General features: G+C 36.7%; 1 protein-coding gene across 3 annotated transcripts; it reads left to right on the forward strand.

Moving 5' to 3' along the window:
- Positions 1-1,819: 1,819 nt before the first annotated feature.
- CHIC2 (cysteine rich hydrophobic domain 2) lies at positions 1,820-58,391 on the forward strand. 3 transcript variants are annotated; one of them, XM_001145791.7, is made up of 6 exons: positions 1,820-2,585; positions 17,434-17,488; positions 17,629-17,784; positions 52,654-52,710; positions 52,877-52,936; positions 56,625-58,391. In XM_001145791.7, exons 1-6 carry the CDS (start codon positions 2,467-2,469, stop codon positions 56,673-56,675), a joined length of 498 nt encoding a protein of 165 aa, XP_001145791.1. In that variant the 5' UTR covers positions 1,820-2,466; the 3' UTR covers positions 56,676-58,391. The 3 variants fall into 3 exon arrangements, with proteins under 3 accessions (XP_001145791.1, XP_054539768.1, XP_054539767.1); XM_054683793.2 differs by having other exon boundaries at positions 2,081-2,585; positions 17,629-17,700; XM_054683792.2 differs by lacking the exons at positions 52,654-52,710; positions 52,877-52,936; positions 56,625-58,391 and adding an exon at positions 32,363-32,735 and having other exon boundaries at positions 2,081-2,585.
- Positions 58,392-72,089: the final 13,698 nt, after the last annotated feature.

A 72,089-nucleotide genomic window follows, 5' to 3' on the forward strand; every position in this document is an offset into this window, starting at 1 on the left:
GGTTCCTGCCAAGAAGGAAATTCAGAGGCTGAGGAGGGAGGATCGCTTGAGCTGAGGAGTTCAAAGCTGCAGTGAGCTATGATGGTGCCACTGCACACCAGCCTAGGTGAGAGAGTGAGACTCTGTCTTTAAAAAAAAAAAAAAAAGACATTCAGGAAAGCTTGGACCACCAGTACACTCAATTAGACCATTAAATCTTAAATTGTCACGTGGCCTTGAGAAAGCCACATAGCATCTCTGAAATATAGCATATCATAGCATCTCTGAAACATAGCATATCTGAAAATAAATACACCCTCTTTGCTTACCTCACAGGTTCTTGGGGGAATATTAAATGATATATTATGCATGTGCTTTATAAGCAGTAAAATATTACATAATGCTGTGGTAACCCTCATAGGGTTGATAAGCTAGGGAGCCTTAAGCATCACCTATTACCCCGTATTTATTGTGTGCTGGGCCCTCTTCTAGGCACTTCACCGATCTTAAGCCCTTGAATCTGCTGAGCATCCCAATGGGGCAGGTACTGAACAGGGAGGTTAAGTGGCTTGTCTAGGGTCACACAGTAAGTGGCAGAGCTGAGATTCAAGGCCAGGTAGTCAGGTTCCAGAACACACATTGTTAAACACCAGACCAAGCTGCCTCCTGTGTGCCCCACTGACACTTCCTGTGTCCTCCTCCATGAGCCCCTTGCAGAGATGACAATTGCTTGCCTTAACAATAGATAAGCTACCAGAAGGCAGGGCCTGTGCCTCATTCACACACGTCCACAGTGCCTGCCACATAGCTAGAGTTCAGTAGATATTTGTTGAATGAAAAAATACTCTCCAGGGAGGGATACAATAAGTCTGATACAACTACTGTATTTTTCCTTCATTTTTTCTTGGCTAACCACACTCATTTCCTTCAGTTGTTTCCAAAAGGAGGTTGGCATCTCTCACTGTCCTCATTGACCTCCTTTGCACTTTCTCCACGTCAACAGTGACCCATCTAAAGCCGACTACTGTGACATGAACACTGCACTTGAAGAGCCTGACCAGCGCTGGGCTCGGTAGAACTATCCTTTCTTCTCCCATGGTGTATCCTCACTGTCCAGGACTCTCTTCTCAGAAGCCCACTCCTTCCCCTGTACTGTTTATATGCTTAATGAAACCAAGTACCCAAAGTGACCCTTCAACTGTTACTAGGCAGCTAAGTAGACTCCATTAAACCTTTTCCTTCCTTCCTCCCCTTCTTCCTTTCTCTCCCATTCTTCTTTCATTCTTCTCGTCCTTCCTTCTATCCTTTCTTCCTTCCTGCCTCCTTTTCTTTCTCTCCTCCGCCCTTTCTTTCAGGTCTTTTTTGTGGTGGGAACTGGTAAGAAAAGGAAAGGAATTCCCTAAGATTTTAAGGAAACAACAACAAAAACCAGGTTATGTTTGGTGAGGGAGTTGGGGCAAGAAACTGCCATCTTCTAATATGGAATCCAGGTAATTTATCAGTTTTTTTTCATAGCATGACTACGGTGAGATTTCTTGTAAGAAAAAAAAAAAAATACCAGCATCGCTGGCCTCATATATTGGATTATACTTAAGGGGATCAAGGGACAAGATGTTTGAATTTGGAGATGTCTTGGAAAATCCTGTGGTGAGCACAAACGTTTGCAGTGTCTCTGCTGGACTCCTCAAATTGGGAAAAAAGAGACTCTGGTTCTCATCATAGACTCAAAACCTGAGGAAAAGCGAGATGCGATTATTAGATAAACTGGCAATGACACGCACAAAAATGTGTCTATTCCAGCCAGGGCTTTTCTTTTCAGTTGTTTGTTTTGGTTAGAGATGACTTTGGGGAACTGCATGTCCCACTGGACATTCCAAGCTGCGTTGTCGGAGTCGCGGGTCGCGGCCTCCAGTCAGCGGAGCCGCCGCCCCCAGGGTCCGCCACCCAGAAGCCGGCGGAGGGGGACCCGCCTGCGGGAGCGCGCGCCCCGGTCGCCGTCTGCGGGTAGAAGCAGAGGAAAGACGGCGGCCTGGGAGCGCGCGAGGCCGCACGTGCGCGCGCCCGCCCGCCCGCCAGCCAGTCCGCTCGCCCAAGCGCCCACGCACGCGCCCGCCCGCCCGCGGGAAGTCTCGCGATGCCGTAGCCGGCTGCTCCCGCTGCGGGTGGCTCGGGCTGTTGCTGTGGTTGCCTGAGTTGCTGCTGCTGCGGCGGCGGCAGCGGCGGCTGTGCTTGTGGAGGTGTCGGCCTCTGGGCGGATGTTGACATTGTGTTGTTGTTATTGCTGATGGTAATGGCGGCGGCGGTGGCGGCGACGGTCCAGACCCCATCTCCTCTGTAGCCGGAGCCGAGACAGCCGACAGCGAACTCCGCGGCCTCGGAGCCGGCGGCAGCGGCGACTCCCCTCAGCCTCCGCCGCCTCGCCCGCCGGTACCCCAGCGCCAACCCCGGGAGTCAAGCCCTTTGGGCAGGGGAGCTCGGAGGCTCAGGATGGCGGATTTCGACGAAATCTATGAGGAAGAGGAGGACGAAGAGCGGGCCCTGGAGGAGCAGCTGCTCAAGTACTCGCCGGACCCGGTGGTCGTCCGCGGCTCCGGTCACGTCACCGTGTAAGGCCCGGAGGAGGGCGAGGGCGGGAGGTGCGGGCTGGGTGGGCCCCGTTACTCCACGGGAGCCCCGTTTCCCCTGTGTCCGTCTGGTGTCGGGGGCCTTCCGAAAGAGTAGGCGACCAGGAAGTGAGAACTTGGCTTATTTTCATTTGTTTGGGTCTCCGAAGTGGGGACGGACGCTGTCCTTCCTCCTCCACACACCCCTTTAGCAGGCCCTACAGGCCCGGGCGATGTGACGATCCCAGTAGGCACGGGTTTTCATTAGGGTCTGCCCTGCGGGCCACCCTTCCTCTTCAGGGTGGAAGTACGTGTATTGACAGGGAGCCTCCTTGTTTTCTCGCCCAGTTACCCTGTGGTTGTCTGTGCCTTTGCACCCAGTGACATGGCTCAGAGGCCAGATCTGGGCCGTGTGAGACCCCAGTGACAATTGGCAGCGAAGCTCCGTTTCGTGTCTATTTCACACATACCCACAGGTCTCCCAGTTTTTCCACTAATTTCCGCAGAACTAATGCAAGTTCTTGTAATTGTACGTGATAAAAATATATAGTTGAACACAAATTTAAGATATACAGAAAGAAATATGTTTACAACACCAACAACAACAACAACTACGTGAGGGACATACACTCTGCTCAGGTTACTGAGGGAAAATTGTAGTCCTGAAGCTCCTCCTTGGGGCACGAACTTGGGGCTTGTTAATTTGGAAAGTCCCACTAGTAACATTAAAAGTCTGATATCAATAAGGAATGAAAGCTTTCGGAAAGACCATGACAAATAAAGGAATGTGAAGCCTTGAACCAAATAATGAGCTGTCCGGAAGCAGGAAGTTTTGTAATGTTTCACTATGAAGTCCACAGTTTTGTACCGCTTGATGTATTACATTGATACTCTCTCATATTAGATCTCTTGTTCAAATAATAGATCAGACTTCCATACTTGTCAGGTATCTCTGTACTTCTTCACCTTTTCAGTAAAACAAAAGAGCCAGCAAGTCTGAGAATGTCTGGAATAGTCTTCATTATGTTTTGGTGAAGAGTGAGTGGGATGTGCTGTGAATAACTTAGGGAAACAGTAAGACTTCTCATATAAGTTTGTCAGCAAAATAATTGCATTTCTCGTATGACCAGCCATATTGTTGTTTGAGTATGCTTATGTAATGCTTTAATTTCTTTAGTACCTGTTAGTTTATATTCAGGTGACTTAACAGGGTAAAAACACTGCATAATTGCCATCACAACACCATGACAAGACAGTGGAATTTAATTCACCACAATAATACTTTCTAAGTGTTGTCACCAGCTTAAGAAGTATAACCAAATATCATGGATATTAAACTTTTAACATATATCACAGAATTCATAACCTGCCATTTGATTTTATTTTGACTTTTAGGGCCTTTTTGCACTGTTTTAAGCCTAAGGAGTATGTGGATGCTTAAAGAAGTGATTTCCAAACTTTGTCATGCCATCTCTCCCTCCTTCTACATTCCTCATGTCAAAGAAAAGCTGGAGAATTTTGTCATTTAAAAAGGCGCCGCTGTAGTTATAATGTTTCCTCTGTTAAGGAGAAGAAAAGCTAAGCACTTTGTCGGGCAAGTGGAAAATGCAATAGTGGGCAAAGTGCTCAGAACCTAGGTAATCAGTAAACTTGATTGTAGTTGGCTACATGGAGAGGTTAATAGGGTAGAAAATAATTATTAGTGGTTTTCAAACTTAGCTGTCCATTAGAATCCTGGGTGTCTTTAAAAAAAGACCATTGTCTTTGCTCCACCCCAGGCCAGTTGAAGGCCAAATACTAAGTGAGGGTCCTAGGAGTGGATAGTTAAAATAATAAATAAAATAAATAAATAAATAAATAAATAAAATCTCACAGGTGATTCTAATGTGTAGCCAAGATTGAAAACTATTCCAGGTTATAGGGAGGGACTATCTATCATCAATAAACAGTATGCCTTTCTACATTGTGAGTTAAATCTCTGATTTTCCTCAGCAACTTCCTTCTTCTCCCATTTATCTTGGTTCTAGGCTCTGGGTTAAAATCTATCTCAGCTACTTCCTGGATAAATTGTTTATTCATGACCTTTAGTTGAGATGGGGATAGTTATAGTCGATACCTTTTAAGATTATTAAGGATTAAATGAGATAGTACATGAAAAGAATTTATTGCACTGTGTGGTACTATGTTCAATAGATACTAGTTTTTATTATTCTCCTCCTCAGATATAGTTTTCCACTTTGAGAAACAGGTGTAAAACAAAGTACTAAAAAATTAGAACTGCCATTATCAAACATAACAATGATTCACCTTAGTCTTATTTTTCCATTTCTAAGCAATGTGTATGTGCTTAAATTACTGTGTTTGAAGTATTTTGATGACAATAAGGATCTTTCTGCATTGAAAACTTAACCTGTTTTGTGGCAACGTAGGTAATAATAGAAAACTTTTTTTTTAACATGGCTCTGTCATGCATAATTCCCAGGCACACTAGCACACCATGCCAGTGGGTAGCCCAGTTAACATCTATAAAGGTTTTTAGAATTGGTGCATATGTATTACTATAACTGTTGAGCACATTCAATTTTTCTTGCTTTAAATATAAATGGGAAGAGCTATTAGAACAGTTGTAGTAAGACTGGCTAAATTTAACACCCCCTCCCCCACCTTTTTTTTTAATTAGGTGCTGATCAGAGCAGTCTTGCCTTACCAATTTGAAAGTAATTGACCATGTAAACTGAATCATCTGTAGTCTAGATCAGTCTAGAAGGATATAGATCAATCCATATGTTTTTCACAGATGTAACTTTTGAGTAGCCCTTTACAATTGACTATTTCTGCTTTTTTTTTCTACTTTAATATATTACAATATTACTGTTTACTTTAGAAACTTGTATTCTCACGTGATGTGATTGGCATGTCATTGTGGTGATGTGAGAAAGAAAGTTACCTTCCATTCTCTAGGTTAGTCTCTAGGCATAATCAGATTTTTGTGACATAGGATGCAACATGTTTAATTTGCCTAAAGTCTGCTTTAAAGTGGCTTTTAATACAAATATTTTCCTTTTTTTTAATACAAATGTTTTCATCTTGACCCCCAAATCAGACTTACTTTTTATACTTCTCTCATGATCAGTATTCTTTTCTGACATTCTTCTGTTTAAGTATAATATTTCCCTTCATTGTTAGATTTCTAGGTAGCAATATGGGGAAATCTTGTGCAGAAGCATATTTTGAGGAAAGTGGTATTGGAAGGAAGGAAAATAAATGATAAATTCCTGTTATTGCATAGTATTTAGGTACATGTAACCTAAAAGGCTTACAGTCACCATTCAATTAAAAGTAGATTTCCTTTTTGCTTTCATGGTGACTTCTCATATAATTGACGATGAGGAAAAATAGTTTCCAAAATAAACAGTAATACTGTAAAAAGACTATTAGGTAGTCTTGACCAGATTGGTTAATATTTTAAAATTATGGAGTTCCTTATGCTTCAAAATATATTTGCAAAATATGTTGATCATTTATTGAAGAGTTTTGTTTTTCACAGTGATAACTCTAAAGGATGTGTCAGTCTAAAAGTTAGAATTTAAAAGTAGTTTTAGGCCAATATTTCCTAGGTAATCTGTCATTATAACAGACATTATTTGCTCCCATCTCCACTTTCTACCCTTCTTGTATCAGAATCAAACTTGGGGCTTTCCTAGAGTATGTATAATCTTTGACTTCTAACTCAAGCCCTGTCATAGAGCCAAGTTATTTTGCTGAGGTTTGTTTCTAATGTTATTCTCTTATAATTTTACCGTGTCTTCATGTACTCTCTTCTGAGGTGTAATCTTACCATCTCCACAAATAATTCCTTATCCTTCAACACCAGTTTTTATCAATGGCTGTCGGAAACCACTTTTTGCTTGTTTTCATTCCAGATATGTTATGGAAGATTAAAGATTTAGAAATGTGACTTGAAAATGTTTGGGAACTACACTGGGATGGAATATGATTTTTGAATAAGAGACATCACAAGAACACCTTAGTGTTTATTGATCTTTCAAATGGTAGAGTTAGTAAAAAATTGTCTTGAAATGTGTCAGTATTTCAGGACTGCTACTAGATGCTGTGGTTAGCAGTAAGAGACCTGAATGTGAGTTGCCAAATTACAGAATCATGTCAATAAAACAATTTTGTTAAACTTTATAATTTCTACTTCTTTCTCCCACCCAGCATAATATTTAAGACACATTCTATTTATTTCTAAAGATTAAGCTCTCTGTTTTGAAATTTTTGAAGGCTTCATTGATGTATCTCCACAGGCTATAAGTTCTTGAGGGCAGAGGTTGTGTTTATTGATCTTTCTTTACTATTTAATATAGTGTCCAGAATATTATAGTTCCTATAATATTTTCTAAATGAATGAAGTAATTGTATACATCTTTGGATTTTGTCAGAATTGCCAAATGAATCACTGTTTTCTTCTCTGCACCTCCGAACAAAGGCAAACAATGTTCTATAATAGAATACTTATCACACTGAAAAGATAAATAGCTCCTCTGTTTTAAAAAATGAAATCTGGTAATTGTGAGGAAATTATCAAATTAAGGTAGATTTTTTTTTATAACTCTTTTTTTTTTTTTCTCCAGAGATTTTTGTTTTCTTTTTTTAGAGACAGAATCTTTCCCTGTCACCTAAGCTGGTGGGCAGGGGCCTGATCACAGCCTACTGTGGCCTTGACCTCCTGGCTGTAGTGTTCCTCCTTTCTCAGTCTCTGAAGTAGCTAGAACTACAGGTACACGCTGCTATGCCTAGCTAATTTTTTTAAAAAATTATTTTTTGGTTTTTGTAGAGATGGGGCTTCACTGTATTGCCAGGCTGGTTTTGAACTCCTGGCTTCAAGTGTTCCTCCTGCCTCAGCCCCCACAAATGCTGGAATTGTATGTATAAACCACCATGCGTGGCTTCCCAGAGATTTTTCTTATTCCATATAGTTTGAGAGGAAATTAATTTGATTATAATTTGGTAATTTGATATAATACATATCTTTGGTAATGTGAAGAGAAAATTCTATGCATTTTATTTGGACGAACTACTAAAACTTCTTAATGCATAGATTTTCTTGAAGAAATGAGAAATATGATAATTAACTGAGGTTTCAAAGTTTTTGCTGTATTTGAATTTGAGAATTTATATGACATTTGGTCCAAAGAGTTCAGTGTTGGATTTTTGCCTACCAAGGGATATGAAATTGATTAGTACTTAAAATTTTATATGACTAGCTAAGTGGAAAAGAGGGATTAAATGGTGAAAAGTAAATTATATGTAATTATTATGATACTAATCAAATACTATTCTAAATAATTTAAATAAATAATATTACTCTAAAGCAGAATTCCAGCTGGAGTTTATACTGTCAACAGGTTAAAGGCCCAGGATATTAGGCCAGCTGTATTCTCAGAAAGAAATCTTTCAAATCTCTAATAGCTGTGTCTGGCTTAGGTTTCTAATCTGCTATAAAGCTATTTAGATTTTATTAATAAAATTAAGCTTTAAATATAACATGTAGCAACAGATGCTCTTAAGTATCCTTCAAGTATCTTCTGTGTAAGATTGTGTGTGTGTGTGTGTGTGTGTGTGTGTATGTGTGTATGTGACTTTTGACCCAATCAGAATATTGGGTCTGGAAGGGAAGAGTCTAGGGATTTTTATTTTTGGTAGGAGTGTTACGTGATTCTATCAGACATATTTGGAAAGTAATAGATGGTACTGTGGAAAAAGTGTGGTCTTTGATATGAGGCAAATTGGTTTCAATTCTCAGTCACTTCCTGAGAGTAACCATAAGCAGATTAACCTTTCCGAACTTCAGTTTTTTCATCTGCGAAAGAGATAATATCCACCTTAGAGGTTACATGTGAGAGTCAGAATTTATCTAATTAATAGGCATTCAATAAATTATTACTTATGACATATTTTGATGTTTAACCCTGCATGCACATTTTTTGGTTATTCTTTACCATTTTGTGGGAAGTCAGTCTAAAATGTGAAGTATGCTTTTCTGCTTTAAAACAAGATTCTGAGCATAGCTCAGAATTATCTAATTGACTAGAGGAATCATTTAATCAAAAACGGCTATCAGATTGATACACAGTGATGCCTTAGTGGCCCTGAGGTATGTTGGAGTTTGAGAACCTTCTCTAAATGGCACTTTCATTTAAATTTCATATGTGGGCTGTTCTTTTTGGTTTGCTTTCTTCTGTCTTTGTAATTGGTCAGCTGTTCTTGGAAGCAAAACAACCAACCAGCCTTATTAGAACTGCGTATAAAGTAAGAGAAGTTCATCCTGATTGTTGAATGTAGATGCTTGGGTTTTACAATATTTATTTTGTTTTCTCAGAGTATTTTTTGCTTAATCTTTGATTATCAGCTGTCTTGTTGAGGTTTCCTAATAAGTAATTTAATGAGTATTTGTTAAATGCCCATTTTTCTGCCAGGTATTGCACAAAGCTCTGGGTATATAATGAAACCCAAAATGAAACACACATAGTTTCTGCCCTCATGGAGTTTACAGCTAATAGACAAATTTTATCTGATAAAGTTGCAGTGAAGGAAATGGATGAGGTCCTGTGATTGAAAATAATGTGATTAGGAAGAACCTCTCTGAGGAAGCTAACATTTAGGAAGGATGAGAGTCCTGTCAGGAGCCCCTGGATCTGGAGAACAGCAGGTGCCAAGACTCCAAGCCAAAACAAGCTTGACTTGCCTGAGGAACTGAAAGGATACCTCTATATTATGGCTAGAATATAGTGAACAAAGGGGATAATGTCTTGAAATGAGATTGGAGGGTTCAGTAGGGGCCAGAAAGGATTGTAAAGGAATTAGAATGAAATTTAGAAGGTTATAGAAGCAGCTTCCATAAGACATGATAGTGGCCCCAGCTAGGGTGTTGATCTCTAGATTAAAGGAGTTATTACAGTTCTGTGTGTAAACCATCAAATTTCACAGCTTTTCCTATGAGGTATGGAAATACATAGCAGTGGCCACTTTTGCTGTCTAATTCCTCAGTTGTTATGTTTGTTTTGGTCTGTTTATTTTTTAATTTTAGCTTTGTGTAGGCTGAGGTTAAATAACTGGCTACCCTTACTGTTCACTGGGAGTGATTTTGATGGCATACCTGCACTTTCTGTTCTGCTGCTGGGGCAGCTAGTATGCCAAGAGAATAGCACATCCCAGAAGTAGAGAGTCTTTCCCACAAGATCATAGATTTTGAAGTGGGAACCCTCGTAAACGTGATATCCTTTAGCTGTAAGGTGTGTAGTATGTGACAGCCCTCAGTACATGATTCATTAGATTTGAGGAAAAAAATTGTGTTTTTTATATCTTACATTTAAAACTCAGTTGCATCCGTAGGAGCTGAAATGTTCTCACAGTGTCCCTGAAGAATAATTTTTTTGTTCTTAAGCTTTTTTTCTCTCCCACTATCTACTTAGGATAGAGTTGGTTGGACTTGAAGGTAACCTAACTTTGTTATTTTGATTGATAAAAAAAGTGAATGTACTATATATAGTGAGCTTCCTGCAAGAACTTCTTGTTTTATTCTCTTTGATCTTGCATTGTAGTCATAATGTGGGCCTTGGTTAGTTCAGTGGTGGAGTTCCTATGTACCCAGTCTCCTTTCTTGGTCTTTTCTAAACTGCTCAATTATAAATGTTACTTGAAATGAGTATTTTTGTTAGTCTATATTGTAAATCAATTCAACCATATATTTTGCTTAAATGAACATAATTTAGCATCATTATTTTGCTCTTAAGATTTATAGAAGTATGAAGAATATTCTAAAATATGTATAAATCAGATATACAAAAATCTTTTTTCTGTAGTACAGAAAATTTAAAAGTTGTTAAGTTAGACCAGCTGCATCCCTATATCGCCAGAAGTTAGTTATACTGTGCATTTTCATCAGTATACACTTATATAACTTTCACTGCTTAACAACATATTTAATCTGTTAATAATGGAAATTATAACCTTAATAATTAAAAATTGATAAAATGCTAATGCTAGATTATTATAAGACTATGTATAATGGTGAGGTTTATGATAGAGTAAATTTAACACATGCTTTGGAGAATTAAGTCTTTGATTTCACTAGTTTCCTGAATGAGATTAAACTTTCATAAAACCAGATGAACTCAAATATTGTTCAGAATGTGGTTACAGAGTTAAGATTTTTAGAATTATTCTGAAACCCAAATATACGTCTCCAACTCCAGGGTCTCTGTATCTTTTGTATAAATAGAGTATACTTTCAATTAGATCCCATCCTCCTTGAGCTACATTGATATTCAGACGTATGTTGAATCAACCAGATAAACTTAAAGCATGATTTATATGCATCAAAGTCTGTTAATTTTTTTCCATAGTTATGACTTTATCTCCAAAACTAGCTAAAAATTTGAGTTCATTGAGCTCAAAGTTCAACATTAGGAAATAAGCACTCTCTTCATGTGCCATCTGCATAACCAATGTGTTCAGTTTGAAATTTCTAGTTTATATGCTCATAGGTCTTGTCATATCTGTAGGAACATAAAAATTCTCTGTATCTATAGATTTGTACAGGTTGAATGTCTCAGAATCCAGAATATCCAAAATGGAATTCATAATCTACACCCCAAATCAGCTTCAACGGCAGCCTTCCATTCTCAGTTGATGGCAGATCGAGGACCCTGTTTGTTTAGATCAAAAACTTTTTGATGTATTCTTGATTTTCCTCTTTCTCTTTCACTGCATCCATTCTGTCTTGACATCTTGGCTCTGTCTTCAAAATTTGGCCCTATTTTGCCACCTACACGACTGGAGTGAATTGCCAGTCTCCCTTCTGCCTTACGCTTAATGTATTTCTTAAGTCAGGTATGGTGGCATGTACCTATAATCCCAGCTACACGGGAGGCTGAGGCAGAAAGATCACTTGAGCCCAGGAGTTTGAGACTACACTGGGCAACATAGCAAGAATGCATCTAAATTACAAAAAATATATATATATATTTTTCTTCCCCCTGTCTCCACCTTTCCACCTTTGCCTCTCCTCTTATACAACCATTTTGGTACATCTGCTATAGTGATCCTTTTAAAACATAAGTCAGTTCAAGTCTTTTCTCTGTATCAGGCCCCTCAAAGGTTCCCCATCTCCTTCAGAGTCCTTTTAATGTTCTACCAGACCCTCCCTGATCTGGCCCATCATTACTTGTCTGGTGATCTCAGTTTCTGCTTACTATTGGCTTCAGTTTATTTTGATTTCTAATTATCGATGGCTTTACTACATCTTGACTTCAATTTAAGCCCTCTCTCAGCTCTGCATGTTACCATCTATTTGTCTTATGTTCAGATACCTCAAGAGAGAGCTGATTGAGTTAGTTAATGTTATCTAAGTTAGGCAGGACTGTTTGGCCTTGCCATTCCATGTGCTGCTACCCAGCCCAGGGATTAGCTGTTCTTAAAGCAGATGCCCACTTGTGATCTAATTAGCCAAAGTATAGGGAGTTCCTAGTTAGGCATGCGGAGTAACAGACTACTCTCTCTAGTATACATGGTTTTGAGCTGTGTAGCATCTTTTCAGATTGTTGTATTATAATTAATTTAATTATAAGATATTTCTGTTTTAAAAATTTCACTGTTAAAAGTATCACTGTAACTCAGAAGAAAAGAAACATTGAACATATATTTTTGATTAAGGGCAAAACAAGTTGAAGCAGTGGATTCTTGCATTTCTGCATTTAAAAAGCAAAATTCGTTATGAGTTCAAAACATGTCTTAATTTAAAATGATAGCTCAGTAGTGAATGCCAAGAGACATTGTTAATATGAGGAGATACAAGGAACATAGAAGAAGTTAAAACTGAAGTAAGAAGGACAGAGGATTAGATGGACTTGAACTATGGAAAACATTGAAATGCATTCAAGAAAACTATTGATTAGTGAACCTAAATTTCCTTGTTTACTTATCTTAAAATACCTAGTTAATACCAAATAAAATATTCAAATAAGAAAACAAAATTAGGGTGGTATTGTACATTATAAAATATTTGTCTGCCGAGTGTAGTGGCTCACGCCTGTAATCCCAATACTTTGGGAGGCCAAGGTGGGCGGATCACTTGTCAGGTGTTTGTGACCAGCCTGGCCAACATGGTGAAACCCCGTCTCTACTAAAAATACAAAAATTAGCCCAGCATGGTGGCGAGCGCCTGTAATCCCAGGTACTTGGGAAGCTGAGGCACGAGAATCGCTTGAACCCGGGAGGCAGAGGTTACAGTGAGATGAGACCACGCCACTGCACTCCAGCCTGAACAACAAAGCGAGACTCTGTCTCAAAAAAAAAAATAAAATACTCGTCAATTATTTAGTTAGCAGGAACTATACATTTCTGAAAAATAGCTCTTATTTAAAAAAAAACAAATGACACGAAATGTCTTTAATACCCCCTCCCTAAAATAACACTGCAGAATACTTGATTATTCATTAACATATCTGTGCCACTGCAGCTATTTTCTCTTGATACATTTCTGGAAGTAGAATTACTGGGTCAAAGGGTAGGAATTTTTTTTTTTTTTTTTTTTTTTTGAGACTGAGTCTCACTGTTGTCAGCCCAGGCTGGAGTGCAGTGACGCAATCTTGGCTCACTGCAACCTCCGCCTCCGGGTTCCAGCAATTCTCCTACCTCAGCCTCCTGAGTAGCTGAGATTACAGGTACCCACCACCACATCCAGCTATTTTTGCATTTTTAGTAGTGATGGGGTTTCACCATGTTGGCCAGGTTGGTCTCGAACTCTTGACCTCAGGTGATCCACCTGCCTTGGCCTCCCAAAGTGCTGGGATCACAGGTGTGAGCCACCACACCCAGCCAGGGTAGGAATATTTTTTAAGACCTGTTTTACATACTACCAGATGGCACTCCTGAAAATTCTATCAACTTGCAAGATTTTTGTTCTTTTCAGTTAATATCATGGTATATTGAATTTTCTTCTTCAACATTTTCCTCCATTGAGAAAGATGGTAAAAATACTGAAGATACATAAATAAATCTAAAAATGAAAGGGAGGGAAGGTAAATAAGTTTATGTTCAATGGTATTTCCGTGTTTTTAGTTTGCAAATTTCATTTTTAATGGTTGTTTAATATTCTGTTATATTGAGATAATTTTCTTAACCATTCCTAAAATGTTGTAAATAGATACATATATATATTTGTGAATAAAGATTCAATGAACTTGTTTATGCATAAATTTAATCCACATTTCAAGTTATTTTTTAGGTAATATTACATTTCTAAAGAGAAAACAAGTATGACAAAGGTATAAATATTTTCAATGCCAAATTAATCTGAAATGGTTGTAACAATTTATAGTTCCATTGACAGTGTGTGATATTTTTCCATCTTGACCTTCTTGCCAACATAAAATATTTTTTAAAATTTAATTAGTCTTGTAGATAACTGAATTAAGATGCCACCTACTTTAAATCATATTTTTAAAAATTATCCAAGTGTTACTTCTGGCTTTTTGGATTAGTAGAATGTTTGGTTATTAGAGTCTGAAGGGGGTTCAGCTTCCTACTCAATGCAGGAATCATTGCTCTTCTTTCAAGTACATCAAATTATTATTTTATGGGATGAAACTTGGCCTTTCTAATACTGTGCTGAGCCAGTTGTACTTTATCTTAGAATAAAGGAAATTATTTTTACCATATATAAAAAGTTTTATGTAAACTTGTAGGTACATTTATAATGCTGTCAATTGAAAACAAAACATATATGCCATTTTCATTCTAACAATCTCTGCCTCCTGCTGAACTTAAAAAAGAAGCCAGAACTAAGGTATTGTCAAAATTAAGTGGTTTATGTCAAAAATAAATCATTAGAGGTGATATTTTACAGTTATATTATCAAACAAGAAGTGTGACTTTTCCTATCCATTTAATAAAATAAGATGGTCTTGCTAAAATTCTACCTGCTACTATTGTTTTGGTTGGTCTAGATTTGGATTAAAAAAAAAGAAGGTTTTGGCAGGGATGAAAAACATAGCAAAGGAGATATTTGCTGTGGCCTGTGCCAAATAAGAAATTCTGACATTCAAGCTGTTTGCCAGGAGAAAGCATGCTATATGAAAGAAGACTTGCTGAAAAGAGTTGTTTTCAACTACTCTGATGAGAACAGTCTTATTAGTAAAGAAGTGTGTAGGAAAGCCTGGATTGTGGTAGTTTGAATAATGAATGGGAGGTAACGTAAAGATAGTTAATGTAAAGGAGTCTTTCAAAACATTAGTTGAGGAAGGAAAGAAATAGATGCCATCAGACATTGAGAGAGAAGAAGAAATGAGGATTCACATCCTCAGGTGGATAGACTAATTCAGGTTTGTAGGCTATGTTTAAGGAGCCTGAAGCGAGGTAGAAATACAGTGAATTGCAGAGGAGACTGGAGGAGATGCACTCAGAAGTAAATGGTTAGTTTTTGGAAGCTTTCCTCCATTGAGAGATGGTAAAAATACTGAAGATATATAAGTAAATCCAAAAATAAAAGGGAGGGAAGGTAAAGCAGTTTATATTCCATGACATTTTTTTCTCTCAGAGTTGACAACTGTGGTTATTTGCAAAAAAATGTTGGTTGTGAGGATAAAGTGGAGTACCTAAAGACAGGCACAACAACTACGGAGCATGGAAAAGAGAACTTACTGGGGATGAATAAAGATTGTTACAATAATACTCATGAGATTAGAAATAAGATATGTATGTTATATATATATTTATTATTGGTGATACATTTATAAATGTGATTTTTCTCCAGTAGCTCCAGGCAGTGTGAAGAAAGTAAACAATTTAATTGAACCTGGGTTGGCAAGGGACACTGTAGAGATGATTAAAGGTGTTTGTTGGAGTATGTTCAAAATGATTGACTATGTAGTTCTGGCAAATAAGGAAGGAAATGGAGTCATAGGGAGCTATGGAGGGGTGGGAAGCAATATATTACAACCAGAGGCCAAAAAACAAATTTAGTAAGGATGGGAGAAATGAAATGATTGATGACAGTGGTAAGAGAAGAATTTTACAGTTCAGAATTTCAGAGGTGATACAGTCCCAAGTGATGACAATATGCAGAATATATCACAGTGAGTAGGTTGCTGAATTAGATGGAGGTGCAGGAGGTAAAGTTCTTTAGAATAGATAAGGTCAGGAGTGAACTGTAGTTGAGGATTTCTAAGGAAAGAGTGGCATTTCAACAGGGTTTTTGGTTAAAGTGAAGATATATACAAGTATGTGGTGCTTAACTATGGGGACTATTCTGGTAAATGGGTCAGTAGGCAATTTCATCATTGTGCAGACATCACAGAGTGTGTGTATACAAACTTAAAATGGTGTAGCCTACTACACATCTAGGCTATATGGTATAGCCCATAGCCCTTAGGCTACAAACCTGTACAGTATGTTACTGTACTGTGTATTGTAGGCAGTTATAACACAGTGGTAAGTTTTTGTGTATCTAAACATAGAAAAGGTACAGTAAAAATACAGTATTAAAATCTTGTGGGACCACCTTCTAGTATGTCCTGACTGAAACGTTGTTATATGGCACATGACTGTATGTATTTAAGGTTTGTTTTGTTTTTTAAGATAAGATATAAGGAGGTATCCTGATAGCTGCAGATCAACAGATTGAGGGTTTCAAGATCTATCAGGAAAGATAAACTTGAATTTGATGATCATGAGAAAGCAGGATAACAGATTGGAGTGGTTTGCAGAGTTATGACTATAGACTGGAGGAATGTAGAGATAGTGAAATGGATGTATGTGGGATATGAGTAAAACAAGCCTGTTTCAAGATTCCATTTAGATTTAGGTGTAAAGTTGGAGTCCCCCCTTCAAAACTTTACAGTGTATTACATGAACTTTCAAAATTATCTCAAATTATATAAAAGTAAAATTGGTCTCGTGTGTGATTTCTTAAGGAAACAAAGGAAGCTGTAGAAGCCGTAAAAGCCTGTACTGAAGTGTTGCATGGAATGTGCTCAGTAGTTGTGATTTGAATGAATTCTCTGTTCTCCAAGTACTGGTAGACTTCTAATAGATAAAAGCAAGATAGGTTGTTTTTATTATGTCTTTTATCTTCTTGTTATATTTACCGTTCTTTGAAAAGAGTTTAAATCTTTTATCAATTCTAAAGCCATGGAATATTTTAACCATGATTCAAGAAAAGGTCTTTTAGGTAATAGGAATAGATATAGGTATAGTACACGTCTACATTTTCTTTCATACCATCTAATGCACTGACAAATAGGTGTTGAATGGAACCTAAGACGGTTCTTGGTAGCACTTTGTCCATTCCTACTTTTTTATTTTTTCTCTCCCTTTTTCCTTATTCTTCCCCTCCTCACTCTTTTTCCTGCATTTTTCCTTCTCATCTTATTGCTTGTGTAGGACACCTGCTAAAATTCACAGCTATTGTTTGTTTCCACCAATAACATTAAAAGCTGCAAAAAATCACTATCCCACCCATTAAAATAGTATGCTTTGTAGTTACTTTTTAAGATATAAAGTTGGTAGCTCAAATTAAATGAACCATTTATATTTTTGTTTACATACTGCTGGTTAATTAACATTCAGCCCCTTATCATTATGCAAAAGTTTCCATTTAACTGCTAAAATAATTGTTACATTTCATAAATTGCTTGTTATAGTTATTTTATCTCAAACTTCCATTTTATGTCTCAAACTTCCTCCATATGTGAAAATGCTTTCTATTGACTTGACCTTTAAATTAAATGGTCTACATTTTTGGCAACAATAACATGTAATAACATATTCTTCTTATTTTTTAAAATAGATTTGGACTGAGCAACAAATTTGAATCTGAATTCCCTTCTTCATTAACTGGAAAAGTGAGTGTCTCATTTATGTACTATTTGTATGCCTCAAAATGAAAGTTTTTTTCTGAGAAAATTAGAAAAAAGTATGCTCATCAGTCATGTTTTTTGACATTAATATTGCATTGTTATTATTTCTTAAAATTTTTCTTTAGGTAGCTCCTGAAGAATTTAAAGCCAGCATCAACAGAGTTAACAGTTGTCTTAAGAAGAACCTTCCTGTTAATGTACGTTGGCTACTTTGTGGCTGCCTTTGTTGCTGCTGCACATTAGGTTGCAGTATGTGGCCAGTTATTTGCCTCAGTAAAAGAGTAAGTTGAATTATATATTTTAATTTAAATTTAGAAGTGGACAAGCAAGTCTTGCATTTATCTAGTTTTTATTTTTTGTATTGAATGAATCACGCTATCCTGAATAAAATATGAAAATAATCTGATCCAGGAGAGGAGTGAGTCAGTAAAGTTACTATATATCCAAGTGCTGTTATTAAATAGCCATCTAAAAATTATATTTATAATTTTAGGAGCAAGGAGTAGTGTATGGCATTGTCTGTATCTGTACATTGATGGTGGTGTGGTATAGTGATCAAGGATGCTGGCTTCAGCTCTACCACTTTTCTCTGTGACCTTAGGCACGTTTCCTAACCTCTTTAAACCCTACTTGACACAACTGTAAAATGTTCACCTACTACTTGAATATAAAGGTAAAATGAAAATGTTTGGAAAACTCTTAGCTGAATATCTCAAAGGAAGTGGTTAATAAGTATTAATTAATAGTATTCTTACTGACTGTAAGATAGTACCCATACAAGAAATAAAATGGTTACAATGGTTGTTTCTTGTTGGTAAGATTATGGGACATTCTTTTCTGCTTTTTATATTTTACAAGTTTCCTGTAGTGAGCACAAAGTGATTCTGTAATCAGAAAAAATAATTTCAAAGACTCATTATTTTGACTGTTTATAATAAAAAATTCTGGCCAGGCACAGTGGCTCATGCCTGCAATTTTAACACTTTGGGAGGCCAAGGCGGGCGGATCACTTGAGGTCAGAAGTTCAAGACCAGTCTGGCGTACATGATAAAACCCTGTCTCTACTAAAAATGCAAAAAATTAGCCAGGCGTGGTGGCGGGTGCCTGTAATCCCAGTTAGTCAGGAGGCTGAGGCAGGAGAATCGCTTGAACCTGGAGGGCGAAGGTTGCAGTGAGCTGAGATCGTGCCATTGCACTCCAGCCTGGGCAACAATAGTGAAACTCTGTCTCAACAAACAAATAAACAAAATTTTAAGATGTTGGTAGAGATATGACAAATTATTATAGATTGAATGTATTATATTCTTGTTAAAATTTTTAAAAATTGTATTTATATGTATAAAAATGATACTTAAAAAAATTTTTTTTAAATAAATAAATTTTATTTTTTAAAAAACGTATTTAAAAAAATAGAGACAGGGTTTCTTTTTTTTAATTATTATACTTTAAGATTTAGGGTACATGTGCACAACGTGCAGGTTAGTTACATACGTATACATGTGCCATGTTGGTGTGCTGCACCCATTAACTCGTCATTTAACATTAGGTATATCTCCTAATGCTATCCCTCCCCCCTCCCCCCACCCCACAACAGTCCCAGGTGTGTGGTGTTCCCCTTCCTGTGTCCATGTGTTCTCATTGTTCAATTCCCACCTATGAGTGAGAATATGCGGTGTTTGGTTTTTTGTCCTTGCGATAGTTTGCTGAGAATGATGGTTTCCAGCTTCATCCATGTCCTTACAAAGGACATGAACTCATCCTTTTTTACGGCTGCATAGTATTCCATGGTGTATATGTGCCACATTTTCTTAATCCAGTCTACCATTGTTGGACATTTGGGTTGGTTCCGAGTCTTTGCTATTGTGAATAGTGCTGCAATAACCATACGTGTGCATGTGTCTTTATAGCAGCATGATTTATAATCCTTTGGGTATATACCCAGTAATGGGATGGCTGGGTCAAACGGTATTTCAAGTTCTAGATCCCTGAGGAATGGCCACACTGACTTCCACAATGATTGAACTGGTTTATAGTCCCACCAACAGTGTAAAAGTGTTCCTATTTCTCCACATCCTCTCCAGCACCTGTTGTTTCCTGACTTTTTAATGATCGCCATTCTAACTGGTGTGAGATGGTATCTCATTGTGGTTTTGATTTGCATTTCTCTAATGGCCAGTGATGATGAGCATTTTTTCATGTGTTTTTTGGCTGCATAAATGTCTTCTTTTGAGAAGTATCTGTTCATATCCTTTGCCCACTTTTTGATGGGGTTGTTTGCTTTTTCTTGTAAATTTGTTTGAGTTCATTGTAGATTCTGGATATCAGCCCTTTGTCAGATGAGCAGGTTGCAAAAATTTTCTCCCATTCTGTAGGTTGCCTGTTCACTCTGATGGTAGTTTCTTTTGCTGTTCAGAAGCTCTTTAGTTTAATTAGATCCCATTTGTCAGTTTTGACTTTTGTTGCGATTGCTTTTGGTGTTTTAGACATGAAGTCCTTGCCCATGCCTATGTCCTGAATGGTAATGCCTAGGTTTTCTTCTAGGGTTTTTATGCTTTTAGGTCTAACATGTAAGTCTTTAATCCATCTTGAATCAATTTTTGTATAAGGTGTGAGGAAGGGATCCAGTTTCAGCTTTCTACGTATGGCTAGCCAGTTTTCCCAGCACCCTTTATTAAATAGGGAATCCTTTCCCCATTTCTTGTTTTTGTCAGGTTTGTCAAAGATCAGATAGTTGTAGATATGTGGCATTTTTTCTGAGGGCTCTGTTCTGTTCCATTGGTCTATATCTCTGTTTTGGTACCAGTACCATGCTGTTTTGGTTACTGTAGCCTTGTAGTATAGTTTGAAGTCAGGTAGCGTGATGCCTCCAGCTTTGTTCTTTTGGCTTAGGATTGACTTGGCGATGTGGGCTCTTTTTTGGTTCCATATGAACTTTAAAGTAGTTTTTTCCAATTCTGTGAAGAAAGTCATTGGTAGCTTGATGGGGATGGCATTGAATCTATAAATTACCATGGGCAGTGTGTCCATTTTCACAATATTGATTCTTGCTATCCATGAGCATGGAATGTTCTTCCATTTGTTCATATCCTTTTTTATTTCATTGAGCAGTGGTTTGTAGTTCTCCTTGAAGAGGTCCTTCACATCCCTTGTAAGTTGGATTCCTAGGTATTTTATTCTCTTTGAAGCAATTGTGAATGGGAGTTCACTCATGATTTGGCTCTCTGTTTGTCTGTTATTGGTGTATAAGAATGCTTGTGATTTTTGCACCTTGATTTTGTATCCTGAGACTTTGCTGAAGTTGCTTATCAGCTTAAGGAGATTTTGGGCTGAGACGATGGGGTTTTCTAGATATACAATCATGTCATCTGCAAACAGGGACAATTTGACTTCCTGTTTTCCTAATTGAATGCCCTTTATTTCCTTCTCCTGCCTGATTACCCTGGCCAGAACTTCCAACACTATGTTGAATATGAGTGGTGAGAGAGGGCATCCCTGTCTTGTGCCAGTTTTCAAAGGGAATGCTTCCAGTTTTTGCCCATTCAGTATGATATTGGCTGTGGGTTTGTCATAGATAGCTCTTATTATTTTGAGATATGTCCCATCAATACCTAATTTATTGAGAGTTTTTAGCATGAAGGGTTGTTGAATTTTGTCAAAGGCCTTTTCTGCATCTATTGAGATAATCATGTGGTTTTTGTCTTTGGTTCTGTTTATATGCTGGATTACGTTTATTGATTTTCGTATGTTGAACCAGCCTTGCATCCCAGGGATGAAGCCCACTTGATCATGGTGGATAAGCTTTTTGATGTGTTGCTGGATTTGGTTTGCCAGTATTTTACTGAGCATTTTTGCATCAATGTTCATCAAGGATATTGGTCTAAAATTCTCTTTTTTGGTTGTGTCTCTGCCCGGCTTTGGTATCAGGATGATGCTGGCCTCATAAAATGAGTTAGGGAGGATTCCTTGTTTTTCTATTGATTGGAATAATTTCAGAAGGAATGGTACCAGTTCCTCCTTGTACCTCTGGTAGAATTCGGCTGTGAATCCATCTGGTCCTGGACTTTTTTTGATTGTTAAGCTACTAATTATTGCCTCAATTTCAGAGCCTGTTATTGGTCTATTCAGGCATTCAACTTCTTCCTGGTTTAGTCTTGGGAGAGTGTATGTGTCGAGGAATTTATCCATTTCTTCTGGATTTTGTAGTTTAGTTGCGTAGAGGTGTTTGTAGTATTCTCTGATGGTAGTTTGTATTTCTGTGGGATCGGTGGTGATATCCCCTTTATCATTTTTTATTGTGTCTATTTGATTCTTCTCTCTTTTCTTCTTTATTAGTCTTGCTAGCGGTCTATCAATTTTGTTGATCTTTTCAAAAAACCAGCTCCTGGATTCATTGATTTTTTTGAAGGGTTTTTTGTGTCTCTATTTCCTTCAGTTCTGCTCTGATCTTAGTTATTTCTTGCCTTCTGCTAGCTTTTGAATGTGTTTTGCTCTTGCTTCTCTAGTTCTTTTAATTGTGATGTTAGGGTGTCAATTTTAGATCTTTCCTGCTTTCTCTTGTGGGTATTTAGTGCTATAAATTTCCCTCTACACACTGCTTTGAATGTGTCCCAGAGATTCTGGTATGTTGTGTCTTTGTTCTCATTGGTTTCAAAGAACATCTTTATTTCTGCCTTCATTTCATTATGTACCCAGTAGTCATTCAGGAGCAGGTTGTTCAGTTTCCATGTAGTTGAGCAGTTTTGAGTGAGTTTCTTAATCCTGAGTTCTAGTTTGATTGCACTGTGGTCTGAGAGACTGTTATAATTTCTGTTCTTTTACATTTGCTGAGGAGTGCTTTACTGCCAACTATGTGGTCAATTTTGGAATAGGTGTGGTGTGGTGCTGAAAGGAATGTATATTCTGTTGATTTGGGGTGGAGAGTTCTGTAGATGTCTATTAGGTCTGCTTGGTGCAGAGCTGCGTTCAATTCCTGGATATCCTTGTTAACTTTCTGTCTTGTTGATCTGTCTAATGTTGACAGTGGGGTGTTAAAGTCTCCCATTATTGTGTGGGAGTGTAAGTCTCTTTGTAGGTCACTCAGGACTTGCTTTATGAATCTGGGTGCTCCTGTATTGGGTGCATGTGTATTTAGGATAGTTAGTTCTTCTTGTTGAATTGATCCCTTTACCATTATGTAATGGCCTTCTTTGTCTCTTTTGATCTTTGTTGGTTTAAAGTCTGTTTTATCCGAGACTAGGATTGCAACCCCTGCCTTTTTTTGTTTTCCATTTGCTTAGTAGATCTTCCTCCATCCCTTTATTTTGAGCCTATATGTGTCTCTGCACGTGAGATGTGTTTCCTGAATACAGCACACTGATGGGTCTTGACTCTTCATCCAGTTTGCCAGTCTGTGCCTTTTAATTGGAGCATTTAGCCCATTTACATTTAAGGTTAGTATTGTTATGTGTGAATTTGATCCTGTCATTATGATGTTAGCTGGTTATTTTGCTCGTTAGTTGATGCAGTTTCTTCCTAGCTTTGATGGTCTTTACAATTTGGCATGATTTTGCAGTGGCTGGTACCAGTTGTTCCTTTCCATGTTTAGTGCTTCCTTCAGGAGCTCTTTTAGGGCAGGCCTGGTGCTGACAGAATCTCTCAGCATTTGCTTGTCTGTAAAGTATTTTATTTCTCCTTCACTTATGAAGCTTAGTTTGGCTGGATATGAAATTGTGGGTTGAAAATTCTTTTCTTTAAGAATGTTGAATATTGGCCCCCACTCTCTTCTGGCTTGTAGAGTTTCTTCCAAGTGATCAACTGTTTCTTTTTTTTTTTTTTTTGAGATGGAGTCTCACTCTGTTGCCCAGGCTGGAGTGCAGTGGCATGATCTCTGCTCACTGCAAGCTCCACCTCCCGGGTTCATGCCATTCTCCTGTGTCAGCCTCCCGAGTAGCTGGGACTGTAGGTGCCCACCACCACACCTGGCTAAGTTTTTGTATTTTTAGTAGAGACAGGTTTTCACTGTGTTAGCCAGGATGGTCTCAATCTCCTGACCTCGTGATCCATCCGCCTCGGCCTCCCAAAGTGCTGGGATTACAGGCGTGAGCCACCGCACCCGGCCGAGGCAGGGTTTCTCTGCCCAGGGTGGTCTCAAACTTCTGGACTCGAGCAGTCTGCCCTCCTTGGCCTCTCTTAAGTGCTGGGATTACAGGTGTGAGCCACTGCACCCAGCCAAAAATGAAATTTTGTTAAGTTGAAAATGAATGAACAGTTTTATGTGGCTACATTTTGACAACCAATAAGAGTAGGAAGTATGGATGATCAAATTCTCTTTGTCCCTTGATTTCTGTTATAAAATAAAAGATATATTCCTACTAAAAATTTTTAAACTGGTACATTCTATTGATAGGAAGGAGTTAATGCCTTTGTAATAGAATGACTTATGATATTTACTTCAATATTTCTAATATTCCTTTTTTCTAAAAATGGTTCTTTTTTTTTCATCATTCTCACCAGATTACCTTTGCACTACAGAACATTTTTTCGTCTCTGCATCCACAGTTGATTTTGTCGCTCTTGTAGTTTGGATCCCCTCACTCCCTTCTGCTATGTGGGCATTTCCATTGTTTCAATGCCTGCTATGTCTCTCTTGGTTGGGAATTGCCATCATGTAACCCAGAAAATCCTAAGAGTTTTAATACTGTAGATACCTTTGAGATCTGGCTTGTTTGTTTGTGTTGGTTTTATTTTGATACCCTTTTTTTAAACCTTTAAATGAGTAACAAGATGTTGCAGTGTGTACAGTGTATTTAGAAAACAAAGGTAAATGAGTTAAACTTTGCATTCATATCAACTTGAGATCCTTTTTGAAATGCCTTCATTAAATTCCTTCTTTTGTGAGATGTAAGATTGACTTTTTAAGCTAGTTTAATCTGTAGTTTCTGAAAGTACATTTCATTTAGCATTGTACTGTTCAGTCTTAAGTTCTCTCTTTGTATTTTATATGACTAGATGGAATATTTATTTGATGCATTTAATTTTATATGGAGTACTATCTAGGGAGCATAAACAAACATGACTTGCTTTTTAAAAAAGCCATACATATCTGTCCTTGGGTGTAAACTATTACATAACCATGGTAAGAGTGACACTTCATGCATGTGTGAAGGATATTACCGGCCCTGGAGAAAGAGGTGCTTTGTAAGATGGAGGCAAAATAATTTGGATTTTTTTTTCCTTTTTTTTTTTTTAAAATTATACTTTAAGTTCTGGGGTACATGTGCAGAATGTGCAGGTGTGTTACATAGGTATACACGTGCCATGGTGGTTTGCTGCACACATCAGCCCATCATCTACATTAGGCATTTCTCCTAATGCTTATCCCTCCCCTAGCCCCCAACCCCTTACAGGTCCCAGTGTGTGATGTTCCCCTCTAGAGCAGGGATTTTTAACGTTTTATTTGCCATAAATCCTTTTGATGGTTTAGGGAAGCCTATGAATGCTTTCTTAGATGCTTTATATATATTTAAAAATATTTAATGTATTCTAAATGCATAAGGTAAAATACATGGATTACAAAGGAAACCAATTATATAAAATATAGTTATCAAAATACTAGAAAACTTTAATGTGGTTTATAAATATGTTTATTAATGCATACAAAATGAGATAGCAACAAATCCATGATAATAATGATATGATAGGAAGAATCTGTGATTTCTTTAAGTGATGAAGGTGCAGGTCCTGTTCAGTCTATTGCAGTTAGTTGCATACATTCATAACCTAAGGAAATGTAATACATTTCAGTTAGTGGTTAAAAAGATGTATTTTCATTTCACTCACTTTCACAGATTCCCAGAATTCTGTCTAGGTACTGTATGTTAAGAACCCTCAATCGAGAGGCATGAGTATAAAAAATTGCCAGCCTGTGAACTTCTGTTTTCTTTCTTGTGATGTGAAATCCTCTTATGTGGTTAGAATGGTCTCAGACTCTAAGACAAATCAGGACCAAAGGCATACTTGATATGCAGCTCAGTGCTTTTACTTTCTTCACATTATTCACTGATTTGGAAAACTGCAGTTCTGTCTTGCCTTCAAAATCCATCCCCTCACGAGGTCAGGAGATCGAGACCATCCTGGCCAACATGGTGAAACCCCATCTCTACTAAAAATATAAAGATTAGCTGGCATGGTGGCACGTGCCTGTAATCCCAGCTACTTGGGAGGCTGAGGCAGAAGAATCGCTTGAACCAGGGAGTTGGAGGTTCTGTCTCAAAAAAAAAAAAAAAAAATCTATCCCCAACTTAGTGCCCTCTTTTTATGACCTGATATTATTCCCAAGACCTTGTTTTTATTCTGTTCTATTATTATTATTATTATTATTATTATTATTATTATTGAGACGGTGTTTTACTCTTGTCATCCAGGCTGGAGTGCAATGGCACGATCTCTACTCACAGCAACCTCCTCCTCCCAGGTTCAAGCAATTCTCCTGCCTCAGCCTCCTGAGTAGCTGGGATTACAGGCACCTGCAGCGACACCCAGCTAATTTTTTTTTTTTTTTTTTGAGACAGAGTTTCACTTTTATCACCCAGGCTGGAGTGCAGTGGTGTGGTCTCTCAGCTCATCACAACCTACACCTCCCCGGTTCAAGTGATTCTCCTGCCTCAGCCTCCGGAGTAGCTGGAATTACAGGCTCCTGACACTATGCCCAGCTAATTTTTGTATTTTTAGTAGAGACGGGGTTTCACCATGTTTGCCAGGCTGGTCTTGAACTCCTGACCTCAGGTGATCTGCCCGCTTTGGCCTCCCAAAGTGCTGAGATTCAGGTGTGAGCCACCGTGCTCGGCTAATTTTTATATTTTTGGTAGAGACGGGGTTTCACCATTTTGGCCAGGCTGATCTTGAGCTCCTGACCTCTGGTGATCTGCCTGCCTCGGCCTCCCAAAGTGCTGGGATTACAGGCGTGAGCCACTGCGCCCAGCATGTTCTGTTATTTTGATTATTTTTTAGACCTTCCAAATTGCCTTTTTTCTTAACTACCTTTGCCTATTTTTGAAAATTGTTTTTTAATATACAGTAAAATTTTTGTAAACAGTTCTGTGATTTTTGATAAACGCATAGAGTTTTGTAACCACCACCAGAATCAAGATACATAACAGTTTTCCATAAAAAACTTAACTTGTGCTGTAGTAAGTTTTTTACTTACTACCTCTGTAGTTGAACCCTCGTCAACTCTTAAACCCTGGCAACCAGTGATCTGTTGTCTATCCCTACAATACTGTCTTTTCTAGAATATTATATAAATGGAGTAAAATAGTGTATATAACTTTTTGAGTCTGGCTTCTTTCATGTAGCTTAGTGCATTTGAGATTCATCTATTTTCTTGTATGTATTAATAGTTTATTCTTTTTTATTGTTGAGTAGTATTCCATTGTATGGATGTATCACAGTTTGTTTATCCATTTATCAGTTGAAGACACTGAGTTTCCAGTTTTTGAATAAAGCTTGCCATAAACATTCACATGCATGTTTTTGTGTGAACACAAGTTTTCATTTTTAGGAAGGGGATTGCCGGGTTATATGGTAAGTGAATGTTTAATTTATAAAAAATCTCCAAACTGTTTTCCAAAGTGGGTGAACCATTTTGCATTCCAGCCAGCAATGCATGAGAGATCCAATTGCTTAGCATCCTTGCAGGACTTGATATGATTAGTTATAGAAATTATAGTCATTCTAAAAGATACATAGTAGCATCTCATTGTGGTTTTAATTTGCATTACCCTCATGAGTAATGATATTGAGCACCTTTTCATGTGCTTATTTGCCATTTGTACCTCTTTGTTAAAGTGTTCATTGAAATATTTTGCCTATTTAAAAATTGTTATTTCTTGTTGAGTTTTGAGAGTTCTTCATATAATTCTGAAAATAAGTCCCCTGGCAGATATGTGCTAATATATATTTGCAGTCTGTAGCTGTCTTTTCATTCTCCAACAATGTCTTCGGCAGAACAAAAGCTTTTGCTTTTGATGAACTCATCGCTTGAAAAAAAAATAGATTGTACTTTTGTGCTGTATCTAAGAATTTGCCTAAACCAAGGTCATGAAAATTTTCTCCTGTGATCTCTTTACTTTTAGGTGTGTGACCCATTTTGACTCAGGTTTTTATATGAGTGTGAGGTATGGGTGAAATTTTTTTTTTTTGCATATCACTTTCTAGGTTTTCCAGTACCATTTGTTGAGAAGACTATCCTTTTTCCCTTGAATTGCCATTGTACATTGTCAAAAATCAGTCAACAATACCTGTGTAGGTCTCTTTCCATACTCTATTCTGTTCTATTGATCTGTATGTCTATCTTGATTAAATATCATAATGTCTAGTTTACTGTAGCTTTTTTTTCTTTTTTAATTAAAAAGGAGACAGGGTCTTGCTGTGTTGCCCAGGTTGGTCTCGAACTCCTGGGCTCAAGCGATTCTCTCATCTCGGCCTCCCAAAGTGCTGGAATTACAGATGTGAGCCACTGCGTCCAGCCTACTGTAGCTTTATAGTAAGTTTTGAAATCAGGTATATTGAGCCTTTCAATTTTTTTCTTATTTTTCAAGATTGTTTTGGCTGTTCTAATTTCTTTACCTTTCTTTATAAATTTTAGAATTAGCTTGTCAAATATCTATAAGAAACACTGGTATTTGATTGGAATTACATTCAATTTACAGATGAATTGGAGAGAATTGACATCTTAACAATATTAAGTCCTCTAAACCAAGAACATGACATAGTCTCCATGTATTTAGGTCTTTGACTTTTTTTTTGTTAGAGCTTTGTAGTTTTTTGCGTAGCATATAGATTATGCTCATGTTTTATTAGCTTTATACATAAGTATTTCTTTGGGTTTGCGCTATTGTAAATGGTATTGTTTTTTAAATTTTGATTTCCAGTTGTTCACTGCTAGTACATAAAATACACTTGATTTTTGCATATTAACGTCATGTCCTTCAACCTTGCCAAGTTCACTTATTAAATTCCAGGAACTTTTTTGTAGATTCCTTGGGATTTTCTACAGAGATAACTATGTTGTCAGAAAATAATGACAGTTTTATTCCCAATCTGTGTACTTTTTCTTTTCCTTCTCTTTTTCACAGTGTAGGAGTTCTAATAAAATGCTGAATAGGAGTGATGAGAGCAAACTCCTTGCTTTATTCTTGATTTTCTGTGTTGTTTTTCTGTTTTCACTTCCATTGATTTTTTGTTTTTATTATTTCTTCTCCTTGCTTTGGATATAATTTACTTTTGTTTTTTAGTTTCTTAAGGTAGAAGTCATTGATTTGTCTTTTCTTTTTTTCTTATATAAGCATTTAATGCTCTTTCCCTCTAAAGCACTGTTTTGACTATATCCTACACATTTTTATATAGTATTTTTGTTTTCTTTTGGTTCAAAGTATTTGTGGTTTTCTCTCTGAGTCATGGATTATCAAGAAGTTTGTTTAACCTCCAAATATTTGGAGATTTACCAGAAACTTTTCTGTTACTGATTTCTAGTTTAATTTTATTACTGTTAAAGCATATACTTGGTGTGATATCAGTTCTTTTAAATGTGTTTTATTTTACAGCCTTGAATACAGTGTATTTTGGTAATGGCATGTTCAAAACTTTTATTTATATTTTACTAGCTTTATTGAAGTGTCAGTGACATACAATAAACTACACATACTTAAAGTATATTATTTGGTGAGTTTTGATACACTTTTGTGCATCAAGATAGTGAACATACTCATCATTTCCAGAAACTTCCCTGTGCAAGTGCTGATCTGCTTTCTGGCACTATAGATTAATTTGCATTTTCTAGAGTTTTATCTAAATGAAATCATACAATGTGCATTCTTTTTTGTCTTCTTGTTTTATTTTTTATTTATTTATTTTTGAGATAGGGTCTCATTCTGTCACTGAGGCTGGAGTTCAGTGGCATGATCATGGCTCACTACAGCCTTCCCAGACTTCCCAGGCTCCACTCATCCTCCTACCTCGGCCTCCCAAGTAGCTTGGGCCACAGGTGCGCATCACCACGCCTGGCTAATTTTTGTATTTTTGGTAGAGACAGGGTTTCATCTCTCAAACTCCTGAGCTCAAGCAGTCCACCCGCCTCAGCCTCCCAAAGTGCTGGGATTACAGGTGTGAGCCTCCGTGCTTGGCCGGCCATTTTTTCTTTTACTTACTATGATTTTGAGATTCAACAATGTTGTTGCATCAGTAGTTCATTCCCTTTTATTGCTGAATAATGTTTATTATATGGATATGCCACATTTGTTTATCTATTTACCTGCTGATGGACATTTTGGTCTGTATAAATAAAGCTGCTGTGAATATTCTTGTTCAGGTCTTTTTGGGGACATACACTTTTTTTTTTTTGAGTAAAAATTCCTGAGTGGAATGCCTTGGTCATGTGTCATGTGTATGTTTAGCTTCCTTTCCTTTCTTTTTTTTTTTTGTGGTTGTGGGACAATCCATGGAAATGCATTTAAGGAACTGAGAAACTGCCAAAAGTGGAGGTACTATTATTTTATGATCTCACGGTACTGTAGGATAGATTCTGTTCTGCTACATACTTGTCAACATTTAGTATAGTCTTTTAAAGAATTGGGGTATGTGTCCCCTCTAAATCTCATGTTGAAATGTAATCCCCAGTGTTGGAGGTGGGGCCTCGTGGAAGGTGATTGGATCATGGGGGCAGATAACTTCACAGGTTGGTGCTGAGTTCTCTCAAGAGCTGGTTTTTTAAAAGTGTGTGGCACCTCCCCCAACCCCGTTGCTCCTGCTCTGCCATATGAGATGCCTGCTGCCTTTCATCTTCCACCATTATTATAAGCTCCCTGAGTACTCCCCAGAAGCTGAGCAGATGCCAGTGCCATGCTTCTTGTACAGCTTGTCCAATTAAACTTCTTCATTATAAATTATCTAGTCTCAGGAATTTCTTTATAGCAATGCAAGAACAGCCTAACGAGATTTTAGTACCACTGTCTTGATAACTGATAGAACTAGTAGACAGAAAATCCCTACAGATATCAGCCAACTTAACCTAATTGACATTTATAAAACACTCTAACCAACAATAGGCAAAATACACATTCTTTTCAAGTACATACAGATCACTGAGATAGTTCTTATTCAAAGTAATTAAACAAGTCTTAATAAATTTAAAGGGATTCAAAACATACAAAGTGGGTTATCTGACCACAATAAAATTAAATTAAAAATCAGTAAATGAAAAATCGCTAGAAAATCCCCAAATATTTGAAAGCTAAATAAAATGCTTCTAAATAACTCATTGGTCAAAGAAATCAAAAGGGAAATTTAAAAGCAGAATGAATTAAATGAAGATTAAAGCACAAAATGTCGAAATTTGTGTCATACTACTAAAGCAGTGTTCAAGGAAGGAAATTTATACCACTGAAAGTCTACACTAGAAAGCCTCAAATCTATGACCTCTGTTTTCATCTTAAGAAATTAGAAAAACAAGAGCAAATTAAATCCAAAGTAAGGAGGGGGAAAAAATAATGGTCAGACTGAAACCTATGAAATATAAAGCATAAAATCAATAGAAATAATCAAACCTTTGAGAAGATCAATAAAATTAATAAATCTCTAGCCAGAGTGGGGAAAAGAGAAAGAAAGAGATAAATTAAGTTTCAGGAATGAAACAGGTGATGAGACTAAGAGGTTTTAAAGATAGTAAAAGAATGATTAATGAATACTATAAACTCTATGCCTGTAATTCAACACCTTAAAGTGGACAAATTCCTTGAAAAACAAAAACTGTAAAGCTTAACCAAGATAAAATAGATGACTTGAAAAGTCCCATATCAATTAAGTAAATTGAATTTGTAATTTAAAAACTTCCAACAAAGAAAATTCCAGGCCCAGATGCCTTTACTGGTGTATTCTTACAAAATTTAAGGAAGAAGTAATGCCTGTTCTACACAAACTCTTCTAGAAAATCAAGAGAAAAGAACCCTTCCCAGCTCACTTTATGAGGCCATCGTTACCCTGAGGCCAAAACCAGACAGAGATATTCTAAAAGAAAAGTCTACAGAAAAATGTTCCTCATGAACATAGATATAAAACTTCTAAACAGACGTTTAGCCTATCAAGTCCAACAAAAACATGAAAAGAAAAACACACATGGCCAAGTACATTGTCCTTCCCAGGAAGGTAAGTAAGGTTGGTTTAACATCCAAAAATGCAATGAATGTAACTCAACATATTTCTAAACTAAAAAGAAAAACCACACAACAATCTCTAAAGTGGCAGAAAAAGCATTTGACAAAATCCAGCATGTATACTTGATTAACACTCTCACAGCCTAATAGAATAAAACTTCCTCAAGCTGATAAAGGACATCTACAAAAACCCTACAGTTAACATGACACTTAATAATGAAGGTCTGAATGCATTTCTTCTAAGATCAAGAACAAGCCAAGAGTATGTTCTCACTACTACTAATCAATGTTATTCTGGAGATTCTAGCCAGGGCAGTAAGGCAAGAAAAAGCGACAAGTATAGTAATAATACTGTCTTGATGGGCAGATGACATGTTTGTCTATGAAGAAAATTCAATAGAATCTTTAAAGAAACTCTTGAAACTAACAGGTGAGTTTAGCAAAGCTATACCCTATCAACAAAAAATAAAAAATTAAAATGAAAAACAATTTTAAAATAGCATAAAAATGCTAGGTACTTACAGAGAAAGCTGAAAAAAACATATATAAGACACACTAAAATCTACAAAATACCACTCAGAAAAAAACTTAAAAGACTTAAGTAAATGGGGGAAAATACTGGTTCACGTGTCAGAAGAGGAAATACTTTTTTTTTTTTTTTTTTTTGAGACAGAGTTTTGCTCTTGTTGCCCAGGCTGAACTGGATTGGTGTGATCTCAGCTCACCACAACCTCTGCCTCCCAGGTTCAAGCGATTCTCCTGCCTTAGCCTCCCGAGTAGCTGGAATTACAGGTATGCACCACCACGCCTGGCTAATTTTGCATTTTTAGTAGAGATAGGGTTTCTCGATATTGGTCAGGCTGGTCTGGAACCCCCGACCTGAGGTGATCTGTCCACCTCAGCCTCCCAAAGTGTTGGGATTACAGGCATGAGCCACCGCGTCTGGCGAGGAAATACTTTTAAGTGGCCAATTTCTCCAAACTGATCCATAGATGTAGTGCAATCCAAACTAAATTCCCAGCAGGACTTTTTTTTTTTTTTTTTTTTTAAGAAATTGACAGACTGATTCTAAAATTCATATGGAATACAGACAACCTACAAAAGCAAAACAACTCTGAAAAGGGAATACAAAGTTGGAGAACCAACACTACCCAATTTCAAGACATAATTATAAAGCTACAATACTCAAAGTAGTGTGGTACTTGCATCAAGATAGACAAACAGATAAACAGAAGAGACAGAGCCAAAAAATAGACCCCTTTATGAACTGATTTCCACCAAAGGTAGAAAGGCAATTCAGTAAAGAAAGAACAGTCTTTTAAAGAGATGTAATTGGTAAAATTAAATGCCTATATATTTTTTTAAAATCCTTCAATCTGTACATTAAACCGTATATTAATAGAAAGTTTAACTCAAAATGTAAAACCTAAACCTATAAAACTCTAGAAGAAAACATAGGAGAAAAATCCTTGTGACCTGGGCTTAGGAAGAATTACTAGGTATAACATTAGTAGCACAATCCCTAAAAGAACACCAGACAAATTGGACTCCATAAAAGTTAAAAATTTCCGTTTTTGAAAACTATTGGAGGATTTAAAGACAAACTACTGACTGGGAGAAATCTTTGCAAAGCAGATACTTTTGTCCAGAATATATAAAGAATTCTCAAAACTCAACAATAAGAAAACAATTCAAGAAACATTGAGCAAAAATTTAGAACAGACACCTCACCAAAAAAGATATGTAAATGAAAAATTAGCATTTTTTCAGATGCTCAACATCACTAACCATTAGGAAAAATGCAGATTAAAACCATAATGATAACATTACATACTTATTAGAAGGACTGAAATTAAAAAGACTATGTTAGTCTGTTCTTGCATTGCTATAAGGAAATACCTGAGACTGGATAATTTATAATGAAGAGGTTTAATTGGCTCATGGTTCTACAGGCGGTACAAGAAGCATGGCACTGGCATCTGCTCAGCTTCTGGGGAGGACTCAGAGAGCTTATAATCATGGTGGACGATGAAAAGGAGCAGGCATCTCATATGGCAGAGCAGGAGCAAGGGGGTTGGGAGAGGTGCCACACACTTTTAAAAAACCGGATCTTGAGAGAACTCAGCACCAACCTGTGAAGTTATCTGCCCCCATGATCCAATCACCTTCCACGAGGCCCCACCTCCAACACTGGGGATTACATTTCAACATGAGATTTAGAGGGGACACATACCCAAACTCTTTAAAAGACTATACTAAATGTTGACAAGTATGTAGCAGAACAGAATCTATCCTACAGTAGTGTGAGATCATAAAATAATAGTACTTCTACTTTTGGCAGTTTCTCAGTTCCTTAAATGCATTTCTATGGATTGACTATAATTTTGGGTTTGTGTATTTATTCATGCAGCTTATGCTGTATGTATTTTGGCACTCTGTAATTAGGTATATAAATTTTCAGGATTTTTGTGATTGACCTCTTTATCATTATAAAATTGACCTGTATTTTTCTCTGAAATTTACTTTGAACGAGACTCCATCTGCAATCCCGGCACCTCGGGAGGCCGAGGCTGGCGGATCACTCGCAGTTGGGAGCTGGAGACCGGCCCGGCCAACACAGCGAAACCCCGTCTCCACCAAAAAAATACGAAAACCAGTCAGGCGTGGCGGCGCGCGTCTGCAATCGCAGGCACTCGGCAGGCTGAGGCAGGAGAATCAGGCAGGGAGGTTGCAGTGAGCCGAGATGGCAGCAGTACAGTCCAGCTTCGGCTCGGCATCAGAGGGAGACCGTGGGGAGAGGGAGACCGTGGGGAGAGGGAGACCGTGGGGAGAGGGAGACCGTAGAGGGAGAGGGAGGGGGAGGGGGAGGGGGAAGCGGAGGGGGAGGGGGAGGGGGAAGGGGAGGGGGAAGCGGAGGGGGAGGGAGAGGGGGAAGGGGAGGGGGAGGGAGAGGATACACCAACTTCTTAACCTTGTTAGTTGTCTTATCTCCTTTATAAAAATGCTTTACTCTTTTAGATATGCTAACCAGAATTATGCCACTTTCTAAAAGTGGTCCCTATATGGATTTATTAAAAATATTGCATATTTTCATTTCCTTTGTGCTTTTATTTATATTTAAAATTATATCAGGAAATCATTCATTTAGGAATAGGGAAGTGGCCTGTAACATGTGGTGGCTAGAACTTGCATTTTGGTGCTAGAACTAGCTGGATTGGACTGTGACACTTATCAAACCACTCACTCTAAACCCTTCTTTGTAGTGTTGTTTTAAGAATTAGAGCAAGTGGGCCGGGTACTGTGGCTCACTCCTGTAATCCCAGCACTTTGAGAGGCCGAGGCAAGTGGATTGCTTGAGACCAGGCGTTCAAGACCAGCCTGGCCAACATGGTGAAACCCCGTCTCTACTAAAAATACAAAAATTAGCTGGGCGTGGTGACACGTGCCTGTAATCCCAGCTACTCAGAAGGCTGAGACAGCAGAATCGCTTGAACCCAGGAGGTGGAGGTTGCAGTGAGCCGAGATGGCACCACTGTAGGTGCTTAGTTCAATGTAGTTATTGTTATTATCATTTTAGTATTATTATTCTCAGTGTTTGTCTTCTTAACTACTGTATCCTCAGTGCTGTCACAGTGCCTAGCATCTACTTGGTGTTCAATAAATATTTGTTGAATAAATGTATTCATCTGGCCTTTAAAATCCTGGCATTAGTAAGATCATAATGTTTCATAAGATATGGTGCTTACTAATAAGAAGAAGATTCCCTGATAAATAGAAGCATCTTGCCTTTTAGAATAAGTAATAGGAGCTCCTACTGCTGTAGGAGCAGTGTGATACAGTATAAAGGATAGTAAACCAATGTTTGAAGCTGGGTGACCTTGAGAGAGTTGCTTAAAACCTCTCTCAGCGTTAGGTTTTTTTTTTTTTCCTTTCCTTTTAATCTGAGCAAAGGACAGGCCAGCTGATTTTTCACATATTTTCCAGTTCCAAAAATGTGTAATCGTCTGAAAATTGAGCTTTATAGGTCTATAAACCATTTATATTTCCATGCTTTAAAAAGAATCCAGGAGTGGTGGCATGCACCTGTAATCCCAGCTACACAAGAGGCTGAGGCAGGAGAATTGCTTTAATCTGGGAGGCGGAGGCAAAGGTTGCAGTGAGCCAAGATTGCGCCACTGCACTCCAGCCTAGGCGACAGAGTGAGACTCCGTCTCAAAAAAAAAAAAAAAAAATTCTCAATGTTAATTTTTATTTTAAAGCCTAAGAATTAGCATTTTAGGCCAGGTGCGGTGGCTCATACCTGTAATCCCAGCACTTTGGGAGGCTGAGGCAGGAGAATCACTTGAACCTGGGAGGCAGAGGTTACAGTGAGCCGAGATCGTGCCATTGCACTCCAGCCTGGGCAACAAGAGCAAAACTTCGTCTCAAAAAAAAAAAAAAAAAAATTAGCATTTTAGTAAATATAAACATATATATGTGTGTATATATATTTATATATTTTATAAATATAGATTTATACATTTATATATTGTGTGTGTGTGTGTGTGTGTGTGTATATATATATTTTTTTCTTTTGAGATAGGGACTCTCTTGCCCAGAGTGGAGTGCAGTGGCATGATCATGGCTCACTGCAGCCTGGACCTCCTGGGCTCAAGTGATTCTCCCACCTCACCCTCCCAAGTAGGCGGGACTATAGGCACACACCACCATGCCTGGCCAATTTAAAACAAAACATTTTTGTAGAAATGAGGTCTCTCTGGGTTACCCCAGCTGGTCTTTAACTCCTGGGTTCAAGCAATCCTCCAGCCTCGGCCTCCCAAAGTGCTGGGATTACAGGCATGAGCCACCGCACCTGGCCATCATTGTAATAAATATTTTAATATAGGTTTCTTAGGTTTTTTCTTTTCCGAATTTTTTTAAAGATAATTGCTATTTAGTTTTTGAAACCTTTGCTAAGATGCCTGTATTTCTCTCATGTAAAGTATTTTGTATGCATACAAATAAATGGTAATCCAGTTCACTGTATTTTTTTTTAGTTGAGATTCTAGTTTACTTATGTTTCTTCTGAATATCTTTGCTCTCAAGTTCAAGTTTAGTTATCCAATAATTGTGACTTACTCTGGTTAGGGGTATAGTAGTGTTGAGAATCTAAATGGGAGAAGTGAATAGTAAAGTTTTGTTTTTAAGTTAGAATGCAACTTTGTAAGACTTAAATTCAAAGGAAAGTGAACCTGGGGGAATCATAAGCAGAAAGCTAAGAATATTGGTATATGGGAGGAATATAAAATATCCTTATTCAGTTATACCGATGTATTAAAAATTATCCAAAACTTTCAGAACTGATTTACTCTGTGTTTGGGATTGACCTTATAGTCAGTAACTCTGAGTCATAAAATGAGAAAGAAACATTTAGATGAAGAATCAGATAAAGAAAAATACCTCTAACAACATATTACAGATATTGCAACAAGGCAGAACAAATTTGAAATTATATTGAAATTCTAGTGAAGTGAGAATCCAAAGTAATTTCTAGTGAACAAGGAATGATGAATGAAATGTAGTCTTATAACTGCTATTGTTATTGATTGAAGATGTGGAAAATCAATGCTATTTTTTTAGAATGCTATCCAATTTGCCTTATTTTGGTAAATATAACAAATATTCATGTGGTCAATAATGGTCTTAATCTTCATTACCCTATATTTTTTGTCTTTCATATGATTTTATTACAGAGGTTTTTCAGTAACCTGATCTTTCTTGTGCAGGGGATGTTTATACTGTTCTAATGTACAGTGATAGACTTAGCAATATAAAATAGAACATAGAGAAATTTCTATCGAGTAAATTTAGAGAAACAAACTTGAGTTATGGTTTGTATTTAAATCAGAAACATCTTACTTTTACACTTAATAAAACCTTTCACATCATATTTGATGTTTGACTTTTGTTTTTTTTTTTTTCTTTGAGATGGAGTCTCGCTCTGTCACCAGGCTGGAGTGCAGTGGCGCGATGTTGGCTCACTGCAATCTCCACCTCCCCAGTTCGAGTGATTGTCCTGCCTCAGCCTCCAGAGTAGCTGGGGCTATAGGTGCACACCACCACGCCTGGCTAATTTTTTGTATTTTAGTAGAGACAGGGTTTCACCATGTTGGCCAGGATGGTCTTAATCTTCTGACCTCATGATCTGCCCACCTCGGCCCCCCAGAGTGCTGGGATTACAGGCGTGAGCCGCTGCGCCCAGTCGATGTTTGACTTTTGCACCTACTTAAATGTAATTTAAGATAGAAACACTTAGTTTATAATACCAGTTATTCCAAATGGCTCAATTCCTGATGTTTAACTTGAAAGATTTTGCTATAAAATGGAAAATATGTGTTGATATGCAATGAAATAATAGACTACAAGGAACAAATGAAGAGAAAGATAATTATTGTATACCGGCTATTAGCAAGGCACATTACATACATTCTCTTTTAATTTAATCTTCATAACACCCTATGTGGAAAATATCATGGTAACATCAGAAAGTTGAGTCCTTACTCACTCTTTACCAGGGATGGAGTTAATCAATTTACATGTACTGTATTCTTACAAAATTACAAATCAGATATTCAGATTATTTTAAGGATGAGAAAACTGAGGCTCAGAAGTCAAGTAACCTATTTGAGATCTCCCAGTTTATAAAGTTAAGCCAAACTAGAATTCCAGTCTTACAGCTCAAAATTTCATGCTTTTCCTACTATTTTAAAGAGCTACAAAAATCAAGCTATTTTTTATTATTAAAATTTGACTTTATACCTACCAGCAGAGAGAGAGGTTTTAGAGCTTTGGAAGGAATTTAAAAGATTTCATGAGTTAGGAAATTCAGGCCTATGGGTTATAATTTACCTAATTTGTCCAGTTGATTGATAAATGGTAACAATATCCAAGCATTATTATGCTTGCAGTACTTTAGTTTTTTAGCAGATTTTTCTTTGTAAGTATTTTTTCTTAATATTTAAATAACTTTGTATTTCTTGAAGACACAAACAGTAAAGGAAAGAAACTGTAAAGCAGGTAAAGTGGGTATAGGAGAAAAATATACATTTTAAGCAGATTTTATACAAAGTTATAGTTGGACAACCAAGAGTTGATATATTGCCTTTGCTTCTGTTTTGCTTTTATAAAAACAAATGAAAATCAACATCCTGTCTTTGAAAAGTTATTTATTAGGTTCCTACTCCCTAGCAAATAAGTTTACATGACTTCTGGTAAAGTTATTTTTCTTCTAGTATTAGATCCTTTCTTGAAACTTGTGTATTTACTTTTAGAGAGATTGAGAATGACATGTAATGAGTGCATGTCCCATGCAGTAAAGATGGGACAGGAACTCTGAATGAAAGAACTGGGTTTTCTTTATCCAGCCCTAGGCATTTAATTTGTGGTTTTTGCCCCTTCTTCACTATCTTCCCCATTATAAGATACAGAATAATGAAATAGGTTTGACCTTTTTGAAATCTTATTTCAGTCCCTTTACAAAAGGGGTCCTGCATAAAAGATTTCTCATAACTAGATGAATACATTTACTGCAGTTCCATTTTAAAGAATGCTTTGGCCTTGAAACTTAAACAGATTCTTATGTAAATTACTGCCATTATTATTAACACTAGTGACAATTTGTTTTTAATTAAAATTAAACCGCATTACTAAGTTTTCATCATAAAAGAGGATACTCATAAAAATGTAAACTTTGAGCCTTAAAAATGCAGAGGTAGCACTGTAAAGATATGCTAGAATCCTTAGAAAATGTGTTTTGTCAACAGCTGGCTGACATTCATTTCTCTGTAAATATTTAGAACATAGTATTGGTGTGGTGGTTTATAGAAGGATTTGCACCTATCTTCTGTGACCTGAGTTTTTAATATGAGATACTGTATTTTTCAATTCTAGGGTGTCCATTTGCTGTTTTTTAAAATAGATTCCAGTTTTCTTTTGAAATTCTTCGTTTTTTCATCCAGCTTTCTACTTTCTTTTCTTGAACACATTAATCATAGTTTTAGAGTAAGTTGATTATTCAAGGCCGATAGCCTTGTTAGTGGCTAAGAAAACTTGCATGTCATACATATGTTATTTGTCTCAGGATAATATCTGTAAAAAAGTTTGATTTACAAAAATTTTTCATTATAAAATCATGAATGGCCTTGAAATTAACAACAAATGTATGTAAAATATAATTGAAATGAAACCATTAAGATTTTAAAGTGAAAGGAAGAAGGGTGGATTTAGTGAAGTGACTGCATTAGTCAAGAAGAGAAAGGCATAAAAGTAGACAAGAAAGAGAAGTAAACAGATTAAAATGATACTTAAAAGACAAAAACTGTCAAGAGTTTGGCATACTAGGAAATAAAAAAGGTGAAGGGCAGAGGAGGAGGTGTATAAAGATTTATTATCTCTGTTTTCCAGCTTTGTTTAGTAGATGGATACTAGGGCCATTCCTTTATTCATCTCAGAATAATATCTGTAAAATATCCATAACATCTCTGTAAAAAAGAAAAGTTCTTGACAAAAATTCTTTTTTTTTGAGACAGAGTCTCATTCTGTCACCCAGGCTGGAGTGCAGTGGCACACTCTTGGCTCACTGCAACCTCCACCTCCCGGGTTCAAGCAATTTTCCTACCTCAGTCTCCCAAGTAGCTGGGGCTATAGGTGCACACCACCATGCCTGGCTAATTTTTGTATTTTTAGTAGAGTTGGGGTTTCACCATGTTGGCCAGGCTGGTCTCAAATTCCTGACCTCAAGTGTTCCATCCACCTCCACCTCCCAGTGTTGTGATTACAGGTGTGAGCCAAACAAAAAAAAACAAAAAAAATTGTTTTTTTGTGATAGTATTATAATAGTTCTATAGCATGATGAAAAGAACAGGAAATTGAAGGCCATTTAATCCTGGTTTCAGATCCGAGCTCCATCATTTCCTAGTATAGATTTACATTTCTTCACCTCTGTAAGCTTTAGTTTTCATATGTAAAAAGAAAGTAGTCCAAGCCGCCATATAGGCTTGTTGTGCAGATTAAGTAAGGTAATAAAAGCAAGACACAACATGGGATCAGACCCAAAGTGAGGATCCACAAATGCTGGTTCCTTATCTCTTCTTGTTTCTCCAGTTGTGTTATCATCCATCAGCAGGTGATTTTCTTTTACCCCTTTCTTCTTGTTTTTTAAAACAATTCCTATTTTTATTTTTATTTTTTGAGACAGGGTCTTACTCTGTTGCCCACGGTGGAGTGCAGTGACACGTTCACTGCAGCCTTGACCTCCCAGGCTCGAGTGATCCTCCCACCTCAGCTTCCCAAGTAGCTGGGACCACATGTGTGCAGCACCATCACACCTGGCTGATTTTTGTAATTTTTGTAGAGATGGGTTTTCACCATGTTGCTCAGGCTGGTCTCGAACTTCTAGGCTCAAGTGATCCGCCCTTCTCGGTATCCCAAAGTGCTGGGATCACAGGCGTGAGCTATTGCACCCGGCCTTTACCCCTTTTCTACCTGTTGGTCCTAAGTGTCTCATGCATCCGTGCGAAGAGACCACCAAACAGGCTTTGTGTGAGCGACAAGGCTGTTTATTTCACCTGGGTGCAGGCGGGCTGAGTCTGAAAAGAGAGTCAGCAAAGGGTGGTGAGATTATCATTAGTTCTTACAGATTTTGGGATAGGCGGTGGAGTTAGGAGCAATGTTTTGTGGGCGAGGGTGGATCTCACAAAGTACATTCTCAAGGGTGGGGAGAATTACAAAGAACCTTCTTAAGGGTGGGGGAGATTACAAAGTACATTGATCAGTTAAGGTGGGGCAGAAACATCACAGTGGTGGAGTGTCATCAGTTAAGGCTATTTTCACTTCTTTTGTGGATCTTCAGTTGCTTCAGGCCATCTGGATGTATATGTGCAGGTCACAGGGGATATGATGTCTTAGCTTGGGCTCAGAGGCCTAACATTCCTGTCTTCTTATATTAATAATAAAAATAACATAAAATAGTGTTGAAGTGTTGGGGCAGCAAAAATTTTGTGGGGGCGGGTGGTATGGAGACATAATGGACGATGTTTCTCAGGGCTGCTTTGAACGGGATTAGGGGCGGCGTGGGAACCTAGAGTGGGAGAGGTTAAGTTGAAGGAAGATTTTGTGGTAAGGGGTGATATTGTGGGGTTGTTAGAAGAAACATTTGTCATATAGAATGATTGGTGATGGCCTGGATACAGTTTTGTATGAATTGAGAAACTAAACAGAAGTTAGAAGGTCTGAATAAAAGAAGGAGAAAAACAGGTATTAAAGGACTGAGAATTGGGAGGACCCAGGACATCCAATTAGAGAGTGCCTAAGGGGGTTCAGCATAATTACTTGCTTGGTTGGCGAATTTTTGGGCTCTATCCTTGAGTTTTATTATGTTGTCATATACCAGGCCAGATTGATTTAGAGAAAAACAACGCTCTTTATTTAAAAATATACGGAGTCCCCTTTTTTTAGCAGTGAGTAAGTCAGGGCCTCAGTGATTTTGGAGGAAAAAGAAATGCAAAGCCAGCAATTGTTTGTTAAAGAAGGATTAGAAATGGCTAGGAGAGAGTGAGTGTGATTGATAGTGTGATAGAGATAGCTGGGGAGAGGTAGTGGGTGGCATAAGAACGGGAACAAGAATAAGAATGAGTATAAAAGTAAAGAATAAGACTTCATCAGGGTGAAAGTATTGGAGTGTGTTCTGTCAGCAAAGATCATCTATCCACTCCAAGAGGGAGGCAAGAGTGGCGGATTGGGGATAGATTTTCACGATGGAAAGGAAATGAGAGGTTTTAAGAGATGGGCTAGTGGCTTATAACCTACATGGAAGAGGTTATGAAATGACGACAGAATAGAATGGGCCTGTGAGGCTGGAAGGAGATATTTTCCTTGGTCCAAGAACCATTTGCCTTGTGTAGGAAGAGATTGATAGGTGGAAGTTTCAGTGGCAGAGTAGGTGGGAGTGACTGACGAGAAGGAGAAAAACTGGCCATGAGGGACAGAAGTTGGAACGCTAGCTGCTTTTTTAGCTACCTTATCAGCATAAGCATTGCCCTGAACGATGAGATCTGACACCTTTTGATGGCCCTTGCAGTGAATGACTCCAGCTTCCTTTGGAAGTAAAGCGGCCTTGAGAAGAGTTTTTATTAAAGAGGAATTAATGATGGAGGACCCTTGCACAGTGAGGAAACCTCTTTCAGCCCATATAACAGCATGGTGGTGCAGGATATGGAAGGCATATTTCGAGTCAGTATAGCTATTGATGCGTAGTCCTTTTGCAAGAGTGAGGGCTCAAGTTAAGGCAGCAAGTTCGGCTTGCTGAGAGGTAGTGGAGAGGGGCAGAGCGGTAGCCTCAATGATAGATGTGGAAGATACTATAGCATAGCCTGCCTTTGTTGGTGAGTGGCGATTAGGCCTGGTGGAACTGCCATCAATAAACCGAGTGTGATCAGGATGGGGAAGAGGAAAGAAGGAAATATGGGGAAATGGAGTGAATGTCAAGTGGATCAGAGAGATACAGTCATGGGGGTCAGGTGTGGTATCCAGAATAATGTGGGAGGCCGGATTGAAGTCCAGGCCAGAAACAATGGTAATTGTGGGAGACTCAGAGAGTGAGTATAGCTGAAGGAGCCAGGGAGCAGAAAATATATGCGTCAGGTGGGAGGAAGAAAATAGATTTTGGAAGTTATGAGAACTGTAGAGAGTGAGTTGAGCATAGTTTGTGATTTTTAGGGCCTCTAAAAGTATTAGGGCGGCGGCAGCCTCTGCACGGAGACATGATGGCCAGCCTAAAATAGTAAGATCAAGTTGTTTGGACAGAAAGGCTACAGGGCACGGTTCCGGCTCTTGTGTAAGAATTTTGACCGCAGAGCCCAGTACTTTGGCTGTGTGTAATGAAAAGGGTTGGGATGAGTTAGGGAGAGCTAGCATGGTGGCAGCTTCTAGGGCTGTTTTTAAGGAATGGAAAGAGGAGTGGCAAAAGGAATTAGGATCTATGGGGTCAGCTAGGTTTGCTAGGACAGAATAATGGGTTGTGGAGGGAGGTATTGAGGATAGAGTATATGGGTTTGGCACCACAGGGTGGCTAGGCAAGACAATTTGGTTGCTAAGGCACAGATCCTGAACTAACCTATAAGACTTGTCAGGTTTTTGACAAGGTAAAATGGGGGAATTGTAAGGAGAGTTTATAGGCTTTAAAAGGCCATGCTGTAACAGGCGAGTGATAACAGGCTTTAATCCTTTTAAAGCGTGCTGTGGGATGGGATATTGGCATTGAGCGGGGTAAGGGTGATTAGGTTTTAATGGGATGGTAAGGGGCATTGATCGGTTGCTAGGGAGGGAGTAGAGGTGTCCCGTACCTGTGCGTTAAGGTGGAGGGATACAAGAGGAAGATGTGAAGGAGGCTTTGGGTTGGGAATAAGGGTGGCAATGAGGTGTGGCTGTAGCTTAGGAATAGTCAGGGAAGCAGATAATTTAGTTAAAATGTCTTGATCTAATAAGGGAGCTGGGCAGGTGGGGATAACTAAAAAGGAGTGCATAAAAGAATGTTGTCCAAGCTGGCATCAGAGTTGGGGAGTTTTAAGAGGTTTAGAAGCCTGGCCATCAATACCCACAACAGTTATGGGGGCAAGGGAAACAGGTCGTTGAAAATAAGGTAATGTGGAGTGGGTAGCCTCCATATTAATTTAGAAGGAGACGGACTTACCCTCCACTGTAAGAGTTACCCAGAGTGTCTGTGATGGTCCAGAAGCTTCTGAGGCGATCGGGCAGCGTCGGTCTTCAGCCACTAAGCTGAGAAGATCTGGGAAGGAGTCGGTCAGAGAGCCTTGGGCCAGAGTTCCAGGGGCTCTGGGAGTGGCTGCCGGGCGAGTTGGACAGTCTGATATCCAGTGGGGTCCTGTACAAATGGGACACGGCTAAGGAGGAATCCCGGGCTGAGGGGCATTCCTTGGCCCAGTGGCCAGATTTCTGGCACTTGAAGCAAGCTCCTGGGGAAGAGGTTCTGGAGGAACCCCTGGCAGCTGCAGTTCAGGTGTTTGGAGTTCTTGTGTGCTGGCAATGTAGCTGGGGTTTGTCTCACAGTGGAGGCAAGGAACTGGAACTTAGAAATACATTGCTACTTGGCTGCCTCTACTCTATTATTGTACACCTTGAAGGCAAGGTTAATTAAGTCCTCTTGTGGGGTTTCAGGGCCAGAATCTAATTTCTGGAGCTTTTTTTAATGTTGGGAGTGGGTTGGTTAATAAAATGTATATTGAGAATAAGACAGCCTTCTGGCCCCTGTGGGTCTAGGGCAGTAAAACGTCAAAGGGTTGTTGCCAAACGGGCCATGGACTGGGCTGCGTTTTTATATTTGATGAAAAAGAGCCTAAATGCTAACTGATTTGGGAGAGGTCGGATAAAGAAAAAGGAGCATTAACCTTGACTATGCCTTCAGCTCCAGTCACCTTTTTAAGAGGAAATTGTTGGGCAGGTGGGGGAGGGCTAGTCGCGGAATGAAACTGTAAGCCAGAATGGGTGTGAGGGGAGTTGATAAAAAGATTATAGGGTCGGGGAGCAGAGGCTGAGGAAGAATTGGGACCTGGCTCAGCCTGTTGAGGAGCAGCCTGGGGAGGAGAGGTCATATGGGTCTGTAGAAAAGGAGGATTCAAAGGACTCAGAGCTTGGTGTGGAGACTGAAGGAACTGACAGGAGAGAAAGAAGAAAGATTTGGGATGAGTCGCATTGGGAGCAGAGACTAGGGAGGGACCAATGTGTAAAAGAATGCCTGGATGTCAGGCACCTCAGACCATTTGCCCATTTTTCGACAAAAATTATCTAGATCTTGTAAAATGGAGAAATCAAAAGTGCCATTTTCTGGCTATTTAGAACCATTATCGAGTTTGTATTGGGGTCAAGCGGTATTGCAGAAGAAAATAAGGCATTTAGGTTTTAGGTCAGGTGTGAGTTGAAGAGGTTTTAAGTTCTTGAGAACACAGGCTAAGGGAGAAGAAGGGGGAATGGAGGGTGGAAGGTTGCCCATAGTGAAGAAGGTAAGTTTAAAGAGAAAGGTAGAGACACGGAGAAGCGGGGTGGTGGGGAGCAGCCCTGGGCTGCAATGTGGGTGAGGAGCCAAAGCAGGCATCCCCGCAATTGACTTGCCACCATGGGAATGTGGGTGAATGACCAAGGCGCAGGCGTCCCTGCAGTGATCAGACACCAGTGAAATGTGGGTGAATAATCAGGCAGGCGTCTCTGCAATGATTAAACACCAAGGGAAGGCTGTCTTCCCGAGTCTGTGACTGGCGCCAGAGTTTTGGGTCCATGGATAAAATGTGTCTCCTTTGTCTCTACTAGAGAGGAAAAAGAACTGGAATTGGAAGGACAGGGAGATTGAAGGGTAGCGAGAGAGGCTGGAGAAGAGAGTGAAAAGACTGCTTACCCGATTTGAAATTGGTGAGATGTTCCTTGGGCTGGTTGGTCTGAGGACCCGAGGTTGTAGGTGGATCTCCTCATGGAGTGAGGCGAGGACAGGGGACTGGTCTTCCGAAGGAGTCCCTCTGTCCCGGGTCTTCAGCACCAAATGTGTCACGCGTCAGTGTGAAGAGACCACCAAACAAACTTTGTGTGAGCAAGAAGGCTGTTTATTTCACCTGGGTGCAGGCGGGCTGAGTCCAAAAAGAGAGTCAGCAAAAGGTGGTGGGATTATCATTAGTTCTTACAGGTTTTGGGATAGGCAGTGGAGTTAGGAGTAGTGTTTTGTGGCTAGGGGGTGGATCTAACAAAGTACATTCTCAAGGGTGGGGAGAAATACAAAGAACCTTCTTAAGGGTGGGGGCGATTACAAAGCACGTTGATCAGTTAAGGTGGGGCAGAAACAAATCACAGTGGTGGAGTGTCATCAGTTAAGGTTATTTTCACTTCTTTTGTGGATCTTCAGTTGCTTCAGGCCATCTGGATGTATACGTGCAGGTCACAGGGGATATGATGGCTTAGCTTGGGCTCAGAGGCCTGACAGTAAGCACTGATTCTTTCTTTTGTAATTACATATATTTTTAAAAATTCCTGATAGCCGTACTTTTTATTTTATTTGCATAGTGAAATTCCTTTGTCTTATGAACAGTTTTTCTAATATTCTGTGGTCAGTTGAAACTATATTTATTAATTTTTATCTCTTAATTTTTTGGATAATTTTTTTTTAACAATAATAGTGACATATTTGCTGCCCAAATTCAAGGAGACCCTTCCTGCACCCTGCCCCAACCCAAGTGCATTTTTATTTGACTAGATTATTGAAACCAAAAGAACCCTTTGAGACCAAGTGGGATGATTGCTTAGTGGAAATAGGTCAGGCAGAGGATGGGTCAGATGGGGACCTCAAAACTTAATTTTAGTTTTTTAAAATGTTAGTATTTTCTGAAATGGTACTCAGAGTTAGTAGATAACCCCCTTTAAATTGTGCATGTTTGTGTACATGTTTCTTTTTTTCTGCAGAGAGAGAATCCCTATCTTTCATAATTCATAACCAGTGTAACCTAAACAAGTTAATATTCTCTCACTAGCCTAGATTGTAAACTTGATGAAATTCTGTTTAAGATTAGCACCTATTAAGACACTGCTCAGTACTAAGAGGATATTTTTGATTCACAAAATTTTAGCAATTTTTTTTAGCGTATTTCTATCTAAAAATATTACTTTTAACAAATAGCACATGATACTTCAGTGGGTGTTTTAATATATCTAGATTATTTAAAAGTTAATGTTCATATTAAAATTTTAAAAGGTGCTTTAATGTACAGGAAAGGAATTTGTTTAAAAATCCTTTTGAGAAATCATATTCTAGTTTTTTTTATTTTTGGTGAATCTAGGCTTTTCACATAGCATAATACTGTGATATAATTATTTAATTTTCTGCACATCACTGGAATATAAAATTTCATATTAATCCAGAATGAGCAGAAGTGAATAATATAATTTCCTCTTAAGTTCTCTTATGTTAAAATAATTCATTTTAAATTATATATGGTTTCTCCCTAATAACTTACAGCTAAAGACATTGTTTTACTTAACAAATTCAATTTACACAGATGTCTAAAGATGAATAGCATTCTTATTTGAAAAATATGTTAAAAACAAGATTATGAATATATTCAAAACATTTTAGTTAAAGGTTAATTAATGCATTATAGATTTAAGAGTTTAAAATTTAAGTAGGGAATTGAACATTTGAAATTTTGCTTTCCCATTTTGTGATGGTATGAATAAATCCAATTCAAATACATTTTAATTATAGGTTTAAATAGGTGAACTTTTATAAATAGTTATTAGTGAGTATTCTGTACATTTTATTAGCATATCATAGCATATTTTTGTTCTAAAGACTGATAATACTATTTTATTGGGAAATATTAAGATAAACTTTGTTACAGTTTCTACACTTAACATTTTTTTTCTTTAGCTCTCAATACTCTAAAATTTATGAGATTTCCATTGGTTTTATTAGTAATGTCTAGAAAACCACTTCTTTGTAAAACCATGTTTTCAAACAATTGATTGTGATTAAATGAGTCATTGGGAATTAGGAAACTCTTAAGTAATAGTGGTGGCAAAGTAGGAGATTAATACCTTAAAGATTTTCTAAATGGTTCTTTGCTGTCCTGGAAGACTAATTTATATCTAATGGCATTTAATTTGTTTATAGGGAATAATATTAGTAATTTATTCCTAAGAAAGTTACAGTATTTAGGAAAAATTACAAAAATACCTAATAATTCAAATTTGAATTTTCAGGAAATCTTAGTTTTCTATTGCAGTAATTGAGTTTGTCTAGGTGTATGTGTGCTTTGCTGTTATAAGCTTACTTTAGACGCTTCTTTGGAAGGTATGTCTTATTTGGGTATGTCTTATCTAATATTGCTGATTAATCATTACCTTATTAGCCATTTTATGAATTACTGAGGCCCTTTTAGTTCTCTTTCCGTTTTCATGTTTTTCCTATTTTCACAATTCTACCAAAAATCTAAAAGGGACCAAAGGCAATATAAATAGAAGCCAAAATTTCTATTCTTATGTTACTACTACTTGTTGCTCAACTTAAGTCTGTTTAATACCTATTCAGTAATTGAAATGATATTCTTTAAATCTCCTGTTAATTTTTACTTTCACAAAGCTGAATGGCTGTATTAAAACTAGTTCACCAATGAGAAAAATATAACCACTAAGGTGTGGAAATGAAGAAATGTGTGGTTTTTTTTGTTTGTTTGTTTTTTAAAGAAAAAGGGTTATTTAAAGTGAGCTGAGGGAGATGGGTGGGATCCAGATGCTTGGAGCTGTCTACTTCCAGACCAGGTTAGTAACATGACGCCATTCACACAAAAAAGTTGTTTTTCCTGCATATTGTGAGTTGGTGGTCTTGGTCCTTTTAATTAAAGATAAGAATACTTGATAAAATTACATTTCTTGTTGATCATCTTTTGCAGAAAGACGGAGAATTACATTGGTAAAGAACCGCTAACCTGTCCCCTCACCCCCAGGGTGTGAGCAGTGAAAAGGATTAAGGCCCACTGTAGGGAAGCTTGCACTAAAGCCTGCACTGCCCCTTCCCCTGTTCTTTCAGCTAAATAGATTTTTAGTTCCCATGACTATCAATCTGGTGCTTTTCACAAGCACTAAATTCTCTTAAAGAAAATTAAAGATGACTTATTTTTTTAGAAACTGGCCTGGAATACTGAAAGATGGTGTTTTTTGGTACTTGTTTCATGTTGACAGATCCCATACATATTTTTTTCTGATGCATGTTAATTTGCTTCAGCTTGTTTTGAATTTGGAGTTGAAATAAACATTTAAAAACCAAGGACAGGTTGTTATATGATTAGATTTGCTTGTCCACAGTTAGCAAGTGTAGAGTTCGACACTGTTGAATCTTACATTTCATTAGAAATAGCTACCTGACAGCCTTGTGGACATAAACTCTTTAACTTTTATCTAGATGACTACAATTATAAAGTGCTTTCTTTTAAAAGCTTTTAAGTAGCTTTTATAAATGCTGAAGTGTCATTTTTTTTAGTATCTGCCAAATTGGTATTGTATTTAATCTTGAAAATATATTTTGATTTTCTTAACTAACAATAATTGCATAGTATTAAACATTCTCAGTAGCTCAACCTTTTTTTTTTCTATTTAATTTGAGCTTTTGTTGTTACTAACAAATAATTTGTGGCACAGTTTCTTTCCTTTTTTTTTTTAAATGACTGCTAGAATCTATATACTTGTCACCTTAGTGTGCTAGAAATGTTCCACTCAAATCAAGGGTTCCTTTTTGGTTTTGTATGTTCTCACCTGCTCCTCACTGTAAATCATTGAGATGTCAAGTGCAATGATTAATTAAGCTGCACGTGCAAGTGCTTTTTTTTTCACCTGTCAAGCAGGAAAGAAGTCTTATAGCAAAATTAGATGGTGCTAATTCACAGCTTTTACTTCAGACTGTGAAGTGTGTAGAAATATTTTATATTTATATGCTTATTCAGAATGTGGCATATCAGGGCTTGTTTGTTTTAGAATTCTTAAATATTGTAAGATACAATTATTATACCAAGCCCTATCATTAAACTCCTAATTATAAACAGAGAAGAAATTCAGAATTCCTACATAAATATTTTGGAATTTAAGATTTATACTTTGTAATTATCTTTTATTCAAATACTAGTAGTTGATTTAAGTTAAAGTAAATATTTTTAAGTTTTAAAATTGTGTGTATGTATGTGTCTATATATCATAATGAGATCTATTCTTATTATAGCATGGGTTTAAACTTCTGATGAAATGATGGTGGTAACTACATTTTTTTCTTTAAGTAATAAGTATTTGCAGAATGTAGTATTAAGCTTTTGGGTACTATTTTATACATTAATATAAAACAGTGGGCTTGGAAAACTTGTTCTGCTCTAGTTCTTTCATCATCCACCCACCCCCAAAATCATCAGTAAAAGTAAAACCTCAAATTGTATAGTAATCTTAATCTATTATTAAAAGGCCCTAGAAAGAAAGATTACAAGGTAGATTCAGGTTTTGAATCGGTTTTGCCATTGGTTTAGCAGCGGGTGGGCAGGCAGATGCCTGCTCAGAGTAGAACCTATTGCCATTTTTCACCATTGATAGAGTAGCCTTTCAGAGTCAATGAGCTCTGTCAATGTGAGCTTGTCAAGGCTACAACTTCATAGACCTGAGAGGCGGTTTGAGAGGTCAGCCCTTTTCAGGTTCGCTGTGATGCAAATGAACTTTAATGCTTAAACAACTATTGGAATTTTTATGTCTGCTCCTTGTTCTTTTTTCTTCACAAAGTCATTGACGAGACATTCAGTGCTTTTTAAATTGGAAGTTGCATTGTGCTAAAGACCTAGTACAGATTTACGGAGGGCTGAAAGCAGTTAGATCATGTTCTTTTCATGGTGCGATTAGAATCAAATCGATTTCCCTACAGCCTTCAGCATTCAGATGGCAATTTTAACAAAGCTTGGGGGCTAGACAAGGGACAAAACGACCGAACTGAATGTTAATTACACTCTGCAGCCTTATTTTCTTTTGATTTGGGGCTGACTGGCAACTAAATTAACAAAAAGTGTGACCATAACTGCTGCCCTATTTTCATTTAAAAGGAGAGCTGCCTCTAAAAGGCTATCTTTACAAAGAAACAAGTGAGGTCTGCTGATCATTGTTAACAAGGGCACATTTTTTTTCTTTAAAATTCTTGCCAAAAAGACTCTTCAGAAAAAGTAATGTAATAAATTAGTCATTGGCATATTATTACCCAGAGAAGTAGTTGATTTTCCGATTTTTATGACATAAGCTTGGAAAATGTAAGGCAGTAGTCGTAATTCATTGGTAGTTATGAATTATAATTGGCATCTATGTGACTTTGGTGTGTCTTTAGCATGTTTAATATGCTAAAAGGTAATGTAACTATTTAAAGTAGATACTTTAAATACATATTAAAATTTTATTATGTAACATTAAACTGTTCAAACCCAGCTTGATCCGAACAGTTTTTCACCTAGCTAATCCTTGCTTGACATGCAAATTTTCATATTTGATTACTAGTACTTCTTTATACCACATTAATAGTGGTAAGATGTTTTTTTCTTTCTCTTGCAAGAAAAGTGCAGCTGAACCAAGTTGCAAGTTGATCCTGGTGGCAACACTGTCATTTTTGCACCTGCAGCTGTGTCAGTCTCATCCTAACACCTGGCACCATGAATTACCCTCTTTTATTCATATTCTCAAGCAAGAAACATTTCATGCAGCATAGCATATCTTGCAAAAATCAACTGAAGTAAATTCTCAGTTGATTCCTGAAACAGTAGTATTGAATTAAGAGTTTGATTTTACTATCAGATGACACTTTTATGTTGGTTTAAATAAAATTTTGGCTCTGTTCAAAAAATCTATTGGTAGAATAATCAGTAAGCTGGCTTTTAAATATGGGCATTATTTTAAGCATGATGTGAAAATTGATTTTATAACTCATTGATTTTTTTAATATTCCAATTTTTTGTTTTGGAACTTACTGAAAGGCCATTTGCATTTTGTTAACTAATATTTACTTTTGTTTTAAAATATGTATTAAAGAACTTCCGTTACTATTTAAGTATTGGAAACATTTTTGAAAGAAGTGGGAATTTAATTTTATTTGGCAGATGACATTAGCTTTTTAAACCTTGATAGTTTTAAATCAGAGGCTAGTAAAAAAAAGATTCGTATGATAAAAATAAAGGCATATCTTTTTTAAGAAAGAGTACTCTTTTGTGTTCAGGTTACCATTTAGTGCTTAGAACATCGATAGTGATGCACACCACACTATACTCAGTCACTGTCTTATACCTCTCCCCTTTTCACAGAAAAAGCAGCTGCAAAACAAAGTTTTCTAAAACCAGTCAAGAGCAAACTTTTTTCTTATTTGTCTTCCAGACACGAAGATCGATTGAGAAGTTATTAGAGTGGGAAAACAATAGGTTATACCACAAGGTGAGTACCACAGGGAGCAGCTTCGTACTGTTGGGGTCTGAATTGCACAGTATGGAAACAGATGCTTTTGTTGAACTAAAAATATGAAAGGTGGACAAATGGGTTAGTCTGTGTGCTGCAATAAAATAGAGCTCATTTTTCTTCTTTTACTCTCCTACTTGTCTAGCTGTGCTTGCATTGGAGACTGAGCAAAAGGAAATGTGAAACGAATAACATGATGGAATATGTAAGTTAAAGGGCTGTTTTGTGAGTTTCTCTATTAAATGATCATTTATTTTGCTTCTGATCTTATTCTTTCCATGATTATTAATCAGCAAAGGTGTCAGGAGCTTAATCTCCTGAGTGCAAGGATTTTCTACGGTTCACAGATGCATGGTTTCATGTGCAAGACTGATTTATAAAGTTATGAATGACTTGAAAACAAGGCTTCACTGTGTTCTGAAAAATAATAAATTAATTGCCAAGATAAAATAGCCTGAACATGTGTTGATGGAGTGTGAAATTTTAGATGCTGTATAAAGAATAACCACAACTTTGGTTACGCAGCAAGTCAGATATGGCTTTTTTATATAATGCTAATCAAGTTTCCAAGTATGGAAGAAAACCTTTCAGCCAAGCCATTGGAGCTTAAGAAACCTTTACCCTTTATAGATTTTAACTGCCCGTACCTCAGTGCCGTTTAAAGAATCTCTTTTAAAGTGTTATTAGAATACTGCTTTGTAAAAATTAAAAGTAAGCAGGAGATGAGATGTTGATCATCTTGTGTTTACTTGTTAAAAAATATCTAATTTGGCATATATATACAATGAATTTTAGAACTTACTCAGCATGGGATTTAATTTACTGACTCCATGATTTACTTGAACAGTTTTTCTCCTTTTGAAAATTTCAGAATACTCTAGAAAATTAAGAATTTCAATTCTCTTTTGAGCTTGGATATTTTATTTTAAATATGGCCAGGTTATTACTTTAAAAGAAAAAGATCTAAGGAAAAGTTAATTGTTGAAAATAAAACTCAGAGCCTTTGTGAAGTACCTGTTACAACATTTCTGAGGAATTTTGTCTATTCTTTAAAACAATATAGCCATCATAGATGTGTGCGTGTGTATGTGTAAAATATTGATTAAAACAGTGTTTAGTTGTAAATTATCATAAAATCATTTTTGTCTGTTAGCATTTTCCTGTTCTTTCATTATCCCACAGTCAAATCCTATTTCTAGCCTTGAACATAAAAAATATTTTTAAAATGTCTTAGACTAGCTTTATTCAATGAACCAAATAATGTAGATTTTATCTTTACTATATCAAACATGTTAATTTATGATGATAAGAAAGACACTTGATACTTCTTTATAATCATAACACATTTGAGTAACTCATTTTGAGGTGAGGAGACTAGTCTTCTATTTTCATCTTAGAGGGTTTATGTATATATTTTGGGGAGAGGGATGGATAGGAGATGTAAAGAATTTAGTGAAAACAATATTTACTACATTTATAACACAAACACTAAGCTTAAAACTGAGGTATTAATTTTTTCATGCATTTCTAAATTTACTTTGGAAAGGAAAACATAAAAGTTATCCCAATGCTATGAATTCCAGATAGAACTATATGACTATAATTTATTCATAAAATAATTTATAACCTTCCAAAACATTCTGAACTATATGCTTTGTCAAATAAGTTTCCTTGAATTTTTAGATAATTAAGCACTTCTGCTAAAGCCATTATATTATTTTCACTCCATAGAAGATACCCAGAAGAGTAGTAAAGATAAAATAAATATTTCAATTGCCAGGAAAAAGCTGGGTGTAGTGGGCATGCCAGTAGTCTAGCTGGGGAGGCTGAGGCAGCAGGATCACTTGCGTCTAGGAGTACAAAGACAGTCTGGGTAACATAGCAATACCCACCTCTCTTTAAAAAAAAAAAATAATAAGCTGGGGAGAAAAAATGTGTTCTGCTGGATTTTCTTAGAGTATATATATATATTTGTGATAGTTGAAAGTGAGAATAATGTAGCTTAAAAAATTTATAAAAATGAATTTTAAAAGTTAAACTAGCAAATAAAATTCATTTTATCTAATGAATTTGGGCCTTTTTAACCATGTGTCCCTCTTTTCTTCAACTTTTCTTTAACTTACAGAAATTTAATTTTGTTAAAAGAAAATAATTATCCTTGATTATAATTTGAACATTGGAGATACTAAAATATATATATATATATATATATATTCCACCTTGGCACTAACTTTTCTTTGTTCAGATATGGTAGAGATGGATGATTTAGAATAAATGAGACAAGTGGCCAGTCTCTATGTGTGGCTTCTGAAGGAAAAATTTGTAGAATATATTATTTAAAAACTAATAGTTCAAATGTAGGCAAAGATAGCCTTTATTTTATGTTATGTATTAAAAGTGTATGTTATAAAGTGTGGGGATGCCCACACCTGGGGACTAAAATTATAAAGACTGATTGAGGACATACTTGAAATACAAAATTATTTATTTAATGTTGACTCCTAAGTAGTTTAAACATTTAATTGTCAAATTTTAAAGCTGCAAAGAATCTTGTTATCTAGTTCAATGCTTTTATTTTATAGATAAGAAACCTGAGAAACAGGAAAATCTAGCTCAAATGAAGAAGCTAGTTGGGAGAAAGTATTTTAACAGGGAGCTAGTGAATATTTTGTAGGCAAATCACAGGTCAGGAGAGTGGCAAATGTGACAGCTAAGCCTTAGTGCAGGATACCTAGAGTAGGACAGGAATATTTTTGAGCCAGGTATAGAAGTGTATCTTCTTTATTGAGGCAGATCAAAAGCCAGGAGGACTGAAGAGTGAAAATGAAGATTCCTGGCCCAGACAGCTAATTTGTAGAAGTATTGAAATCTGGAGGTCATATCAAGCAAGACACAGTTTCTGAAAAAGAATGATGAGTTCACTAGACTTAGAAACTTTTAAAATCAAATAATTTTTAAATCACCATCTATTTAATACAAATTTGGAGCAAAAGAAAGAGTTGATTGTAATTTAAGAAAATTCAAATTTGGAAAAATTAGCTCTGGTCACTTTGTGTAATTCTGTGTTACCATATTTTGTTTTTGTTGGTTTTCCTTTAGTTTCCTATTAAAAGGCCTTTTGGAACAAATTTTAGCCTTTAATTTTGCTAACCTAAGAAGAAATGGACTTTTTAAAAAATTAAGAGATAAAGGACCTTTTATCTAAAGATTACATATTCTGGTAGAGTAAAATGAGAGCAACTCTAGAACTTAGAGAAGACTCATGTAGTTGGGTTGATTAAAAAGGAGAAAGTCTAAAGAAAAATGTTGGGTGAGCTGCAGTCACGTAGGGTGGTAGAAAGGGCAAGGCTTTGGAGTCAAGACAGTCTTTTATGCAAACAGTGACTCCACATTCGATTGTGATACAACTTCTCTGGATCATCAGTTTCCTCATCTGTGAAATAAGGATTATAATACTTGCCTCATAGAAAAGTTGTTGGGTTTAAAGAGACCCAATGTAGTATGGAACACCTGGTATACAGTTAGTTCTAAGTAAATACTAGCCTCTTTTCTCATGAGTGCAGGGGAGCGTGCATGTGTGCATGTTTGCTCCTCCAGTGTATCAGGGGCACTATCTATATCACCCTTCTCAGACTTTGGTGATTTTACTTGCTTATTTGTCTTCCTTTTCATAGAGGCAAGGTATTTCGTGTATTTGGTAAAGGTCCAGAAATAAAAAGAAAAATTCTCAGTGATGGAACTCTGCATTATCAGATAAAGATCTGATTTAGTAATGCAAAGTTGCGTTTTAAAATGTGAATGGATTTTCAAAAAAATTGTGAAAGCATATAATTGAAGTTTTAAGAAAAAATTTTGTTTAAATCTTTTAAAACCTTTTTCTTCTCCTTTTACAGGTCATCCTCATAGAATTTTTACCAAAGACACCGATTTTTCGACCAGATTAGCATTTACTTTATTTATAGAGACTTTCCAAGTATGTTGTCTTTCCAATGGTGCCTTGCTTGGTGCTCTCCTGGTGGTGACATAACATTGGTTCTACAGAATCGTGTGGTGTTTTTTTTTGTTTTGTTTTGTTTTGTTTTTAAATAACCGCATGTTCTAAGTGTGCATTTTTGTCAATCTTTGCAACAGTTATTTCATACAGATGTTTAATACTTAAGTTATTGTGCTCTTTTCTGTTATGTATTCTGATTTTCAAGGATTACTTTTTTGTATTATCAAAAAAATACATTTGAACTTAGCATAAAAAGTGGCCAGCCTTTTTTATTTTGTCACCAAGGTACACACAGTCCTTTATTTATAAATTCCTTAACAGAGAAAAACACCTTTGTAAGGCTCAACTTACCTATTCCAGCAAGCACACTTTTTCTGTCATTTTTTCTTTCTTTTAAAATTTGATATTGTCATTATTTTAAAATAGTAAGTTTTCTTTAATAGTCTTTTGGGACCTAACATACCCTTTCTCATACAATTCCTAATGCTCTGTTTATGGCAGATAATCTGTAACGTTATGAAGACCTATCAAAAAGTTTTAAAAGTATTTCTGTCTTCAAAGGTAGTAAGACAGGATTAAATTTTTATTAGAATAGACAAATCAGTGAATGGTATGCATGTATCTAGTGGTTACTAGAACTCAGGATCACACAATATAGTAGCATCACGATCTGTGTATATTTTTGATCAAGATGATAATAATGGCCTTACTTGGGTTTTTATTGTTTATCAAATCTTACATACAAAAGAGTGGAAGTATTCCTTTACAAAATTTCTAAGGAAAATATTTCTTCCAATCTATCACAATTATAGAATGGATATATGTTTCTGAAAAGTTTTTGAAAGAAAGCAAAAGTTCTAGAACTAAAAGTAAGCTGGTATTTAATATCCCGTTGATATTTAGAAAAGATTGTTAATAAGAAATAGAGGATGCATTTAGTACTATTTTTATCCACTAGTTCACTTTCAGTACAGTTATGTATACTTGTTTTGATTGAGAGTGTGACATACATGTTAAATCAGATTAGCTTGTTTCTTTTAAATATACATATACACAAATACAATTTTTTCTCCTTTTTGTTGTGCATATCTCTATGCATTTTTAAACTTTTAGATTTGTGAATGACCTATGTGTAAATTTTTGTTTTTATAAACCAGAAATTATACAAGTTTTAATGTGTGTCAAGAACTTGTTCCATACAACTGTGGTATCGAGCAATAATGTTAATAACTTTTGGAATTATATAAACTATGCTTAATAATTTGTATTGAGAATTGGTACCACTATACAATACTTTTTTCCTGTATTAAATCTTTTAAATACCAGTTTCATTAATTTATATACCTGTATTTTTAAAAGTATTTCTTTGTACTTGCCAAAGTACTGTAATCCTATATAAATTTGAATAGTCAAATGCCAGTATCTCATGTCCTATATCCTGTCTTGGATATTAGGAGCTATCTTAAAAACTAGGATTTAAGATTTTTTTTTGTTTGAGAATTATATGTTTTCCTTGCCCCCCAAGTAACAACTTGAATTTGTAGAACACTTTTCCTGTGAAGAGTTCAAAGTACAAAGAATTCAAATACTTATTTTATTTAACTTGTATCTAGGGTGTGTCCTACCACCTTAAAGTAGTGCAATTAAAAATAATGCCATCTAGAAACTTCAGTATTCCTCTGTGGTTTCAGTGTGAAAAATAATTGTATCTTCATACAACGCTAAATCTGCCTCAGGATTCAGAAAGATCAGAAAAATATAATGACTGTGTAAACTATGCAACACAGTGTTGTTCCCTGTATAAAATTGTATAAATCCATAGAGCACCATATTGATAAGCTTTATGAGAAGAACTTATCTATTTACATAATTTATTCTCCTGTTATTAGTCTACTGTGGATAATAATTTTAAAATTACTGTATTCCCTTAGGGATATTTTAACTGTAAGATAATTTTCATAGTTGATGATATTAAGTATAGAATCTTTAAAAGCTTTTCTGATTTTATTCAGCCATGTGCCATTTGCTTAAAGATTCCCTAGAAACATACACTTCCAATGTATATATAGAAAATAACTGTGAATACTTAATATGTGGTATTATAAGCCAGTTATGCCTTGGGCATTTAGATTTTCATGCTTGGATTTTCATTAGTAACCTGTAGTATAACTGTATCCTTTCTTGAACCATGAATTTAAGTGCCCACATTACTGGATAGTAGAGATGCCCATATTAAGTAAACATCAGTCTAAGGAAATATTCAAAGTGATGATTTTTCTTCAGCTTCTGTTTTTCTGACTTAAAGTTTGTGGGACATAAACTGTAGAGCTTTTTAAACTGGCCAAGAAAAAATATTATTGGCAGAAAGTTTGGTATATGGATTCTACATAGGCTAAGGTAAATAACTTATGGTCTTTTTAAAATACATTACTGGCATTTTACAATCAGTCACCATTTCTGTATAGAAACATTCTTTTCTCAACAAATGTACGTTGACAACCCTGTTATATTTTAATATATAACTCTGGCTATCTGGGTTAAAATGATACTCCAAAGCCTAATGACTATAGTAAAACTGATGTGACACATTTAGCTTCTAAGGTAGATGTTGGCCCTCCCTTACATGGAGATCACCTTACCTATCTAAAATGATCATCAGATGCTTTATTAAGACTCTTTAATGACTAGATTTCATTTATTTAAAATATAAACATGTCATTTTGCCCTAAAATCAACAAAATAAATTCAACAAAGCCTTGAATAATAGTAAACAATGATTATCTTTTCTTATGAGAAAAGCTAGTTTTGTAATTGAATAATTTTAAATCAGGAAGAATCCAGCTTTCCCCAAGGTTTTGTCTTTAGTATTATTTTTTCAGTGTTAGAGAGCTTCTGGTTGTTTCTTTATATTAATAGACGCAGGCCAACCATAAAAATCTTTGACAATATTCTGTCTCTATCTTTGGATGTAAAAGGACATTAAATAGTAATACGTACAGTTGGACCCACAGTTGCATGAGTTCAAACTACTAGTTTTGTGTAACACTGTGTACATAGTCAGACTGTTTCAACTTTTGTGGTATTTAGCTTCACAATTATAACCTTTAACTGCATGCTTGATGTTTCACTGTAAATATTTGCTTTGACTTGCTGTTAATCAGTAGTACTAAATCAAAACTATAGTGTGTTAAAGCTGTCTTGGACTGAACTCCAGCATCTAGTCCTGCACCCTCTTTCTTTTTATCCTTTTGGACACCATGGATTCTTTTGCTGTCCTTCTGATGTCCAGAGTCTTTACCTAGGCCTGAACATAGTTCAGAATTGCATTTTTATCTTTCTTCCTCAAAGCTCCCAGTAAGAACAGTAATTTTTTTTTTTTTTTTTTTTTGAGACAGAGTCTCACTCTGTTGTCCAGGCTGGAGTGCAGTGGCACCATCTTAGCTGACTGCAACCTCCACCTCCTAGGTTCAAGCAATTCTCTGCCTCAGCCTCCCGAGTAACTGGAGGCTGCCTGCCACCACGCCCGGCTATTTTTTTTGTATTTTAGTAGAGACGAGGTTTCACCGTGTTGCCCAGGCTGGTCTCGAACTCCTGTGCTCAAGCAATCTGCCCACCTCGGCCTCCCAGAATAAGAACAGTAATTCTTTTGTATTCTTAGGTAGGTGTTTAGAAGACCAATTAAAGTAAGTCGCATTAAGTGATGAATGGCTGACACCCTCAGTTCTGCTAAGGTGGTACTTGCATTTTAAAAATGCATTTTAAAAAGAGATTTCTTAATTGATGCAGTGGTGCAATTGATGTTTCCTTCTGAAAAGACCCTAATGGTCCACGCTTTCTAGGGAGGGAACAATAGGATGGTTGGACATGGGGTTGCTTCTCAAACCTGTTTTTGAAAGAAGGTGATTAATAATTAGTTTTTGGGAGGAAAGAATAGGCTAATTTTAAACCAAACTATTAATTATCCCATAGCCGTTTGTGTTTATTTAACCTTTTCTTAAATAAAGTAACTCTTAATTTTTCCTTGATATCATGGCCAACTTTATGTTGTTTTTAGGAATATATCTTGAGATTTGAAGAATGTCTTTAAATCTTGAGGTATCTTGTTCTGCACTTCTATGGAGATCTTTAGATAATAATTAAGAGAAGCCTAAATATTATTATTAATCATAATTCTATCTGTTTCTGTAATATGGAGCATTATTTCCCCCACCCCAATGGCATATTGAACTAACAGAGGTTGTTTATAATCTTAACAGGTAGTACTGAAAACAGAAATTCAGGATGTTGATCCTGATTTGGAACTCATTTCTGGTATTCTACAAGATCATCCAGCTACTTGGCCTTTTTGGTTTCATTTTCATTTCCCAAGCAGGGAGATACTATGACTACCTCATGGTGTTATCTTGTGAAGCAATATTTTTCGATAGTTTATTTTCCTGTTATTAAGTCCTATATAAAAGTAAGTAGTTAGATGTTTAATAATAATGATTGAATAGGTTTTTCAATTTATTTACAAAGTCAGCGCAAACTTGAATTATTGTCAGGTTTTGCATTTAAAGTGGAAGAGATTGGGTATTCCCTATATATACTTATAATGCTTTGCATGTTTAAAAATCAGGGAAACATTAAATATAGTACTTTGAAGAAAGTTTCTAATAAGATTTTTAAAAATATAGTTAAGTCTGAGATACTTAAACAAAATCATGCCTTTTTTTATATCCCCTCTATTTCATAGACATGGTGCTCTGATATTGAGTTGATTACTTTTTTCTCTTTATGAAAACCAGTATATTGCTTTCCTAGCTCTTTATCTTAGAAAGTATTTTGATGAAGTGACCATACCCGGTATCCTTAATTTTGGCAAATAAGCTGTATATTGCTCTGTTGTTTATTTAAAGAAACATAGTGTTAAGCAGCCTTCAAGAGACATAAGTGTTGGGTCAGTGTTTTGTCTACTCTACTTTATTGAGACATAACGTACCCTCAGACTGCAGAGTTTCTATCCTATTGTGTCTTCTACTGGTTCTTGATTTAGTATAACTGGTTCCATTTCTTTTTCTTGGCATAAATTCTGTATAGATTTAAAATATTCTAGAAGGAAAGAGTATTTCCTCAAGAAACCTTTTGCTCTAAATTAAAGAACTCCTCTTCCTTTAGTAGCAGCTATTTAATTAGGTAATTAGAACAATCTCATTACATGGCCACCAAGTCTTATAAACAGGAGCTTGTTTAACGCAAGTATCAAAGCACTTTTAAATTCTGTATTTCTTTTTATGTTTGTTGAGGTTATTAGCATTATGCCCTCTCAGAAGGGTAAAGTATTGTGAAACTTACCGGTTGTGGCAGTAGAAGCAAGGCAAACATGATTGGAAGGCAAAATGCTGAAATCTACTGGCTGAGAGAAATAACTGCATTATTATCCTACTCTTTGGTTTACAAGGGTGAATGTTATGCATTGGTCAGGAATTGCACACAGCTTTTTGCTTTCTTTATACATTCTTTATATATTACAATGGAAATTATTTTTAAAGAAAAAGAAAAAATATTATTCTAGATAGAATTTTCCTTTATCATCATGTCTTTTGAGAAGATAATGGGAGGCTACCTTGAAACAAATATACTTAGATTTATCTTTTATAATATAAATGTGACCATTAAAAAAAAGGGTTCCAGGAATTTGTTCCTATATCTTTTTTTTTTTTTTTTTGCCACTAATGTAATTTATATCCTTAAATGAACATGGAATAGTTTTCATATAAGATAATCAGAAATTTCTGATGGTGAGCAGTTATGTAGAACTAAGAGCAGAGTCCCTAAAAATATGCTTTCAGATAATTATACAGCATTCAGGTAAGTCTAGTAACATTAGAAAATGAAGATAACTGGTAAAATATAAAGTTGAATGTCAAAGTTATGTATTATGTTTTTGCTTCCATTATTAAGATATTAATCCCACTGCCAAATAAACATGGTTTTTTTTCTTTTTTTGAGACGGAGTCTCACTCTGTCGCCCAGGCTGGAGTGCAGTGGCATGATTTTGGCTCACTGCAGCCTCTGCCTCCCAGGTTCAAGCAATTCTCCTGCCTCAGCCTCGCAAGTGTCTGGGATTACAGGCGTGAGCCACCAAGCCCAGCTAATTTTTGCATTTTTAGCAGAGAGCGTTTTGTCATGTTGGCCAGACTGGTCTCAAACTCCTGACCTCAGGTGATCCGCCCACCTCAGCCTCCCAAACTGCTGGGGTTACAGGTGTGAGCCACCACACCCCGCCTATTTTTCTTAAAATGAGATTGTTTTGTTAGATAAAAACTTGTTGGCCTTCATAATTATGAAGAAATACATAATGGGTTATATTTAAGGTGGCTTAGTTTTTGGTCCTGTGTTGGTTGTAGTATATTTAGTCTTGTAAAATTAAGTCTTCATTGATTGTATTGATTGTTCTTTTTTTAGTAAACAAATGGAGACTAATTTGAGCTAGGGATTTTTTTTTTTCCCCAGTTTTGGCTTGCTTTGGCTAGTTGAGTTTTGTTGCTTTTAAGTGAGTCTACTACAACATGTCATTTCAACACACCATTCCATATTCAAAACTAAAATATGGGCTAATTCACAGCATTTTGTCTTTAAAGAATATAATATATTAAATAAGATCGTAAGCCAGTGTATTTGGAATTGGAAAAGGGAATCTGGAACTTAGATCAAATCACTTTAAAGGAAATTGGCCAAACTAATAATGTCTGTTAAAATGACCATATGAATGAATGCGTACACGCACACACACCTGCTTCTGTAGATTTGACCTGTACAATGTGTGGGGAAAAACTAATTAAATTGACGTCATTATGAATATGAGTTTAGAAACTGTGTACAATGAATTTAAATAAAGTTTTATGTTATATGTTCATGAACTTACATCATAGTTGGAAAAAAGAATAGGGGAAAAATGTAGCTTATGTAATATTACCTTTTTTTCCCCACAATGGTGTTTTAGTTATCCCTTAAGTTTAAAATTAATGCAGCTTGTAAATAGGATTCTCAATTATCCCGTTTCAGTTTTTAAGCTTTCAATAGGAGGCAGAAATAATTCCAGTTGCCACTTCTGTAAATAGACGTTTAGCACTATTTAAAATAGCTTATCTGTGGCATTGTATCAAGTGACTATTTGTAATACAAATTTTTCATTTTACTCAATTGACCCAGATTCCAGTCTAAACCTTTACTAATATAGATCCATATATGGAAATACACATACACATACACACGCAGAATCAAAGATGACGTAACTGTGACTCAGTACACTAAGACATCTCTTTGCAGTAGACAGTAAAGGTAACTCCATCACCTGGATTGTTTCAGTTAAAATACAAAATGACAGTTGATTCTATATGAAACATAAAAACTAAAGGGAAGTTTTGTGAGTTAGTCTTGTTTCCTTGAGTCATCATACTGTAGTTTTTAAAGAATTGATAACTTATTTTCTGAATTTTTATTCTTTTATTCACATTTTTCATCCTGACCAGAAAAACGTGAGCATTCTCAGAAGTGACTTGTTTCTTTTTTCACAAATAGAGACCTATGCAAAAAATGCCATTGCTGCTTGCACTAGTTACTATCTTAGAATCCATCACAGAAAGCCCAAAAGATAGCACAACCTTTTGTACCTACAGTCTTAGATATTGTTAGATAGCCATTCAGTTTTCTTTGCATTGTGTATGAGATGAATATTTCTTGAGACTTTTTTGTTTGCTCTACTAAAGAAATCAACCAAGGGAAAAAAAATCCAAAAAACAAAACAAACAAAAAACACCCTCTAACTCATGTGAAGCATGCAGGGTGTTGTAATTTCAGTTTGCAAAGCGGTGTGATACAATGTTGCTGAGCCAAAAGCACACGATAGATTTAATGTAGCCAATTGTGTACTTTTGAAAAAAAGAGTAACTGTTCCCTGTGAGTTAATTTTGGATTTCTTCAAAATCTCTCTTTTAGGCTTTGTGCTGGATTCTTCCAGACAAATGCGTATTCCATGTGGGCCACTGTTCTGCTAAATGCTCTCAGTTCTCCTTTTGCAATCAAGATTATGTTGCTAAGGAGATTTTGCTTTTATTGCTGCCATTGATTTGTGTTAATACGTTTTGAATACCTCTCGGTATTCTTTCGTAGACAAGGCCAAAAGAAAAACTTCCCCGAGTTTCCCAATTTACATTACAAATGGAGCGGTGGTGTAATGAAGCCGATATAAAGTGGGCAGTTGAAAGGAAACTAAAGAAGGGCACTCAAGTGAGAAATGAAGAAATGTGCCGAGTGCAGTCTGTGGGCTGCCCTTGGTCCAGCTGCAGGAACTGGCTCTGGCCAGAGGTAGAGTGAGTGAGCACCTCCCTCTGCAAAGACCACCCACTTTTGGAGCCTAGGCTGGCACACCAAAGATTACCTCATTGATTAATACAGGGCTTGAAAATTTCTGAGGTGGCAAAATCACTTCTAAATCTCTTTTTTGAGTCCTTCCTAGAGCATGACTGAGGCCACACTTCCTGTGCCTTATGACCTGAAGTTGTAAAGGATAACCTATGGATGGACCAGTTCTTTTGGTTCTGAGGACTAGTGTATTTCAAATGTTGGAATGTATTCCTAGGTGAGGAGGCTATTAACTAGATTAAATTGGTTTTGGTTATATGCTTCTTACTTTGTGTCATATTTTAGACTCCAAAAACTGTCTTCCTACCAAAAAAACCCAAGTATTCCATCTGTGAGTGGAAAGAGACCAACTAGATGTGTCTTTAACCAGCGAAGTGGTTTGCTCAGGTTGCAGTGCATCGAGGTGCTAAAGAATAGCATGGGCCGGGCGCAGTGGCTCCTGTAATCCTTGCACTTTGGGAGGCCGAGGCAGGTGGATCGCAAGGTCAGGAGATTGAGACCATCCTGGCTAACATGGTGAAACCCCATCTGTACTAAAAAACAAAAAATTAGCCGGGCGTGGTGGCGGGCGCCTGTAGTCCCAGCTACTTGGGAGGCTGAGGCAGGAGAATGGTGTGAACTTGGGAGGCGGAGCTTGCGGTGAGCCGAGATCACGCCACTGCACTCCAGCATGGGCAACAGAGCAAGACTCTGTCAAAAAAAAAAAAAAAAAAAAAAAAAGAATACCATGGTAGCACAGTCATACCTTTTAATGGCTCACATTGTTCAAACAGCTTCATGCATATAACTTAAAGAGTTTTAGATATTTTAAGTTAGAAATGCCAAAAATATAAAAACCATGAAGAAAAATTTCTATAGAAGTTAGGGAATTAAAAATCGATCATAAGGGAAGCATCTCAGGTTTTTATTGCAGTATTTGGAGATGAAAAATGACTTTGTATTGACACGATTTGTTATTTCAGCAAAATAGAAGTCTGTCAGTCTAATGTTGGATGATCTGATAGTCTTTGCAAGAAATAATTGCAGAGAGTTTCTGCAATCACTGGGAAATAGAAATCTATAAAAACATCTGAAAAAGGGTGAGACTGGGCCACTGCCTAGGGGGATAGCCCTGTTGTTTCTATGGAACAGGAAAAAAAAAAAAAAAAAAAAAAAAAAAAAACTCTGAAAAGGAAATTCTTAATTCCTGTATTTACAGTGCCTTTTTCAGTAGGTTTTTCCTGCAAAGGGTGCTTGTCAGTTACTTTGCTTTAATGGATAAAATCTCAATTTCTAGGCCAAATGTAACTTTTTTTGGTCTTATATCTTGATTTACTTGTACTTAAGAGGTTTTTTCTCCCTGTAATATTTTTAAAGCTTTTAAAATTAACTTCAGCTTAAAGACAATATAAGTATGAATTTCTGTTTCCAGCCTTGTAGTTCTGACTGTATTTGTCAATGGTTTCTATATTAACGATAGCATTGTTCCATTGTGTAATCCTAAAGTTAAAAATTCTAAGAATGAGAAAAACAGCTATGAATAAATTATAAGTGAAAGATAGAAAAAACACATATTTCTATACTAAATATTGAGAGCTTTGTATTTTTCAAGTTGGAATCAATATATTGAGAACTGACTTTAAATTTTAAAACTCTTATGCTGAGAAACCCTGACAGGTAGGTAAACCCGTTTGTCTACATAAGATGTTAGCAGTGTAGTATTCTGCACATCAAGCATGTTACAAAAACTCTAAGTTATTCTCTGAAGATACATAAGTTTTACTAGAGATATTCTAGATTTATTAGTCCTGCAAAGCCAGCTTTTTATAGTCTTCTGTTTGTAACATATCTGCTGGATGGTAATTTCTGCCGTGATCATCTGACCAGTGTTTCTTCTATATGCATTTTAGAGCAAAGATGAACTAGGTCATCTATAAACAAATGCATTACATGTTTTAAATCTGTCTATCAAAACTGTTGACAGGTGTGTCAAGAAAGAGCTCTGAAGAAAGCGTTGGGGAGGAGGATGGGAGAGGCATTTTTTGTTAGTTTGTTTCCCAAATTCTGTTAGCATTGGGTCTTGCTTCTAAGCTATAGGCCACATCCATTTAAAAGAAGGTGGAGTCTCAGAGCTGGAAGAAACCTTGGAAGTATCTAGTGGAGATGTGCATAAAATCAGCTGGGAAGTTTTTTGTTTGTTTGTTTGTTTATTTATGAGAGTCTTGCTCTGTTGCCCAGGTTATAGTGCAGTGGTGTGATCAAGGCTCACTGAAGCCTCCATATCCCAGTCTCAAGCAATTATCCCACCTCAGCCTCCCAAGTAGCGGGGACTACAGATGAGCACACCATGCCTGGCTAATTTTTAAAGATTTGTTTAAGAGACAGAGTCTCACTATGTTGCCCAGGCTGGTCTTGAACTCCTGGGCTCAAGCGATCCTCCTGCCTTGGCCTCTCAAAGTGTTTGGATTTACCTGCGTGAGTCCTTTGCTGGCCCTTTAAACAAATTGTAACATACTATTCAAGTATCTAGGTTTTAACAGGGTCAGCTCCTTTGTTTTATCTTCCTCTTCAGTTAAAACCATTCTCCAGTTGATTTTGAATGATTTAATGAATGTCATTTTGATCTTGATACAAATGCATTCCAAAACTGTAATTTTGATGAGTAAATTAGAATTTTAATATGGGCTTAATTGTTTTTTTTGCGACGGTGTCTCAGTTTGTCACCCAGGCTGGAGTGCAGTGGTGTGATCTTGGCTCACCACAACCCCTGCCTCCCGGGTTCAAGCAATTCTCCTGCCTCAGCCTCCTGAGTAACTGGGATTACAGGTGCCTGCTACCACGCCTGGCTAATTTTTTTATTTTTAGTAGAGATGGGGTTTCACCATGTTGCCCAGGCTGGTCTCGAACTCCTGACCTCAGATGATCCACCCACCTCAGCTTCCCAAAGTGCTAGGATCACAGGCGTGAGCCACTGTGCCCAGCCCAGTAGTTTGGTTTTAAAACTACACTTGGCTCTACCCTCCACGTTAGAATTGGGAGGAAGGAAAGAAGACCATGTATATTTTCAATATTTTTATCAATTATATCTTCCGGCTGGATGTGGTGGCTCACACCTGTAATCCTAGCACTTTGGGAAGCCGAGGTGGGAGGATTACTTGAACCCGGGAGTTCAAGACCAGCCTGGGCAACATAGCAAGAACCTGTCTCTATTCTTATTTTTAAAATTTTAAAAAAAGATATCTTCCCTTACCTCTCTAACCTAATTTTATAATGACAATAAGGCTTAGGAAGTTTATCACTTATCTTCCATTGCAGGTTGTTAGTGATTTTTAAAAATCCCAAAAGTGATCATTTAGAATCCTTGTAAGAAAGCATGACCACAACTGGCTCACTGTAACTGAAAGAGCATCGCCTATGCCTGGGGAACTGAAAGGTAAATTGTTGGATTCCAGCCACTCAAAAATTGTTTATCTGTCTCTGTAAGTGGTTAAGTTTTAGTTCTATCTACTGCCCAATCTGAGAACTGTGACTTAGACATTTAATTATTTATTGCTTGTCCGTGTGAAAACATTTAGAATGGCTGGCAGCCTACCAGACCCCGAGTTAAACATTCTACAGCCTGACTAGACTGTCGGGTAGCCAACTTCACATCAGATTAAACACATTCTCTTCATGATGAATAGCTTGGAACCTAAAAACTTAATTTCGTTACAAAAAGTGCAAGGGGTGTGTTGTTTTCTAAATTAAAATTATTTTATGTTTTACTGCCACCGATCCAATTGTGGTTGTCAAATGTATTTTCTTTGGTGCTGGTAGGATGGAAGGGAAAGGGACAATGAGGGACTTTTGGGACTAATAAAATTTAAAAAAGGACTCCTACAAGGTTGGACACAGTGCAGCCTAGGGATGAACGGTCATGAATTTTGTACTGAAAAAATTTACATTTCATTAACATTTTAAATTACAAAGGCAGGTCTACAAATACCGATTTGTGTGTTTGTGTGTGTGTGTGTGCTCATTGCATTTTCCAAGCAAACAAGTGAATAATGTGCTAACTGTATCCTTTGTTTTTTTATTTTTGATTTCTCTTTTTATTTTAAAACGTAAGCTGTGATGTGTAGTGACATTAATTTTAGTAAAACCTACTTTACGTTCTCTATAGATAATATGCACATAAAGTCTACATAATGTTTTCTTATGTAATAAATGCTTTGGGATAATGAAGGGTACTTCGAGCATCATTCCTCAGCTGTTTAGTAAACCAGCTCTACAGAGACTTGCCTTTCTAATTCTGCAGCTACATGGGTAGAAATTAATCTACTTGAAAATGAATTAGCAATATAAAAATGTAGTATTTTATGATTAATATTAACTAGAAATTAAGACTGAATTATTCAACTTCAGTTTGCCATTCTTTGAAACAAGTTATATTTTGGGAAGTTCTGTGAAGTTAGAAAAAGTTTGAAAGTGTGGTGCGGGAAATAGTGGCTGACTAGTGTAATGAATTGAAACGTTGGAATCAAGAACTCTATGCCCAAGGGACCTGGCTGTCCGCAGGCTGTCATTTGAGGGTAAATGACAAGCAGGTGCCTGAGAAATGACAGGAAAGGCCCTACTTTTGGTCGTTGGCATCAGTACTAATAACCTTCTGGCTTTAGACCATGATTGAGGAATATATTTTCTGCGAGCACAATTGTGTATCATATAAATTTCAAGTGTGTTAACTAGTAGCAGAAAACTACAGTATCTAAAATTGTTTTTGCTGACCAAATGCCTTTTGACCAGAATCCCCCATTTAAGAGCTTGTCATTGTGCAGTTTGAAAATTTAGCTACTTAAAAAAAAACTTTAGATATATTTTTGATAAAACTATAAAATATACTTGAAAAATCACAAAGTTTTAAACACTTTTATAAGTGTACTTTTTGCTTTATTGAATGCCTGGAGCAGTTTCAGAAACTTACGTAGTTTGGGAGTTCTCAAAGAAACAGCCATCAATGACGAATATAGCCTTTTGATGTTCCAGAGTACCGCACTCTGACAGTTGTCTTTCTTACACTGTCTTCTTCCACCACTATGGTGTCCCTATAATTATGCTTCAAATGTGCTGTCATTTTTGAATGCTACATTTTCACACATGAGTGGATAGACATGAACAGTGTTTTGGTTCTTTCCTTTGTTTCCCCTATTGAACTACTTTTTTAGTAAGTCCATGTTAATTAAAATTCTAATGTTCTCATCAAAATTGCATTTTTGGAATAAATTTGTATCAGGATCAAAATGACATTAAATCATTCAAAATCAATTAGAGAATGGTTTTAATTAATTGAACAGGAAGATGAAGTAAAGGAGCTGACATTGTTAAAACCTATTTACTGATAATTTAATAGTATGTTAAAATTTGTTTAAAGAGCTGGCTGCAGTGATTCACGCCTGTAATCCCTGCCCTTTGAGAGGCTGAGACAGAAGGATCGCATGAGCCACAAGACCAGCCTGGGCAACACAGTGAGACCCCATCTCTAAAAAAACTTTTAAAAATTAGCCAGGCATGGTGGTATGCGCCTGTAGTCCCAGCTACTTGGGAGGCTAAGGTGGGAGGATCCCTTGAGCCCAGGAGTTTGAGAGCAGCCTGGGCAACATAGGGAGACCCCATTTCTACAAATAAAAATAACATGTGAAAAAGCTGGGAATGATGGTGCATACCTGTGGTCCCAGCTGCCAGGAAGGTTGAGGCTGCAGTGAGCCGTGGTCACGCCACTGTTCTCCAGCCTGGGCAGCAATGAGACCCAGTCCCCCTGCCAAAAAAAAAAATATTATTTAGAGTATTTTGGGGTGATATATAAAATCATAACAGCTTAAAACGGAATACAACAAAAAAGACAATTTTTAAATAGTTAAAAGTGTTGGTGAGATAGAGGAAGTCAATCATAGTCTTGGAATAACATTTAGATTTCAGAATTTGAGTTTTTATGTTTGTTTTGACAAAATGGTTCTTTTGCTTTCTTCAACAAGAGGTTTAAGGCTTTGAACTTTTTGAAACTTTGATATAATTGTTGAAGTTTTTTAAACAAATCCTATAGAAATAGGAGACTGCTAATATGAACAAGATAGAACATACTATTACAGCAAATTTATTTACTCACAAAAATTGCTTTTCCAAGGTAATCTTTTTCAAAAACTTACTGACCTTTTAATGCCAAGTGTGTTTTCTTTGTCCCTAGTTTTAACAGTTTTAGAATACATGATTAACCTTTTTTCCTGAAACTGAAAGGAATCTGGACCAATTTTTTTAATCTATGCTTAAAAGCCACTCTTTTGATATGTTTTTCTTCATAGGACAGCCCATTATATTTAAATAGATAAATTGTCTCAGTTATTTCACACTAGCTGTATGACTTTATTTCTGTTATCCCCAGCAACTACATTTTTAGCTTTAAAGAATATTTTTATTGCTTTTGCATCAATTTCAAGTTTCAATATACAAAAGAGAGTAGTAACTAGTTTCTATTCTCTTCAGTCTGCTTCCCCAAGTAATCATTCTACTGTGAGGTGTTTTGTTTTTGGTATTGGCATTTTGGTATTAGGATTCATTATTACTAGTTATCAAGGAGACTCATTATTACACTGTGTCCCCTAATCATGTATAACCAGTGGCCTGGCAAAGCAGAAGACGACTTCCTCAAAAAACAAACAAAAAAATCGTAGTTTACTTTAAGAGTTGACACTGCTGTAACCCAAAGACCTATTGAACTTACATTGCTGGTTGAGAAGCACACATCCAAAAAATCCAGTTATCTTCTGATCCACAATAAATTTTTGGAAAATAATCTGAAAACCAATTGTCCTCCATTATGACTAATGCACAATTTATTAAACTTAGATTTTTTGAGTGCAGTAACAGAACTAGAAATGTGTTACTGTGTTACTCTGTTCTCGTACTGCTATAAAGAAGTACCTGAGACTGGGTAATTCATAAAGAA

Source organism: Pan troglodytes, chromosome 3 (genome assembly GCF_028858775.2).
Source record: "Pan troglodytes isolate AG18354 chromosome 3, NHGRI_mPanTro3-v2.0_pri, whole genome shotgun sequence".
Taxonomy (NCBI): domain Eukaryota; kingdom Metazoa; phylum Chordata; class Mammalia; order Primates; family Hominidae; genus Pan; species Pan troglodytes.

What these genes read in the sequence shown, in the direction of transcription:
- CHIC2 (XM_054683792.2), top strand. Translation starts at nt 2,467, where the DNA reads ATGGCGGATTTCGACGAAATCTATGAGGAAGAGGAGGACGAAGAGCGG. An exon ending in GGCTCCGGTCACGTCACCGT is followed by an intron (nt 2,586 to 17,433) that starts GTAAGGCCCGGA and finishes TTTTTAAAATAG; the next exon opens with ATTTGGACTGAGCAACAAAT. An exon ending in CTTCTTCATTAACTGGAAAA is followed by an intron (nt 17,489 to 17,628) that starts GTGAGTGTCTCA and finishes ATTTTTCTTTAG; the next exon opens with GTAGCTCCTGAAGAATTTAA.